The sequence below is a fragment of the Ruditapes philippinarum genome, unplaced genomic scaffold (genome assembly GCF_026571515.1).
Source record: "Ruditapes philippinarum isolate M1 unplaced genomic scaffold, ASM2657151v2 ctg6321_1_1_1_1, whole genome shotgun sequence".
Classification (NCBI taxonomy): Eukaryota; Metazoa; Mollusca; class Bivalvia; order Venerida; family Veneridae; genus Ruditapes; species Ruditapes philippinarum.
In genome coordinates this window covers 1-61,972 of record NW_026858897.1, presented here as the reverse complement: position 1 = coordinate 61,972, position 61,972 = coordinate 1, and the positions used below count along the sequence as shown (strand labels likewise).

At 30.7% G+C, this 61,972-nt stretch overlaps 2 protein-coding genes and 1 long non-coding RNA gene across 6 annotated transcripts; all 3 read left to right on the top strand.

Moving 5' to 3' along the window:
• The first annotated feature begins 4,853 nt into the window (after nucleotides 1-4,853).
• Nucleotides 4,854-47,286, top strand: LOC132754608 (cerebellin-3-like). Of its 4 annotated transcripts, XM_060745266.1 has the most exons (5): nucleotides 5,019-5,159; nucleotides 7,740-7,825; nucleotides 45,453-45,539; nucleotides 46,160-46,246; nucleotides 46,739-47,286. In XM_060745266.1, exons 2-5 carry the CDS (start codon nucleotides 7,789-7,791, stop codon nucleotides 47,152-47,154), a joined length of 627 nt encoding a protein of 208 aa, XP_060601249.1. In that variant the 5' UTR covers nucleotides 5,019-5,159; nucleotides 7,740-7,788; the 3' UTR covers nucleotides 47,155-47,286. The 4 variants fall into 4 exon arrangements, with proteins under 4 accessions (XP_060601246.1, XP_060601248.1, XP_060601249.1 ...); XM_060745263.1 differs by lacking the exon at nucleotides 7,740-7,825 and having other exon boundaries at nucleotides 4,854-5,159; XM_060745262.1 differs by lacking the exons at nucleotides 5,019-5,159; nucleotides 7,740-7,825 and adding an exon at nucleotides 43,974-44,297.
• LOC132754606 (uncharacterized) lies at nucleotides 26,785-28,052 on the top strand. The gene is made up of 2 exons (XR_009629102.1): nucleotides 26,785-26,985; nucleotides 27,833-28,052. It is a non-coding gene; the product is annotated as an uncharacterized LOC132754606 (long non-coding RNA).
• Nucleotides 35,530-38,490, top strand: LOC132754607 (complement C1q tumor necrosis factor-related protein 5-like). Its single transcript, XM_060745261.1, has 3 exons — nucleotides 35,530-35,686; nucleotides 36,532-36,618; nucleotides 36,952-38,490. Exons 1-3 carry the CDS (start codon nucleotides 35,530-35,532, stop codon nucleotides 37,317-37,319), a joined length of 612 nt encoding a protein of 203 aa, XP_060601244.1. The 3' UTR covers nucleotides 37,320-38,490.
• Nucleotides 47,287-61,972: the final 14,686 nt, after the last annotated feature.

The following is a 61,972-nucleotide window of genomic DNA, read 5'->3' as shown; positions in this document are numbered from 1 at the left end:
GATATACAACTGTTTTTCTTTTGGCAAATGTTTTAATTTCTTATGAATTTCTTTATTGTAATTTGCCTTTAGGCGATTTTCCGCCCGATCGTTGGTGGTAAGTATAAAATACAATGGGGGGATTTATAAAGCTTTCTTTAGGAACAGCAATTTTTTTCATACAAATTATTTTTTAAAAAAAAAATTCTTCCAAATGGAATTTTTTTTTTTTAAGGTTCTGCATTTTTTGGCAAATGATGGTATAAATATTATGTAAATAATTTAAACAAATGCAAAATTAAACAGACCGGAGGAAAACGTCAGCGTAAAAATGAACGTCACGGATAACACCAGAGCCTCATTTGCCCCTTTTAACGAAATAACCGAGGAAATGGTTTTTTGTTTCTGTAAACCATTGTGTGGTATAAAATTGTTATCACTTAACAAGACAAAAACAATTTGAAGTATAAAATAGACGCCTTGTTTGAAATTCTGAACCGTAAACCCTAGTATAACGATGCTTTTAAATCTTCCAGAAAAAATAGTTTTTAAATCAATTCGGGATAGATAACTGTATTTAGGATTTTTAAACGTTTCTCATGCGTTTTTGCCTTTCCCAGCCTTTACCTCGACATCCAACCTTTGAATCGTCAATGATTTTGAATTTTGCTGGTCAGTGAAACCGTATCAAATATTATTGTTAAATATCTAACATTAAAATGTTTTACGTCGGAGTTTTATACTTTTAAAGAAAATGCACTCAAGTCAAAATGCTAATCAGTTTCCAAACAAATAAAAAATGCAATTTTTTTCCACGTGCTCCAAAGGAAACTGTCCAATGCGTGTTTGCTTGGACATTTGGGATTACTCACGAATAAAAATAATAACCTTCATAAAAATTCTACGAACCCTTTCGGTTTGCGCCTCTATACCATGAAAACTTATAATAAGAACTTTTTTTGCTTATTTTGAATTAAATGACAGTAAATATTTAATAAGATTTAAATCTATGTTTAAACCACAATATTAAAAAATGGTCGCACTGGTAAAACTTTTATGTTAGGTAATGTTTGCTTAAAAAATTATGCCTAAGAGGAAAAAAATTTAAGTGTAATATTAAAAATAAACAGGAACAAAACTGTTGTGTTAATATCACTTGTTTAACGTTGCTTTGAATGAATGCACTCTTTCCAACAAGAGAGTAACAAAAACAAAGGTTTCGTTATGACTATATTTTATAAAAAATGTCATGGTTAACAGTATACAGTTATTTCATGGATGTTTATGGAACAGTCAAAACTGTTGCCCCGAGGACCAGGAATGACATTTGGAACTGTTACCAGATGATGAAGGCAACAACATACTAATAAACATTTTTACAACTGTTTTAATTGTTTACAACTGAATCCTATAGACGAACCACTACTGTCTATTGACCTGAGCGACAAGTGGCGGGCGGAGTAATCACTGTTTGTTCAAGCTGTCATCATCATATGAGTTGAAATGTTGCCAATTAAATTTAAAAAAAAAATTACTTGCCAAAACTTCGCTTAAGGTGGTTAAGAAAATATACAATCGTTTTATGCAAAAACTGATATATTTATTGTTTTTGATTACAAGTTTGTGATCAAAGTTATGCAGATACAGATGTGTAGAGAATCAAGTTTTAAGCGCATATTCACCACGGATATATGTACTGTTGTGTTATCCTCCTTATTAATAATTCTTTTAAGAACGGCTATACATTGTTTGTGTTTCTTATTATTTATGTTAAAAGGTAATAATGTATTTGCAGAGATTTGAGAAAAAAGGAAAAGAAAACTATATAAACTTTACTAAGCATAAATGATACATTTAAAAAGTGTGGATAAAGTAAATGCAGAGTTGACATGTATGTCAACTCCCTTATGTCCACTCCAGGTTTTGGTTGGGCTCCCTTCTGGATGTCCTACTTTGGTGTGTCGGGGGGCTGCGTCCCCTGTGAACGTTGTCTTTGCCTTGTTGATCTTAATTATTGTTTTTTTGGACATTTTTAATGCACTCCAGCAGGCTTTAAACCCATGAGGACCTAGTTATACAATATAGCAGTGTATGACAAGTATATATATCGTCATCTTAGTTTATAAAAAAACAATAAAACGATATTCATTTTTTTAATTGGGTTTATTATATTAATATATCAACAATAGAATTTTTTTTAATTAAAGTAAGTTTATATCATTATAGGATGACTTAGTATTTTTAATAATATAAGTCAAATTTTTGGATCACGATTAAATTGAGGATATAAGAACCTAAGCTGATACAAAACTGTAATGCAGAACATATGGAATATAACGTCAACAAAATAACCCCTCTTATTGAAACATATCGTAATTGCGGTATCAATCATACCTTAATTGCTTATTTATAGTACCTTATTTCTTATGATAAATGCTTCACTGACGTATATTCCTAAGTTCCCTAAGGTGTATAAGCTACGTTGTCCAATATTTTCGGCAATATACTTTTTCTAACATCAATTATTCGTTAAGACATTCAATTACAAAAATTATATATGAAAAAGTTGTTCTGTGTATGTTTTTCACACCAAGTATTTTTATAGCCTTCTATAATTACTTTTCAATTATATATATATACATAAATTTGTCAGTCAACATTCTTCAAAATAGGAGGCACAGGCTTTTCTTCTGTGTATTTAAGCACATTTATACAAATGTTGATAAGAAGTGAACATAGCTTATTGTGCCTGTAACAGCTAATGTACAAACAAAGCAACCTTCCTGTTATATAATACTACCCGAATATCAGAATAAACTCAAAGTCAATGGAATCATCATTATTATTATTATTATTATTATTATTATTATTATTATTATTATTATTATTATTAAAATATTTTTATTATTATATACTGTCATGTATAATATTTATATAAGCACATTTTCTAAACATCATAATTTAAATTTTGAGAAACGTTTGTATTTATTATTTTTTCTTTCAGTTTTAATGTATGTTTGAATCAGCACTCTTGAAATTATAGAATGTTTAATCTATATTTGCAATGGAAGGGAAAGATCGGGTGTGAAGAAAAATGAAACTTTTTGAAAACTGTAAGCTTTTTTGTTGCATTTAGAGGAATAAAATGGTATATGGTACTACATGTTAACCGAGGTATGAATTATGATATTGTTTAGGATTCAACAGTAACAGAGTGTAAGGCTTTCAATATGATAATCCTGATAAATACCAACGAAAAAATCTGCTAATAAGCAATATCATGGTATTATAACATTCAATTTGCAAAGGGAAGAATTAAGTATAAAATTAAATGGTTACTTACAAAGCACCTTTTTTGAAGAGTTGAAACTTGCGTATTTATTTTCGGGAATAGGATATGTTTGTATAGATTATCAAAAACATCCTGGTAAAAAATAACACCTCTTGAATAATTTATGTTGAATAAATGAAATTCATTGATGCTCTTATCATGTTGCCAACAGCTAGAATTTTTCAGGGTGTTGTAAAGACACGCCTTGTTGTTTTTGTTTTTTTTTTCATCACGATTTTCATTAAATGCTAACAAAAATATTACCTCCGAGACCGATATAAAGATAGTTGTATAAAATATAGACCAAAATTCTTAAAATAAAACACAAAATATTAAGATAAGAATAATAATGTTTTCCTTTCAATAATACAATAATATCTATGTTTACTTTTCTTAATAAAATTAGGTACGGTAGGAGGGATTGTTAATGTTTTTAAATGACAACTTAGTTACTTATGATTTTAACAATTTGCATGATATTCTTGTTCGTTACTATAATTATGATTACCTATATATTGGAAAACAAACAAATCAGTCAGCCTTCAATGTGGAAATAAATCATTAAATATGTACGACCATTAAAAAATTTAAATTCTATAAGCTCAATAAACAGCTACAAGTAGTTGTACGAATGGAATTAAATCTTCAGAATAAAAATTAAATGAGTAAAAGCAAGTCCGGATAAAACAATATTAAAATAGTTAACGAAATGTTCCTTCGTTTCTGCCACTAATTGTTAGTTTTATTATTTACGATTTTGATACATTTATAGCAACGACTTCAATCGAGGTTTAAGATGAACTTTAAAGGACGTTATTTCACCAACGGTTTCTGTAATGTAAAAGTGCTTTTTTTATACAGATTTTTCTACTAACATTATAAATGAGTAATGCCTGGTAACTTTAGAAACGGTTCGTCAGTCATGTGCTTGTACCCGTTTATAATGACAAATATTTCGTTAACTTGATGAGTGACTTTCTATATAAAACAATTCATCTCATAGTTGCAATAATTTTCTTGTGCCTCGAGATAATCGATTTTAATACTTAATTGTATTAAAAGAATCTAATACTGCTTTAGCAGCTGCTAGCGGATTGCACCTATCAGAATCTTTCATGATCTCGATCAAAATAAGTCTGTAATTACGAGTGTGCATCAATAAATTTCGTGACAATGTCAAAAAATAACGATTTGAATTTACGTATAATAATACAATTGGTATTAAAGGTCAGCACATTACTTTCTTTATTAAAATATATCATTCTTAAAGATCTTGGAATCAATTGTATGTATTTTATAGAAACATGCTGATTTGTTTTTTATGTTTCTTGTTGTGCTGTCACTTAATTCTCAGTTGGGAAGTGTGGTCTATGTAAAGAAAATCAATCTGCTTCACTCGACTTGTTTCTAAGGGATATCCATATTTCAGTGCAGTTCTGCTAAACCATTATACAAAAAATATAATACGGGCCTCATACTCAAAATAACAACGTAGATTTCCTTGTATAAATACAATTGTTTCTCTCAGCGAGTCAGATTTATTTTTCAACTCTCTTCATCAAAATGAGGTTCTCACTGTTATTTGCGTTTGTTATTGTCGTTGGAATATATAGTTATAATTTTTCTGAGGCTAGTGAGCCTGTATGTTCTAAATTTGCATATGAAGAACAGCTTTTAGAGAAAATGATTCGGACTGAAATTAAGGTAGAAACAATGGTGAATGAAATTAATAAAACTGAGGAAAATGTCATCAGTACATTAGGCGACATTAAACAAACAGTTGCTGATTTGACGGGTAACATCACTTACGAAATGTTACAGAAAAGTGACGAGATAAAAAGGAGAGAAGGTAAAATATAAACATCAGGTTTACATTATCTGTTTACTGAAATATTTCTGGCGTAATGCGAAAATGACATATATACAGCATATAATTTACAACTGTTTGTTGTTTAAGTCTGAATCAATATAATTTAATAGTTTGTATTGCTTTATGCAAACTGAAATGAGAAAATCTGTTATATGATAAATGCGTGGAACATATGAAACTTAAAGAAACATTAGCTGTTAAGGAGAATGCATTTCATACACCGGTGACTTTAAAGTGACATTATGCTTACATTTTCATGGTCAAGTTGAGCCAAGTTAACTTTATATTTTAAAAGATTGACTGTCAAAATGGTGATTGACCAACAGTTGTTATTGGAAAATGTTTATGGTAAAATTATAAATCTGTCTAAAATTTAAAAAGACTGCCCCACTCTTTTTATAAACTAAGCGTTATAGGTAAATTCTTATGGATATTTACAGAAATTTTGTTTGGATATGTGAGTTATTCATTGTTTATGCGAACTTAATTATTAAATTAAAAGGAATTATGACAAAATGGAAACATATTTTGACTTTCACCCGTTCACTCACTATACACCCTTGGATGGGCATAATGTCACTTTAAATATACGTTTATAAACAGTAGAATATGGCATAAATGTTATTGCCGCAAACTTATAGACCTTTTTACGACGCGATCCGTTGCTATGAAAAAACGACCGGAATTAGAATTTTCTCGCGCATGCGCAATCTGCGTAGGGCAGAAAATGCTTCGCCCTACATAGAAATATTGTAAAAGTTCTTAGACAATTCCGAGTTAGTTCAAGGTAAACGGTAGAAAATTATATAAAATAGATTTCAAGAAATACAGAAAAGATGACTTTATAGCTTTGTGGCGAAGAATGCCATAAAAAGGCATGGAAAAGATACTTGTTTAAGATTTTACGATCACGGATTTGACACTGAGATCATTTTTCTAAAGAAGATGTGGAAATATATCTATTAGCAAATGAAAAGTCAACTTATTTGCTGTTGAAATAGTTCATTTAAAAACAATAGAAATTATATAACATGAAATCGAGATTAATTATCATTCAGAAAAAATATCAGAACAGGTGATAAGGCATTTTTATTGTTCAATATACCGGATTATATCCTTTATCCGATTTGCTTGTGATGCAAACAGAAAAATTTAAGTCACATATAAATAGATTTTAAATATTTTTTTTTCAAAATCTTGAGAAGTTAAGATGGGTTGTTTGGAAAAGATATAACACACATTTTATCCGCTTTTTCGTAATACATGTTATTTTTGACAATTTTTCTCTTCTCAAAATCCATAAACATTGATCGGTATATTTAAAAGTTACATAAATTACCATTTTAATAAGCGTAAATGATTAATTATATCATGATATTAAACGTCCCGGTTGAATGAACAAACGTTCGCGTGCCAATCTGTTCAACACTTGCCGCCTTACCAAAACAGTTATTCAAAGGAAGTATACAATACAAATTGTGTAATAGTATTTAATACAGGGGTCATAAAATTTTATCTTTATTACCCTGCTGTTTCAATTTAAATTACTGATGGAAAAAAACGTCTACTGATACCTTAAACAAAGACATGTGTGTGCCCGTTATGACCATTGAATTATTACTCCCGCACATTTTCGTAGATCTGTTAGAAAATGAATTCACGTTTTCAGTACTTACCGCCTTAAGTCATCCCAAAATTAATATTCTTTGGGTGACATAACATAAATCGCATCTATTAAAGCCTTAAAGTATGATAAACTGTACACATCGTTATTGCTTTTTGCCCTACGCAGAAATGCAACATTCGTTGCTTTGGAAAAGCGTATTTTAAAAAGGTCTATATTCTATTATAAGTTTCCTTAACCCGTCTCATTTCGAAACATATAAAAACAATATTATAAACATAAATCAATAAAAAGTAAAGGCAAGTGAAAACGAAATCATGTATAAAGATAACAACATCAAAAAAGGAATTTTCATATGGACATTATTTTTTATAAAATTGATTGATAATTAACATAATCGTGCTAAACAATTTGCTTGTACGAGCATAAACATGTATAACATTTATAAAAAAATACATCAGTTAATTGTTGCCATTCTGCCCTTTTCTGACGTGTGTTTATCTTTAGTTCTTTCTATTTGTTGCACCAAAGAACACTGTTGTATTTTTAATTATGTTTGCGATATTCATGTTTGTTTGTGTACTTCTGGTCTATACAAAACATGAATAACAATGCACATTTATGTTAAGACGAATATACCAAAACAATCATATTTCCATGAAGGAAAACGCTGACTCATCACATTGATTTTTCTTATTAGGGAACATATATCCTGATTTTTTATTACATTTATTTTATATTGAATAACGTTATGAAATGGCTATTTTGTCAGCCAAAAGAACATTGAAATTTGATTATAGAATGTGACCGAGGAACATCAAAATATTTATTACTTTCTGCAGACAGTTCACATGTACACAAAATAACACATAATTTAAAATACTTATTGAACTTTGATTACCGTTAGTAATTGTACTTTGATATTTTTTTTACAGAATCCTTCAAGACATTATTTGAGGAGACAAGACAAACCTCACGAGTGACATGGAAGCTAAAAGAGAAGAACTTACTCAACTACAAGGTATTTTTTCGCATTTCTCTTCCATGTGATGATTGTTTCCAAAATGTTGTTTTGATTTTATGATTCAGTTGGTTTTATGATTTAGTTGGATCTTTTGAAGTTCAATCACGTACAATATTTTATCAATTATCAGTTTGAATATGTTTTTTTTATATTTGACTAACCTGTTGCTGTAACTATAGACTAGGCCTTCCTATCATCGTACAGCATATTCAATTACATGTATTATTTCTTATTTTGAATACATTTCCTCATCTTTATTTTACATATATAATCCTTTAATATAAATATCTTATTCCTTTTATTTTATATTCTACGTCAGAAAATGGCGAACACGTAAGCCAATTGAAATTCAAGACAAAAAAATGAAATTTGATTATAGAGGGAGTGCAAGGAAAATAAAATAATAAAGTTAGAATGCATGTTGTTTTGCTTCCTTTAGTAACACACGTGTCTATGTAAAAATATATTTCGATTTAAGTTTCGTATTATCAGCAACACTTTCTGCAAACAGTTCACATGTACACCAAATAACACATGTAATACTTATTGAACTTTGATTACCGTTGTAATTGTATTCTGATATTATTTTTACAGGATCCTTCAAGAACTTATTTGATGAGACAAGTAAAAACCTCACGAGTGACATGGAAGCTAAAAGAGAAGAACTTACTCAACTTCAGGGTATTTTTCCCATTTCTCTTACACGTGATAGTAATTTTCCAAAACTGAATTTCATTTTTTTTATTATATTAAGTGCATTTATAATACAATATATATTACATCAATGGTCAATTTGAAATATTAAGAACTTGTTCAACTAGCATGTTTCTGTAACTATCAACTAGTAATGCCAATCATCCTTAAACCGATTCAATAACGTGTATATATTCTAATTTTGATTTCATCATCTTTTTTTTTTTTGCAAACATGTTTCTATTATAGCTCTAAAACATCACATTTTACAACTGTCAGATATTCATAAAATATTTCCTCAACGCTTATATTACAATTTGGCTATTCTTTATATTTAACCATCGACTATTGATTTATAATTGTTATGTTTTGTAACCGATTTACAAACAAAAATTAAATCATAAAGAAACAATTTTATTTTATGCTTTTCAGTGGATTACTGATTTATCCGTGAAAATTATATTTGGTAATTTCACAGTGAAAATTATCAAAATATAATTTCACTCTTTTCAATCATTGTCAATGACGAAACTACTTTTTTAAGATTTTCCCCATGTGGTACCTCAATTTTATTTTTGCTGACAATTCTGACAATGTCAGGCTGTTTAAAGAAAAAGCAAAGCTGAAATTGATAAATAACTTAAATGTCAAAAGTAATAAAAAGAAGAAAATTTACTTCTATTCATTCAAATTCCAATCACCAAATTTCGTCTCTAAATTGTTTTGTTTAATTTTTACAGTCTGAAAAATACATTCCTTCCCCATGCAAAACTGCTCTTGATGACATTTGGGCATATTAAAGTATCCTACGAGCAATAACTGCCGTATGCTTTATGAAAAATTGAAAAGCATTGACACTCGAAGAATAAGTAAAACAACCCAGCGTTCTTGAGCAAGCTTTCAAGTTTTCCATTTTCCTAGCTCCTTTTCTGAATGTTTTCACATCTGTCAACACTTATTTTTTGTCTGTTACAATCCTCAAATAAGTTTTCTTTCTTTTAAAAAGGTGTATGACTAACAAATCCAAATTATATTCCTCTGAATCTTACACAATTATTTTCCTCCCATGAAATACACAACTTTAAAAAATGTCTGCCGCTTACAATTTACAAAGCCAGGTCTAATATAAATTCGCAGTAAGTAACAGAAATATGGATGGATGGTTGGACTTTTTCTCCTACAAGAATTGTTTGTTTTTATTATTAAAACAAGCGATCATTCATATTTTTTTTTAATAAAATGAATAAATATCACCGTCATTTAATGTTGATTGGCGGACTTATTTATCAGCTCAAGTCTTCTTGTTTTTAATGACAAATTCCGACTAAATGGGGCTCTCAATTGGGGAAACAGTTTTATTATTAACGTTAAAATTATGGAAATTTCGTTTTAACTTGTTTTTAAGCATAAAATAAAAAGAAAATTTGTCTGCTTGTTGTGTAAGATGAAATTTTATTTCATCTCGTGAACTTTATAAACAGTATTCTCACTCGTGGCTACGCCACTCGTGAGAATACTGTTTTTAAAGCCCACTCGATGAAATAAAATTTCATCTTACACACAAACAAACAAATATCCTCTATGTAAGAAACACGTACTTACTTTTTTTTCTATACTCAGAAAAACTTGAACGACCCCCGATCGCTTTCCATGCACATTATTTGACAGATTTCGTTCTTGATACTAGAGATGAGATTATTATATTTACGAAAAGTCTGATTAACGAGGGAACAGGTTACGACACTTCTACTGGGATTTTTACAGCACCCGTTGGAGGACTGTACCAGTTTATTGTTCATACATGTACTTATTATGCAAAATATGCACATATTGGCCTAGTGTGGGAAGATAAAGTTATTGCAGCAGGATTAAACTATGATAAGGATTATGACACTTGTAGTACTGTTGGAGCAATAGTAAGAGTAAGATCAGGAGAAAAAATTTGGGTTAAAGTAACATCGTCAGGTTCTAACCGCCAGCTATATCAAGACTCAAATACGATGAACACATTTAGTGGTGTACTTGTCAATAACTGAAGTAGTATAATGATTCAACTTTTGTATATGACATTATATATTTGATTTTGTTTTACAAATATTCTTACGATGATTATCGTCTGACGAATATTTTGATTATCAAGTTTAGAAAAGATATTATTTTTCTGTATTTATCATTACACGTATATAACTATATTATCGCATTTTCAAATAAATATGGTATGTATACACTTGTACTTATTTTTTTTTCTTGGCACACAATATCATTATCATATATAATATTCCAGGTTGCAATTAACTTTTGGAGGAAAAGGGGACATGTATAGGTGTCTGCTTGTTGTTGCAATGACAGATAAAGTCTCAACAAGAGCGATCAGTGATCACGTTTCGCCTCATGATGGCCAATTTCGTGTTGTGACCGGTTTTGTGACAGACAGACAGACAGACGGACAGTGCGCAACAAGACTTGGTACTAATCATTCCTGTAAAGTTTGGATAAAATTGCACCAGAAGTTTATGATAAGTATTCCAGACAAGCTTTTGTGTATCTGGCAACACATAGAAAAAACACCTTTTTATCAAAGGGCCATAAATCGGCCAAAAATCATTCAACCGGAGAACCCGTGCAATATACGCAAGGACTTGAGCTACAGATCAATCCTGTAAAGTTTCATTCAAATTGCATTAGTGGTATAAGAGAAGTAGTCCGGACAAACTTTAAAAATAAAAATTATTAAAGGGCCATAACTCTTACAAAAATCATTGAACCGGAAAATGCTGACAATATGCACAACTAGACTTGGTACTTATCATTCCTGTAAAGTTTGGATGAATGTGCACCAGTAGTTTATGAGGAGTAGTCCGGACAAGTTTTGTGACGGACAGACGGACAAACAGACAGACGGACAGACAGACGACGGAGAAGTGATCCCTATATGTCGCCACTACTCCGTAGAGGCGCCACAATAAAAACAAATTTTACAACAAAGAAAAAACTTATGTAACAAACGTATAATAAAGTACATGCACATTTTGTTTGAAAGTATCATTTGGTCTATTCATATTCTTTTTTTTCATGTAAAAAATATTCATCACATACCCGTTGCGCTTTTGCCACTCATTGAAAATGTTTTTAAGGCTGTTGATATATTTTGACGTGACATCGTTTGCGTCATACAGAACATAACAGAACAGGACAGAAATTTAGCATAACAAGATCATCACCATATTACGTATACAAATACAACATATAAAACATAAATAACACATAATATGAACGTATATATCACTAAAACATTTTGGTTTATGAAATGTGAGAAAACGTTTTAATAGATTTATACAATGATCAAGAATTTATCTATCTTTAATACCTTTAATATCTTTTTACACTATTTAATTTAGCTAAAATACATTTTTTATACTTGAGAAATTCGGTAATGCATATAAATAGAATCCACAAAGAGAAATCAACATAATGATTATGACAAATGAATGAGTAATAATTGACTTCATTTCTGCATGATAATAAAATACGTTAGAATGTTTAGTCTTTACTTTATAGAGACATAGCGTAAAGACACGCTTAATGTAAGTTAGTAAGTAAGTAAGTAAGTAAGTTAGTAAGTTAGTAAGTAAGTAAGTTAGTAAGTAAGTAAGTAAGTAAGTAAGTAAGTAAGTAAGTAAGTAAGTAAGTAAGTAAGTAAGTAAGTAAGTAAGTAAGTAAGTAAGTAAGTAAGTAAGTAAGTAAGTAAGTAAGTAAGTAAGTAAGTAAGTAAGTAAGTAAGTAAGTAAGTAAGTAAGTAAGTAAGTAAGTAAGTAAGTAAGTAAGTAAGTAAGTAAGTAAGTAAGTAAGTAAGTAAGTAAGTAAGTAAGTAAGTAAGTAAGTAAGTAAGTAAGTAAGTAAGTAAGTAAGTAAGTAAGTAAGTAAGTAAGTAAGTAAGTAAGTAAGTAAGTAAGTAAGTAAGTAAGTAAGTAAGTAAGTAAGTAAGTAAGTAAGTAAGTAAGTAAGTAAGTAAGTAAGTAAGTAAGTAAGTAAGTAAGTAAGTAAGTAAGTAAGTAAGTAAGTAAGTAAGTAAGTAAGTAAGTAAGTAAGTAAGAAAGTAAGTAAGTAAGTAAGTAAGTAAGTAAGTAAGTAAGTAAGTAAGTAAGTAAGTAAGTAAGTAAGTAAGTAAGTAAGTAAGTAAGTAAGTAAGTAAGTAAGTAAGTAAGTAAGTAAGTAAGTAAGTAAGTAAGTAAGTAAGTAAGTAAGTAAGTAAGTAAGTAAGTAAGTAAGTAAGTAAGTAAGTAAGTAAGTAAGTAAGTAAGTAAGTAAGTAAGTAAGTAAGGTAAGTAAGTAAGTAAGTAAGTAAGTAAGTAAGTAAGTAAGTAAGTAAGTAAGTAAGTAAGTAAGTAAGTAAGTAAGTAAGTAAGTAAGTAAGTAAGTAAGTAAGTAAGTAAGTAAGTAAGTAAGTAAGTAAGTAAGTAAGTAAGTAAGTAGGTAAGTAGGTAAGTAGGTAAGTAGGTAAGTAGGTAAGTAAGTAAGTAAGTAAGTCAGTAAGTTTTATTTACTTAAGTATGTAGGTAAGTAAGTAAGTAAGTAAGTAAGTAAGTAAGTAAGTAAGTAAGTCAAGAAGTAAGTAAGTAGGTAAGTAAGTAAGAAGTAAGTAAGTTAGTGAGTAAGTAAGTAAGTAAATAAGTAAGTAAGTAAGTAAGTAAGTTAGTAAGTAAGAAGTAAGTAAGTAAGTAAATAAGTAAGTAAGTAAGTAAGTAAATAAGTAAGTAAGTAAGTAAGAAGTAAGTAAGTTAGTAAGTAAGTAAGTAAGTCAGTAAGTAAGTAAGTAAGTAAGTAAGTAAGTAAGTAAGTAAGTAAGTAAGTAAGTAAGTAAGTAAGTAAGTAAGTAAGTAAGTAAGTAAGTAAGTAAGTCAAGAAGTAAGTAAGTAGGTAAGTAAGTAAGAAGTAAGTAAGTTAGTGAGTAAGTAAGTAAGTAAATAAGTAAGTAAGTAAGTTAGTACGTACGTACGTAAGTAAGTACGTAAGTGTAAGTACGTTAGTAAGTAAGTTCACGTACGTACGTAAGTAAGTACGTAAGTAAGTAAGTTAGTAAGTACGTAAGTGCGTAAGTAAGTAAATAAGTAACTAAATATTTTATTATCATGATATGTGCATATCTGTTACAATACATATCTACAAGAAAAAATAACATAGCACCCGGCAAAATGGACCTGTAAGTCACCAGAAATTGACCAGTTCGTTTTCAAATACCAATTGAGTCAATTTGTATATTACTGAAGAAGAGCTATTAGTAAATAATACTTATTCATCTTGATTATAGTTTAAGGAGTTTGTTTCGCTTTCTTTTCTCGTGATTATGTTATCACATTTTAATAAAGTTGTCCACGAATCTTTATTACCTGCCGGCTCTTTTGTTATAAGTTGTCTAGTAAATCACTTACCGACCGCTTAACAGGTCTGCAAATGTATACCGACCTCTTATCGTTCTATTGTGTCCTATACAATAAAAATATTTGAAGTCGAGAAACTCGTGCATTACACGATATTTACTGTAAACGTATATCCCGTCACGCAGAAATTTTGTAAATTTAACACTTAATTGTGCAAATTTATATGGGGCAGGGGGGGGGGAGGTGGTGGTTAATGACCACTACGAATAGGAAAAAAGGTCGATATATATTTTGAAGTACATTTGCCTGACACATTTGCCTAACTATAAAGCTTCATAAGATACTTGTTTGTGGCATTTACATTTACATCTATGTCTGATTTTGCACAATCCTGCATCATTTTAACAATTCTGTATTATGGAATATATACGACGATTATATTATTGGTGCATATCGAATCAAAGTCAACTTCTTCATCTTTCTTTCTCAAAATATTAATTTCAGTGAGAGTGTAGTTCATCTTAAGCAAAGACCGGTTTTCTCATTTCCCCCAGTTCTTTTACATTACAATTTTAATTTTGTATACCAGTACTCGCCTATTCCTCGCAATAATACGACTTGCGCTTCCATTCCAGACTGCGGTCTTATTAAACATATTAGAAAGGGATGATGGTAATTAAGAATACACCGAAAGAAAATTCTTATAAACATGAATGAAATTCTAAGAATATTTAAAATCAGTCATCATAAAAACAACTACAACAACAACAAAATTACATAAGAATTGCAGACTCGATTTGATTGAGTCTGTACATGATGGATAATGAATAAGTGCAACATCCCTCACGCCCCCTAGCACCGGCTTGAGCGGTACTCAATTCTCAACACCAAATAGTGCTGACATCAGAGATCCCGAAGGGCCAGAAAAATATAACAACACTGAAGTGAAGTACGTGGCAACTTTTTACAGCTGCCACACAGCACTTGACACCTGATGTTGTGAAGTATAAAAATCTGGAAACAAAGTGATCCCTCGGACGCATTAATCACAACAAAATTATATGAAAATTGCAGACTCGGTTTGATTGACTCTGTACATGAGGGATAAAGAATAAGTTCAACAACCAGAAAGTATCACTAGTTAAATAATGAAAACAATTAATATATTTCAGTAACATTCAATTTGTTTCAAAATATTACAGATAACCGGTACGAATCTTTAATTTGTAATATATTTTGATGAATCCAAGTACAACGGTAACACATAATTACAAAAATAGGGTCAAAACGATCAGAACAGTGAGTAAATGAATTATATTTTGTAGTAAATCGAATAATAGATAAATTGATATACTAGTATATGGCTGCATAATTACGTTGTTTTTCATATTTGGTATACTTGAGACATATGTCCATTCTGAATTTACAAGACATAAAGTAACATAGTGTAAGGGAGGCAACTCATACTGCAAATATTTCCAATATACATTGCATAATCACCTCCCTTCCCATTACATATTCATATGCATATTACTTTGTTTTGCGCTTTGTTGCGTCACATCGACACAGTATAGGTCATAAAGCCACGTTCCAGCTTTACTTGTGGAGGAAGAACGTTGGTGCCCTTCCGTGCATTAGGCACGAACGGGTACCTGAGTAGAACCACCGACGTTCCGCAAACTGACTGGATAGCTTCCTCACATGAAATAATTCATAGTCCCTGTTGGGATTCGACCTATAGCGGTGAGGAGCAAGTGATTCAACGACCTTAAACTCTCGGGCACGGACGCATTATGCATATTACAATTGGAAGCATTAATCACAACAAAATTACATGAAAAATGCCGACACGGTTTGATTGAGTCTGTAAATGAAAGATAACGAAAAAGTGCAACGTTCCTCACGCCCCCCTAGCACAGGCTTAAACACTTGATTCTCTTGTTTTGAAGGGATTTTTGGTAACATTGCCTTTTAGTGAACAATTAATAACGTTCTAAAAGTTTAAACAATTATCGTACACAATTTGTGAACTTATTATAAACCGATTCCTAACGAGTAAAATCATTTACAGCATATTTATTGTTTACATCACTGAAAAGATAAAGAAGTTAAATGATAAATAAAAGTACATGTATATTGCATTTGCCTCAAGACTGAGAAGCAAATACTAATAATAGAACCATGAGTTTGTATACGCTTTTCAAGAGACTTAGATAGTAAAGTACAAATATCCTAGATTTAAATATCATTACCATTATGAATCATTACGTATACACTGTATAAGCTTTTCCTCAGGTCTGGTCTTGTCAGACATACTTGGAAATATTAAACATTTGGAAAGATTTACCCGCGTACATGCAGGGAAAGAAAATAATGAATGAAATAAAAATTAAAATAAAAGTTATTGAAGATTTTCATAATATTTCTGCCATGTAAAATACGAGAAAAACGAGATGATAGTGATAAAAGAATAATAGAATTATCAATGACTCCAACGTCCCTATATTAAAGCGTGCAACAAAAGTAATGGTCAGTCCATTTACGATAGGACATTTTAGATTCATTTAATTGGTTTATTTTCGAAGAAATAATCTTAGAAGAAGCGGTAATTTCGTCACTTAATAGGTTCAGGATAGGTTAATCGCTCAAGAAAGTTTCCATATTTAACATTTGTACTTTAATTTTTAATTTCATATTAAACAAATATAACAAGAATATGTTCGTGGAAAAAGTTGGGTTTTAGTGATTTAAATGACGTCCATTTTATGAAGTCAATATACTGTCATTTGAAACCACTGTCTTTACTTACAACTTAGCAAAGACATCTGGAAATCTTTTGAAAAATTCCCACTCGAAATCGCTAATTGTCCCTCAGCAGTGAAAATACTGCTGATTTTCTTCGGAAAACTCCAAAGCCTCTTGAATGCTACGTTAAATTTTTAAAGCCATTTTATATTGATAATTAAAAACGTCTCTATAGTGACAGTATTGAGGAAAACTTAATATAGACACATTTTACAATTAGCATTTTTAATTATTGCTTTTTTTGGAATTTTCAGAGCTCCTTAATTAGGTTTAAGGTCGCTCTTACATTGCAAAGGTCATCTGGCGATATAAAGCTTTAATGGTTGCATATCACCAAAGTCATTATCGTCAATAATTGTAAACATGTGTGCTTAAGCCAAAAGTATGATGTCGTGTAAGTTGGATATCGGCCTCGTACATTGATTTGTCTGTTAAATACAAACTTTATGGCAGGTCTAACATAAACCGAAATACCTTGTACTTGTTGATATCCCATACATCAAAGATATGTATTCCTAACAAAACATATGTATTTTAACTGTACTGAGAAATCTTAGCTTGATATCACTTGCTATGAGCAAGACATTTACTAATACCTTGATGATGAGATTTTTCATCTTTGTGGTAATCAAGAAAATTTGTCATAAAAAGTAATCGTTTGTTTAATTGTAAATACGCTTTTAGAGATCACGTGTAACATACTTGCTCTAATATCTAATATTTTCGTCTTAAATCATATTTAATTCATTACCTCAAGTTATCAATGCCATTTCAAACATTCAACTAGGAGTTTCGTCAAATATCGAGTTAATTGTTAACAATTTCTTAATTTCAAATATAATTGTACTGTATTGCAGATAATTCGAACTATTATTATTTAATATTTTTGAAATAAAGAAATGAGGAAACAAACAACGATGAATAAATATTAAATACTTCTTTTTAGAGACCATCTTTTCAATCTTTTCCGTGTCCATGTACGGTAATTTAATTTGTTGATGAATTGTGCATGGAATGGTGATTTTTTCCAGTAAGAAGTGCATTCTCACATTGTTTGTGAATGGAATATTTGGGTGAGTTGAAATAAATATCAACACTGTAAATGTGTTTAAAGTAATAAAAAACTAATATCCAGCACAGTGTCTTCCTCCTATCATACATCCGCACAATAAAGCTGAGAAGGTTTTTATTGCTTAATTTTGATAGTAGTTTTTCTGGCAGCTGATTCAAGCATCTAGTACTCACAGGTGTTGAACAGGCCATGCATATGTTTTCTTAGTGCCTGGAAATATACGTTAAAATGTGTTACTCTTTTTTAAAAAAAGATTTTTCTACTATACAAAACATATATACATGCACATGTAATTGGTATTTACTTGAAAATTACCTTCCTTGGTTGATATACTTCATTACTATTAAGTTGTTTTTTCTACAAAAAAAGGTGCTTACATAGATGCTTTTATTATCTAGATTGTTGGCCAAAATTATTTTCAATTTATGAACAATAAAATGAAATCACATGGATTTTTTCCATGTGCAACATATAATCTTTATCTGCATGGATAACCCTTACCCTACGCCACGTCAAGTTACTTCTAAATTTGTTACCAGTACACTTTATTGCATTACTAGGCGTATTTACAATATCTACTGAAGATACCGTTTTATTTTATGCTTTTCAGTGGATTACTGATTTATCCGTGAAAATTATATTTGGTAATTTCACAGTGAAAATTATCAAAATATAATTTCACTTTTTTCAATGACGAAACTACTTTTTTAAGATTTTCCCCATGTGGTACCTCAATTTTATTTTTGCTGACAATTCTGACAATGTCAGGCTGTTTAAAGAAAAAGGAAAGCTGAAATTGATAAATACCTTAAACGTATAAAGTAATAAAAAGAAGAAAACTTACTTCTATTCATTCAAATTCCAATCACCAAATTTCGTCTCTCTAATTTTTTTGTTTCATTTTTACAGTCTGAAAAATACATTCCTTCCACATGCAAACTGCTCTTGATGACATTTGGGCATATTAAAGTATCCTACGAGTAATAACTGCCGTATGCTTTATGAAAAATTATAGGCAAAGACAGCTACAGCTCGTAGAACAAGTAAACCAACCCAGCGTTCCGAGCAAGTTCCAAGTCTTCCATTTTCATAGCTGCTTTTTTTCATGTTTTCACATCTGTCAACACTTAATTTTTGTCTGTTTCAATCCTCAAATATGTTTTCTTTCTTTTAAAAAGGTGTATGACTAACAATTCCAAATGATATCCCTCTGAATCAAACACAAATTATTTTCCTCCCGTGAAATACACAACTTTAAAAAATGGCTGCCGCTTACATTTAACAAAGCCAGGTCTAATATAAATTCGCAGTAGGTAACAGAAATATGGATGGATGGTTGGAATTTTCTCCTACACGAATTGTTTGTTTTTATTATTAAAACAAGCGATCATTCATATTTTTTAAACAAAATAAATAATATCACTGTCATTTAATGTTGATTGTCGGACTTATTTTTCGGCTCAAGACTTCTTGTTTTTAATGAGAAATTCTCACGAAATGGGGCTCTCAATGGGGAAACAGGTTTTAATATTTATTTATGTTAATATTATGGAAATTTCGTTTAAACTTGTTTTTTAGCATAAAATAAAAAGAAAATTTGTTTGTTTGTTGTGTAAGATGTAATTTTATTTCATCTCGTGAACTTTAAAAACAGTATTCTCACTCGTGGCTACGCCACTCGTGAGAATACTGTTTTTAAAGCCCACTCGATGAAATAAAATTTCATCTTACACACAAACAAACAAATATCCTCTATATAATACAATTTTATGATATTTGATATGTTTCAAGTGATTTTCCTTCCATTAAATTATGTGTTTACATATTTTGTTGTTTTGGCTGGCAAGTCTTTTGACTACTTGAACATCTACTCATTTTTAAGCTTTAATCTGGAAGCTTGCTGCTTAAAGCGCTTAATGAAGGCAATAACTTATGAAATTACAGTATATTAATATCATAATATAAACCGCAATATAGGATAAAATCGGTTAAATATTATAATCACATACTATCTTAATTAAAAGCAAGTGTTCACAGTGTTTACATTACAAATGACGTTAAACCTGCTGAGTTATACGTAAAAGTGTTTCATATATTTTTGGTAACATCGCCTACGGGTATGTAAATTGATTAGATAAAACTATTTGAAGCCAGAATAAAATTGTTCTTATTTTATCATGGTGTCGTAAAGACACACTTTAAATCTTAGTTTCTTATTTCACGATATAACGATATATCTGCGTTTTAAGTATGAAATATAAGCCAGGAATATTTATAAACAAGTAATGCAATGATAATAAAGATATACTAGATAAATATTATTGTTTAATCTATGTGCTTACTTTGTAGGTCCGGAAGGAGGGATTCTCTATGATTCCGAGCTTCATATTGTTAACAACTTCCACGATTAACGCTTAAAGATATATCGAGCGACAGCCCCATATCACAGTGATCAAGCGGTAGGACACTAGCTTCAGAAGTAAGAAGTCCTAAGTTCAAGGCCTGGTAAATGTTCTTTTATATTTATTTATGTGAGAAATGGTTCTTTAAGACCCATTATATGATTTCTTGCTTCTGTTGCTTTTTGGCACTAAGTTAAATTATAATGATTTAGTATTTTGTACAGAAGTAAAACAACACACTTTAATTTACATTTGTCCTATTTTTATGACAAATAAATATCATTCAGCTCTAATTCCTTCTAGATCAGAGTCATTTACATACTCTTAAACCAGTATTCGAACTAAGGAGGTAAAAAATTATATCATTATTTCAAAGTCATAATGTGCCTAAAAGTAAGTAATAAATATAAGCAAAGAAACAAAAACATGCACGTGTTGCAATCATAGAATGTAAATGACTTTTTTATTTATTTGCAGAATGTAAGACTTTGAAACTGAAAATCAAAGATTAAGAAAGTAACCATATAATGCCCACTTTCATATCTTGTTGTGAAATTGATTTACGAACTTCTCTCTGTGAATGGTTAAATTTTCACAGTGGCTCATAATCTTCCTAGATAAAATTAACTTTTGAATTATACAATGATTACGAAATTGAAACTCTAATAACCGTGCTATCTGTTTAATATATAGACGATATTGAATGAGTGTAGTTTATGTAACAGGGTCTTATTTTTAGGATCAGGTCTAAGGGACAATACTCTTGCTTTACTGTTGAATTTTATAATTTAGCAAAGGGAGACAAATCCGCCGGTCTATCTGATACTTTTCAAGGGAGATTACTCTATTGGTTTTAACTGATTTTATCTTATGTTTACATAGGTCAGTATTCTAAGAATTCAAAGGATTGGTTCACGGATCGTTGGTTTTAAGCTATTTTTATGTCATGTGATTTCTTGGTGGGAAAAGTCATTGTGTCTTTGTTATGTTGTAAAAGAGAGGTTAGAAAAATTAGTGTTTGTGGTCAAGTTCTTTATTTCATAAGTTGGTATGTATTTATCCTGACTGCTGCTAAATGCTTTATTGTAAATATGTAGAATTGCATTATTGTGATTCTGTTGTTTTTTGGTTCAGTCCATTGATTGTGAAATTTGTAAATAAGTATGAGTTTCAGAATGACATGTATCTATCATATCACCTTTCATCTTTATTCACTATTAATATTTAACCTTGCAGTTAACAGTCACTGGTGTGATAGTTAGAGAGGTAATAGTTAGATTGATGTACTGCACTCATCCCTCAGATGGTAAGTTACTTGTGTGATGTATTGTGTATAATGTTTAAAAGATAAAATATGTTAATTGTGTGTATAATTCCATAAGCTATGATATTAGATTTAAGGACTGTTGCTGAGTTTAAAGAACTGAATTGGCCACTAGACATGTAATTGATTATGTAAGATATGATAATAATTAATGCATTGTTTCTACTTTATTTTACTTTATATTTACATATTGTTATATACTTATTTCAGAGTGTTGTTGGTTTGTACCTACAGAATCTACTTGTTTGTACCTTATGTGATGTAACAACCTTGTTGGATCAGTATATAAACAGGATAGAACTTTACAGCTGTTTGTTGATTTGATTTTAACAATCCCGAACTCATTTGACTCTTAGGGGCTCGGATAATTATATTTATATTGCGCCGAACCACCCCTATTACATTACATTACAACGAGTTGAATAAAATCAAATAATGCGAGCCACTGGCGAGCATTATATTGTTTCATTCAACGAGTTCAATAAATTTACTATTGGATCTACACGAATATAATATTCTATGTATCACATATATAGAATAAGAACAGTAAACTGTTAAAATGAATAATTTTAAAGTGTAACGCTAACATTAGCGCGCTTTATTAGTGCAAATGACGTCACGTCAAAGTGTTATTATGCTAGTGTAATATCGTTTTTATTAAATGGCTTTATTACACTCCCGCGCCGCAGTTTATGTGATAAATTAAATTATCTACCTGCATTGTTTAACATAACTTCCCATGAATCTATCGCAATTAATCAATACATTATCATCGTTTATAGAGTGTAGATATGACTACTTAAAAATATAACCCTAATTATCTTACCGAACTAACAACATTCCGATAAATATGATAGTTCATATTTAAGAGACAGATGCTAACTAATTGTTTAACATTAAGTCTGGATTTAGGGGTTCGCAATAAAGATAAGGTAATTGCAAAATTGATCGCAATAAAGATAAGGTAATTGCAAAATTGTTTTAAATATTATATGTCTTTGCCTTGCTAGTTACAAAGCCTTTAAGAAGAAAGTATCAGTAATTCTTCAAAATTTTATTGTAAAGTACAATTGTGTCATCAGTTTTATATAAAACTGATTGAGTGTTTGTATTATACTCGTATATATGTGTGTGTTTTAACGTGAATAAATATCTATCTATCAAGTACAGATAGGTTCAATAAATCATACGTGAAAGGAAGATCGAATGTTTCTTTGTAATTGACACACTTTAATTTATTTTTTTCAAAACACATAATTGACGTATGATGTTTGGTAAAACTCACAGAGTAAGATGATCAATAAATAGATATTTAAAATAAATATATTATCCAAACTGTCCGGAAAAAACCGGATATGAACAAGTCATGGTTTTAGCTATATGTTTTTCAAGTGACAAATACGCTGCTTATGTCATGTCACGATTATTTTACAGATAAAATAGTCTTCTGGTGATATATATACAATTTGCTCCTTGATAATTAACTCTCTAACGTAAACATTGTTAAACTCCAATACTAGCTTTGAACGGACAACAGTGATAGTTAATAAAACACTTTAACCACTGAGTCATAAAGACTCAACTAAAAGTTTTCAGTAGTAACTTATGTGTAGCAATGATCGTATGTACCACTAGTCGTTTATACATGTAAAAAAAATAAATGAGTAAACATTGTATATTATGGTCAGAGAATCATTGAATCAGAAGTAATTGTTTTCAAACGAATCACGCATATTAAAAATATGTCTGTTTTTGTAACTGCTGTTAATGCATGAAAGTTTGTGAACTGTAAGACTCGAGATGTGAAATTTTGTTTCTCTCCAGAATTGCTTTTGTGATACAAAAATATCAAATGACTTGTGCTTTCCTTGCAATTGTGCTACAACACAATTATAATAATATACATATTCGGGCCTCATCAGATTATCGATGAATAAATACAACATTTTCTCTAATAAGGTTCAATCCAGAAAGCTTCTCAAATTTTATGTTACAACTTTTCTAATGAAAATGAGGTGGTTCTTACTGTTATTTGTGTTTGTTATTGTCGTTGGAATATATAGTTATAATTTCTCTGAGGCTAGAGAGCCTATATGTTCTAAATTTCCATATGAAGAACAGCTTTTAGAGAAAATGATAAGAACTGAAATTAAGGTAAAAACAATGGTGAATGAAATTAAGAAAACTGAGGATAATGTCATCAGTACATTAAGCGACATTAAACGAGCTGTTGCTGATTTTACGGACATGTTTGCCGGTATGAGAGGGAACATAACGGACGAGATGTTAAAGAGAGGCGATGAGCTAGAAAGTAGAGAAGGTAAAAATATGCACGTTGTTTTACATCAAATCTACAAATCTTAAAAATAAAATATCTATACCACTACAGTTTTTATAAAATACGAAATAAACTTGATATCTTTTACTATTTTTATAATTCATTGTTTTTTCGTTAATTGTTGGACATATTTGTCAAGATCAATATCTTTTAATAGTTTGTATTGATTTGTTGCTTTTAAGTGTTAGAAAAAAATACAACACAATGTTATCTTTCATATTTTCTGTAATCTACGTGATTTTATGTAAACTAAGTAATGGATAAACGATACATGTCTAACATTTTTACATAAAAGGAAAATCGAAATTTTAGCGACAATAGAAAAAGGATACTTGAAAGAAAATTTGTGTTCTAAAATAACTTGAACTTTGATCGATTAATGAATAGCACTTATATAAAATAATACAGAATCATTCAAGAAATTATTTGAAAAAACAAAAAGCAACCTCACTAGTGATATTGACGCTAAAAAAGAGGGACACAGTCAACTTCAAGGTATTGTTATCTACTCTATTTCTTTTCTAAAATCAATTTGATTTATAACTATCTTTGTAGCACATTTAATTGTCGCTGACTAGTCCGAAGCATTCTCTTGGTGTATCACTTGGGCAGTGACATACAGCAACCAAGATTGATCTAATATGCTACTCCATATGTAAATTTGTAACTCTTATTAAACGTTCAAATGATTTCATATACATTTACATATTCTATTTTTGATTTATTTTCGTTTACATTCAGATTTATTTCCAGTTGCATGTAAGCTCATCACATATTGGCTGATATAAATATAATTGTTTGTAATTTGCGTAGGCACTGCGATTTAGATATTGAAATATTTGACGTGCCAAGGATTATATGTAAAAACGCATTAATTCAAATAAATATTTTAATCATGAGAATTGACTATCCTTGATAACCATGAACTTAAATTTTAGATATGACAATGGATTGTAAAAAATAAACCGAAAACGAATTGTTTTACAAAATATAAAATTAATGAAAGTATATAAACTGTCTGATATTTTTTTTATTTTTGTACTCAGAAAAACTTGCCCAACCTCCAGTCGCATTCTACGCACATCACTTGAAAGACGTGCTTCTTGATACTACAGATGAGATTCTCATATTCGAGAAGAAATTCACAAACGAGGGAACAGGTTACGACACATCCACAGGATTGTTCACGGCACCTGTTGGAGGACTGTATCAGTTTTCTGTTCATACATGTGCTTATCATATGATGTTAAAAGTGAATAATTTCAAATCAATTGTTTTAATTCATTTCTGTGAATCACTTCCTCGTCAAACAGAAGATCTAGTGAACTCAACGATTGGTCAATGATATGTTGTAAAGAATAAAAATCATTCATTTCTGTTTTTTTTTGCATATGGTTGATATTATAGGAGTATTACATGATAAACTATAGTAGAATATGAATCAAAGTCTGTCCGAAATGTTTAACAATAATGTAAGGAAAGCTTATGCAACACATTTTCGAGTATATGTTTGTTTAAAAGTATCATTAAACAGTCAAGCAATTTATAATCATGAAAACAATTAATCAACATTTTAGTAACATTAAATCTATTTCAAAATATAATAGATTACCTATACAAATTTGTATATGATGGTTATATATTTTGATGAATTAAAGTACAGTGGCATGCAGAATTTATGTAAAAATAGGGTCAAAACGGGCACAATAGTGAGTAAATGAATCAAAATCATTTGTATAAAATCAAATAATAAATTAACTGGCATATGCGGCAGCAAAAACATTATATTTTAATTTTATTTAGAGGTTTTCAACATCAATTTTCGTTTTTTATCTAAATGTGAACAATTCTATTGTTTTTTATATTTGGTATGCATGAAACATATGTAACACCATTAGTGTCACATGATAATAAAAAGCAGATAAAACGGATGCTTCCTTATAGCACTATATAAAGCTAGTTATTCTGTGAACACAAAATCAAAGCAATTCGATGATAAATAGACACAAATTCGACATTATTTTTTGTACTATTCCTGTGTTATTTTAATATTAAAAGTTTCGTGAGGAAATAATTCATGCAAGAAGTATTGACGCTAGATTTATAACCCTTGTCATATTATAATGATATTGGAGCTTGAAGCAAATGCTATAAGAAATGAAGAAGTTTTAAAAATAATAATATGTAGAAAAAAAAATAAGTTCAAGAGGAAAAAAAAGTCACAGCCATTCTCCTATAATTGAAGCACTTTTTAATAATTCCTGTCTCCACTTTTAAAATCGTAGTAAAATGTACAGACGAGCTTAATCCTTTGTGACAAACATTTAAATAAGTACACTGGGATGTTCTTAGCAGCTTAACTTAAATTTTGTAGCGTGGATGCTCCTCGTTTTTCATTTGTGTTAAACTGAAAAGCTATAGTAACTGCAAAAAAGCGCTGTCGCTTGACCAATTAAAGTTTAAGATTGGTGAAAAAAACAATCCATTTCTATGTTTTCCAACAAGTTTTTGCCTAAAATCAATACAGTATTGATAATAGATTAAGAATTGCATAAGAAGTTCGAGACAGAGACCCTTATTTTCCATGATTTTCTTTAAATGCTGCCGTCGCCGAAATGCAACTATGGTACCGTAACGATTTTAAACTGGAATGTAACGATCTTGAGATGCGTTATATTCTTTTAAATTTGTACTCAAAACAATATCAAAAGACTATATTTGGAATAAAATTGATAAATTAGACTCCTGCGATGATACATTTTAACACAAACCGTTTTATTGTAAATAATTCAAATGTCGCGTTTAAAATGCTATGCCTCCGTAACGGGCGTATACTTTTAAATATACATTATACCAATCAAATAAAAATTTTAAAATATTGTTTTGTATTTCTTTAAATGAAAAACACCAAAATCAGATGTCGTTTGCACAAAAATGTGATAATTCTGACCCGTAGAAGTCGAATTTCACTATGTTTCCATAACGACTATTTTCCGTAACAAAACGATCATCCGAATTTCGGTACAGTATACGGTTCAATTGACGGTGTGACTTTTTTGCCTATCACCGCTCCCAATGATACGTCACTAAGAGGTATGCATGCAACATCTTAATTGACTTTTATGATACAATTAGGCAACTGGAGGTAATTGGCAATCACTGTACTTTATTTTGGCAACCACTGTTTTTGATTTGATAACGATGTTTTCACAATTATGTTACTTACACGAGAAATTTTACTGATAAAAATCGATTGCAAGCTTTATTTTCAGCAAACCACAGAGTCAAAAGTAGCAAGTTGATGCTATTTATATTTTTTTTACCTGTTTGAAACATTTGTTACGGAACATAGTTAATTATTTTGAGATCATAATCTGATGTCATATATGTACTTTATCCATAGTTATTTAACAATTTGAAATGAATGATTGGTTTCAAACATGGAACACATATTTCGATGAAAAAGAAGTGCACAGATTATCAAATAGTCAAAGGCAATTTGTTACGGAAGCATAGTCTTCTATCATCTTTTTTTAGCACCATAATACATATATTCAGTTTGTTTATAAAAACTGTTCCAGTGTGTTTTTTCATTATAAAGATATATGAAAATGGTGTCCAATATTAACTGGAAGTCTAACATGATTTGTATTGTGTTGTAAGGTTGCAGTTTTCCGTTACGGAACATATCAAATTTGTTACGGAACATAGCATTCATAAATGCTATGTTTGAATATGATTTTTATGTTTTTTTTACTATTTATAAAATATCTAAATTGTATCATTATGTCACTTACATTATCTAAAAGTTTTAGAATTACAATTATCATGAAAAAAGTAATATTAATAATGATATTAATGTAATAATGATAAAAATGATGATTATTATGTAATTGTTATATTAATAATAATCATGACAAAAATAATTATTTTAATGATGTTCATGTATCAAGGTTAATAAATTTATAATAAGCAACGATTTTCTATTTTAGAATGGTGCTTTTAAAAACAGAAATACAGGAGACAAAGCAGAGAGGGGAAAACAACAAATCATTTAAAAGAGAAAGAAAGCAGAAAAAATTATGTTCCCATTCAAAAAAGAAAAAGCACTGGTGAAGAAAATGTAGAGGAAACTACATGAAACGTTATAACATTACAACAAATTTGTGTAAATTAGGCAGAAATAAAGCAAATAAAAGTGAAAAAAAAGAATTCTTGTTCATTTTCAGTGAAAAACATAATATTTTATTTTCCATAACATATGTTCCGTAACAGATATCTTTTCCTGCACTACTCACTAAATTAAACTGTTGATGTTATTTTTAATTGATACAGTGTTTTATGATTGATGTTGTTTGTGAAGATACCACATTTAAATTGTTTAAGTAATGTTAAAGAGTGAAAATATTGAGTTATAAATCCTATGTTTTATAATTTTTCACCTATGTTCCGTAACAGATCATAAGGTCTGTTTGATGATCGTTTGTGAGGCGAAGTTTTTTTGGTAACGTTACACCGATTAAAAGTTATGCTTGATTTGTTTTCTGCTTCTTTTTTAGATATAATTCGATAACTTTTATGACAGTATTTGTTTGTGCATTGTATCGAAACAATGTCAATCTTAAGTTACGAAAATATTTGCTTATACAAGCTTTTCAAATACGAAGTATACAAGTTTCAGAATAAGATATGGCATAACATATTTTTGCTAAAGGTAAACATTGATCTTCAACTTTACAATGCATATTCTTTTGGATTGTTTAATTCAAAATCTTAGTAAAACAATACCTCCAAAGTAATTCCTATGGTATATATATGTTCCGTAACAATGTAATTCAGTAACTAACTTCAAAAGCTTTCAGTATACAAACGGAGCAAATGGTGTGTGTCAAACTTCCACACAATCTGTCCAAGGTATTGAATATTAAAAGCAAATCATAGAAATCGTTGTTTATGAAAGTCAGATTTTTCATTTTTTGTGAACCAAAAGTGCTTCAATTATGGGAGAATGGCTGAGTCAAGTTAGAGTATTGAACCTTCTCCCTTCTCCAATGACTGAGTAATAATAAGACACACAAACATGTATATATATATACGTTTCTGTCTGAAGATATGTAAAAACATTTGAAAGCGCTAACAGAAATAAACGTATAAAAAATTAACGAACTTTGTACTCTGCATTTCCCAAAACATACTTATATATATATATAAGTTGTAGAACTGATAAAACATGGTGAGGTTGATGATCAGAAACATATATTTGAGTTTTGAAGTAAATACTTTAAGAAATAAAGATCTTATAGTGAAAAAGTAAATCAGAAATTTTGACGAGGTCACTGACGCTTGGTGAGTAGGTCAGCTCTCAATATACTACCAAAATTATAGATTAAAACTGATGTGTATAATCTCCATACTGCCATACTGGCATTTATCTATATTTAAAGTTTCACAAAAATATTTTCACTCCATTTTAATAATCACAAACATTGTTATATTTGCCATATTTCAAGCATTTTTTGTTACCATAGCAACCAAATCTTTTAACATAGAAAGACAAGAAAAAGCTGTGTACAATCCCCGCACTGCAATCTATTCATATTTCAAGTTTCATAAAAATATTTTCAGTACTTTTTGCCTTATCACATAATCTAGTTTATGTGTTAAATAAGCCATAATTTCAGTCTATTTGTTGCCATAGCAACCAGAATTTTCAACATAGGAAGAAACGATAAGGACGTGAATAATTTCCAGACTGTCATCTATCGATAGATTAAGGTTCGTAAAAAAAATTTCAGTACTTTTTGAGTAATAGTGAGATCCAGTTTTGTGAACGGACGGACTGACGGACGAACGTACAGACATACTGAAGGTAAACCTCAAGTCCCATCCAGTTAAACCGTTAGGGGACTAAATAACAGGCGACACATTCTAAGGGTGATTCAAAATTATTTAAGTAGGGAAATTTGAACCACCGAACTAGAAAATGCCGAAAAGTTCAAACTAAAATGTACCACGAACACAACAATTATGTCGTGCTGAACGACCTTTAAGGATCGGAAATATAACATCTCTGATCGGATGTACGGAACGACTTTTTACAGTCTCTAAACGGCACAAACAACGCTGATGTGGCGATAAAAAAGAGAAAGTAAGAAGTCTCATCCATTCATAACAACATATTTAATAGTTCAATTAAATAATTTTTCAAGATAAAAGTTGTCTGTGTATGGACATTCTATTCTGAATAACAAGATACTGTAAAAGTAACATAGAGGAAGGAAGGCAACTCCCAAGTTCATACTGCAAGCATTCCCAATATGGAGAGTCGCCTCTCTTCCCATTCCATATTTATATACATATATTACAACTAGAATAAGACACCGTTGCTAATCTTGTTCTGAATGAACGTCTGGTAATATTTTTTTATATTAAACACGCCAGCAATGGTCTCTAATTTTAAACAATTATCATTAGGATTCTTGAACTTATTAGCAACAGATTCTCAACCTGTAAAATCAATTACTGCATATTTGAAGGGGTCAGTGCAAGATGGTACCTAACGTTATTTAACATTATCTTGAGAAAAAGGTCATTTTATGAAATTTTAGTTTTAATTGAAATATTTTAAAATTAATTCACTAATAAGTAATGTTATTAATTAAAAAAACATTTGAAACCAAAGTTGTATGTTTTACACAATTTTTAATCATTTTATTTTAAGAAAAGTTATATTTATTAAATGTGCTTATGCAAAAACGGTTCTAAATCCTAACTTTTAAAACAATTGCATAAAGTATTTGAGCTTAAAATTTACATATTTTTCAACCTTTCAATCAACTAAAAGGTTATCATATAACCCCTAATGTATTTGCAGATTAATAGATTAATATTAAGCTTTATAAAAACCTAAGGCGTATCAAACAAATCATCAATTGTATAGTTTGTATTTGTTACACATTCTTCAGTTGATAAATTGATAAATATTTGATTAGTTTTAAATATTCAAGCCAGTTCAAATATAAGGAAACTACCTTACGAATAAAAGTTTTGTTTTCAATAATTCAGAATATATATTTCAAAAACATTGCGTAAAGGAACTGTCACAAACATACTTTCACTAGATGACTGCATTAAAATAACCAAAGTTACAAATATTATAAAATACATCGGCTTAAGCTGTGTAGTTTCAATATCACAGAACATCGTCTGCCAAACATCACTATTTTGCCTCGATTTTTTCCATCAAAATTTATTTCAAAGTGCTGCAACTTCTCAAGGGATTGAGATAGAGTCAAAGGCTTTTCAGCGTTGGTTACACGTTACCTTATGATCGACCTGGGATCATTTTAAGCCTCTCACAAGTCCAAGATTTCCTTGGCGATGAGGGGGACTCCGCCCCCTTCAAACCCCCCAAACAGAATTGGGCACAACCCCCTTCTGGCAACCCCCTGATGTATCTTTTGGATGGGGGCGGCGCCGAAATAGTGCTCACATTTTTAAGCAACATTTCTCAAACAGAAACATGTGTTTGGGGACCAAATAGGACATTTTTCACTATTTCAGGCCTAAAAAAAGGGGGGGGGTCGAAAATGCGTTGTTTCGCGTATATATGAGGTAAAGGGTTAAGTTCCTCCAAAAACCATTTTCACCTTAAAAACAAAGAAGTGTGTAACAAAGGGAGGTTATTCTAATTCCAAATAATGTTCTTTAAATCACAAAGGTTCTAACTTATATTTACCCTAAATTGGAGTTAGTTACCTTTTTACACTGATCCCTTCATTTTCTTACATCACTGAAAACATAAAGAAGAAACAAATGAATGAAAATAAATACTGCATTTATACATATATATTGCATTTGCCTAAGACTGAGGAACAAAGTACTAATCATAAAACCTTGAATATACGCTGTTTAAGAGACTCAGAGAGTATAGTACAAAATATCCTAAATTAAAATATCATAACCATTATTAATCTTTATGAGTACATAGTTCAAAGGTATTTCTTTGTATATGTCTGGTCTTGTCAGACAGACTCGGTCATATACAACATATAAAAAGATTGACGCGCGTACATGCAGGAAAATAAGATAATAAATGTTATAAAAGATACAAATGAAAACAATCATTGTGAATGATTTTCATAATATATCTATCTATCATTAAAACTGGAGACAAATTCTAAGCAGGATAATAATGATAATAGAATGCACTTAGTAATAACTTCGACATCCCTATATCACATCTTACAATAAAAGATTAATGTTAAGACATTTTTGGTTTATTTAATTGGATAATTTTAATAATCCTATAAGTTGTAATTCCTGAATTTGATAAGTTCACAATATGACAGAAATTGATGTTTATTTTGTTTAAGTTACACATTTAAATGGTATATTCCATAATATATATGGAAAAAAAACTCAAGAAAAGTTCTAAATGTAAAATGTTTACCTCAATTTCATACCGAACAAATATAATAAAATTTGTCAATGGAAAAAGTTTTTGTGTGTCAAATGACGTCCTTTTGATTTACTACACGTACCGTCATTTGAGGCTACTGTCACTACTTAGAATATAGCGAAGACATCTGGAAATCCCTAGTAATATTCACACTCGAAGACATAAATGTCAATATCCTTTGGTAAGGCTTTATCCTTTAAACAAACAAAATACAACTGGCATAATTTTAAAACAGTGCAAACGCTGCTGATTTGCATAAAAAACTCCAAACCTTTGGGATTGCTACGTACCAACTTTAAAGTCAATCTATATTGATAATTCTAAAATGCGTCTAAAGTGTCAGAGGCAACAGAAGACAACTTTTAGACAGTGCATTTAACATTTTTTAATTATTGCCTTTAAAGGGGAAGTCAGGGCTGTTTTATAGATATATTGCACGTCGCTCCAACACAACATTGTAAAGGTTGTATGGCGACATCAAACTGTTTTGATGCATATCATCCCAAACGTTATCGTCAGCCATTATCAACGTATGTGCTTAAGCCAAAAGAATAATGGTTTGTAAGTTGGAAATCAGACTCGTATAACGATCTTTCTGTTAAGGAAAGACCTGGTTACATAGTTCATGGAGCTTATGACCTAGTACTAAGTTGGATTTCTTTCGTTAAGAAAACACTTCAAAACATATTGTTTTAAAAACATACGTGATTCATTAACTCCGGTTATATCAAACCTTAAACTAGGAGTTTCTTCAAATATCGAGTTAATTGCTAACAAATAATTAATTTCAAATATTGTTCTACTTTATTGCGGATAATGCGAATTCGTTTTATTTAATAAATTTGAAATAAAAAAATGAGGAAATAAACGATCAGAAAATGTTTAATATTTCATTTAAGAGTCCATTAATGGTTATTTATAAAATAAATTGATGTCAATGTGTGGGAATTCACGCGGTTGATGAAAAGTACATGGGCATTAATTTTCAGTAATGAATTATTTTGTTAAGAATTTGCCTAAGTATAACCTTCCCATAAAACATCAGTTGATTGATATACTTTATTCATATTTATAATGTATAATGATAAATTATTCTTTCATGCAATTATGTCAACAGTTAATAAATTGCCCTTTGCTCTGATGCGCTTGCTGTTTGTTGTGTTTTTTATTTTAGAAAAAGATGCTAACATAGGATGGTGATATTATAGTTAGATAGTTTGTAAAAGTTAATTTACAATAAAAGAATAATAAAAACAAAACACATGGAGTTTCTATATGCATCATAAAATCTTTAACTGAATAGTTAATATATCGTCAGGTAACTTTTTAATCTGTTAGAAGAGTATTTTATTGCATTACAGGAGTTTTCACTATATTTACCGAAGATATTGTGAAAATTCAATTTTATGATATGTGATACATGTCAAGTTATTTACCTACCATTAAATTAAACCTGCTGAGTTTTAATGGTATTTCCTATATATTTGGAGACGCCGCATGGGTAATGTAAATTTATTTGATAAAAATTATTGAAGCCAAAATAAAATTGCCATTTATTTAGAGTGTTCTTGTTTTATCAGGGTGCAATAAAGACACACTTTGATTTTTTAATTTCTTTTATCACGATTTCTGATGTTTCTGCGTGTTAACTATGAAATATACGCCAGAAAATATTTATAAACAAGCGATGCTATGACAATAAAGATATAGATAAATGTTTATTTATTGTGCTAACTTTGTAGGTCCGGTAGGAGGGTTTCGCAATGATTAAGGCTTCAATTTGGTTAACTATGAATTTAACAATTTCCATGATAATGTGCCTAGGATAATTTTGTAAAGACACTATTTAATTCTTTAATTCCCTTTAAAACGATTGTTTGATGTTTCTGCGTTTTTACTTTGAAATGTAAATCAGAAATATTTATAAACAAAAAATGCCATGATTATAAAGATTAATATAAATGCTATCGTTTAGTCCATGAAGTTCCGGAAAGTGATAAACTATTACTTTAACAATTTCCATGATTAACGTTGAAAGCTATGGTTATGCCCTCTATCGAGCGACAGCGCTTCAACCACTAGCACAGGTAGGACACTAGCTCCAGGTTTTTAAGGCCCATTATACCAAAGAAATGTATAAATTGCCTAACTGCTATACGGTTTTGATGTCCTGGTTAAAATCCCCCCCCCCAAAAAAAGCCACGCATTATTATCTCAGCAATCTGTTGGCTCTATTGCTTTGTAAATGTTTGTTCTTGTTTCGCTAGTTACAAAGTCTTTAAGAAGCTAGCGACATTAATTCTTCAAAACTGAATAGTATAATACCTATAGGATCGAAAGATAGATCCAAATGTTTCTTTGTTATCAGGACAAAACATAAAGTATCAAACACAGGATTTACGTTTGATGCTTGGTAAAACCCACAGTGCTGGAGCAATAAATAAATATATTACCCCTTTTCGATTGACCAAAAAAGTTTTGAAAAAAAACATGATATTGATAAACCAAGTTTTTAGTTATCCTTTTTCAAGGCATAAATACGCTGCTTAAGCGATGTCACCGTCGTTACACAGATAAAGGAGATCTCGTGGTGATATTTACACAGTTTGTCAAACAATTTGTTCCTTGATGATTCACTTTGTAAAATATACATTATAAAACCCAATGACTCTATTTTAAACGAACAACGGCGGGATTAAATCATATACTTTAGCAACTGAATCCTAACAGACTATCTTCTAGGGTTGAGTAATGCTTTCATTTTGTATGTTCTATGAATAAAATACGATATATGGTCTGCTACGATAAAAGCATCATATACCCCAATATAAACTCAAAATTATCAAATTTTTATGATATAAAAATACCAATAACATTTAATAAACAAAATTTATCTTAGTATTAATCTCCTTGTACCGGAACATAATGATAATAATACACACATACGGGCCTCATTTTCGAAAACACAGATTTTCTTTGAATAAATACAATAGTTTCTCTAACAGGGTTCTATCCATCTCTAACAGGGTTTCATCCAGAAAGCTTCTCAGATTTTATGTTGCAACTTTATTATTTAAAATGAGGTTCTCACTGTTATTTGCGTTTGTAATTTTCGTTGGAATATATAGTTATAATTTCTCTGAGGCAAGAGAGCCTGTTTGTTCTAAATTTGCATATGAAGAACAACTTTTAGAGAAAATGATAAGGACTGAAATTAAGGTAGAAACAATGGTGAATGAAATTAAGAAAATTGAGGATAATGTCATCAGTACATTAGGCGACATTAAACGAGCTGTTGCTGACTTTACGAACATGTTTGTAGATATGAGAGGAAACATAACGGACGAGATGTTAAAGAGAGGCGATGAGATAGAAAGGAGAGAAGGTATAATAAAACAGTTATTTCACATCAAATTCACATTTCTTACAGCATATTTAAACTTTTAAATGCTAAGTTTAAAATAATTTATATACAAACTATTGTATGTTTGTGGTGTCTCATTCAAGGGAGCTAAATGATGAATTTAAAATATATAACGTTAATTGAGTTACTCCCCATAGCGTGACAGCTCCAAACTTATGAGATTTATTTCTTGGAAAATTCCCGCTATGTTACTATTCTACCCAGCGAATTATATTGCACAGTTCGATTGGTGTTGTTTCTTCTCGTAATGATGTACTAAAATCAATGTACTAAAGAACTATCTTCGAAATGGCACCCTTTCAGGAGATGTATATACAGAAACAGTTTTAATAAAATAAGAAATAAACTTTATACTTTGTACATGTTTCTATTAATGTATAAATTTGTAATTGTGGTTATATAGATGAAAATACATTGTTTATCTTAATAACTATTTCGATTTGTTAATTTGAGTCAAAGCGAGACAAAAAAAGTACAAACAATATATTTCTGCAAGATATAACTTTCTGTAAACTATATAAAATGTATAAAACAATTAATGTTGCAAAAATGACATTTAATGTACGAGTGTCTACAAAAAATGACAGTTACACCTAAAATTTCCATAAATTGTTTTTAAACAATAACCAGAGCATGCCATGAATGAAATTAAAATAATAAATGATACATGCTTTACTTTTTATTTCCAAGGGAGACCGAAATTATATCAATTATAGAGATAGGATCCTTAGTAGAAATTTTACGAACTTAATATCCTTGAACTTTGGTTAGATATTAGTTAATATAATTTTCATACTTTATTTCAGAATCGTTCAAAACATTATTTGAGGAAACAAGAAAAACCCTGACTAGTGACATCGAGGCTGAAAAACAGAAACTTATTCACCTCCAAGGTATTGTTACCTATTGTATATCAATTGTTTTTGATTACTCCTTATCTACAACGGATTATAGCAAATTAAATTGTTGCTAACCTGACTCATGTTTTATCTTGGTATATCACGTGGTCAATAATATATAACAAACAATGTTTCTAACTCTCATAAGACGTCCAGATAATTTTGTTTACATTCACACATTCTAGTTTATAATTATTAAAATTATTATAACTCTACAGATATTGGTCGAATATAAATATAAGGTTTTAAATATAAGGTTTTGTTGCTTGCATATGCCCCTTGAGTTAAATATTTTAGATATGAAATACAAAAAAAAAAATTTCTCAGGAAAACTCGAACAACCTGCTATCGCTTTCTATGTACATCACTTGAAAGACCTGTTTCCTGATACTTCGGATGAGATTCTTATATTTGCGAGGACATTCACCAACGAGGGAACAGGTTACGACACGTCCACGGGATTGTTCACAGCACCTGTTGGAGGACTGTATCAGTTTGATGTTCATACATGTGCTTATAATGGGAAATATTCCTATCTGGGCCTAGTGATGGAAGGTGACGTTATTGCAGCAGATGCTAACTATGGTGATGCTAATCATGGCTGTAATAATTTTGGAGCAATAGTAAGAGTGAGATCAGGAGAACAAGTTTGGGTCAAATCAACTTCGTCAGCTTCTAACCGCCAGCTATATTAAGACTCTCAGAGGATGAACACATTTAGTGGTGTACTTGTCAGTTACTGATTTATAAATAAATATTGATGGGAGTAAAATCTGATTTCAGTGTTATAAGGAGACGTTTAACATAAACGTTTTGATGTAAATTGCTGCTTCAATTACGGTAACTTTGAGACTCTTTATAACAGTAGTGTTCTGTGAAATAAGTCGAAAATTGTCGATTTATATATGCTGTGTCTTTAAACGTTGTGACGAAAATTATTCATACAATGTTTTATTTTGCATATTTCCATTATTAGTTTATATTAGTATCTTATAGCAAAAAAGGCTGATTGAAATTTATAACAGCAAAGAAAGCGAATCTTATGATTATGTATGTTTTGTTGGAATGTAATTTAAAGCAATTGAAGTTTCTATGTTTATTAAAACAAATAATATACACCAGTGAAATTAAATCTATGACAAACATTAATGTAAAGTGTTATTAAAAAAAACCTGACATTCTTAACAAAAGGACTACCATAGGGAATGCACTTTACCATGTTAAGTTAGTGCATCCACTTCAGATCAATAAGAATAATCTTGATTTATATTTCTGCAATAGAATTATTTTACTCAACATGAACATTGTATATCTTATAGTCTAAGATAAACTTCTATTCTGTTCTACTCCTTAAAAGTAAAAACATTACTGAAACACCTTTTAAAGGATTTCAAAGTACGTGCATTTGCACGTGCAATATTGTAAATATTTGATTGAAACTAATGGATTACAAACAACACATTTAATTGTTTCCATGATGTGTATTAAATGACAACCTTAACAAGTCTCGGTGGTAAGAGAATTACCATATCAGTAAATAAAATGGTGGTACTGGTATTGGTTGTCGTCTTGCTTTGTTATAAATCAGAACTAGAACCTTGACGTATCGGACTGTGAGTCATGCATATATGCATACGCTTAAAACAAAGATCTCAAACATTTTACGAATTTCAATTGTCAATCTTTCCTTTGAATATGTCATTATTTTTGTGAATAAATTTCACATTACCGTGCAAACATCATAAAACAAACATGAAATGTTAAAGTTGTAAAAGTTTAAAATCGATAATCAAACCAACGTTTTGAAAATAAAAAATCATCGGAGTACTTAGCACTTTTGTTAACTGTACATGACATATATCTAATTATATAAAACCGAGTCTGCCACTATCAGCTATTTGCTTTGTTTTTATTGCTCTCGGGAAATCTGCCTTTTTCCAGATTAAGATACATATCAGCTACATTATGAAGTAGCGAATCGGCTCACTTCAGTTTTGTTATATTGTTCTGGTCCTTCGGGATCATTGATGCCAGCACTATTAAATGTTGAGAATTGAGTACCGCTCAAGCCGGTGCTAGGGTGCGTGAGGGATGTTGCATTTATTCAATATCCCTCATGTACAGACTCAATCAAACCGAGTCTGCAATTCTCGTGTAATTTTGTCTGTGATTAATGTTTCCGATGGATCACTTTGTTTCCAGATTTTCATATTCTGTATGTGTAGTAATATTCGCGGGCTTCAAATTTTTCGCGATCTTCCCGATGACATTCGATCCGCGAATTCATGTTCAGCGCGAATAATTCTACACCAATAATTTCTTAGTAGCATATTTTCGCGCATATTTACAACAATGTATATTAGTGTGTTCACGGCTGCCATAAGTCTGGTATCCGTCGCTCTTTCAAAGAGTGATTTTACTGTTGTATAATATGTACATGTGTTATTTAGCACTGTATATGCATGTTTGAACAATACAATTGCATCACGCTATTTATTTCAGAATCTGATAATATATTTTGTTTTTCTAAACATACAATTCAAACAGCACAAACATTAACGACTTTAACTGTTGAAAACATGGAAAACAAAACACAATTACTCAGTCAACATTTTGACAAAATCGGTGAAAAGATTATGATCTCATTCACTGCTGTTTAAAACTGTGAAAAACCACGCACGTTAATGAACTTTCTTTTGTTTGCCATAATCTGTCCGCTAGATAAATTGAATGTTTTTGTTCTGTACAATAGCGTATTATTTGACAACAGGTGTTGAACATACCAAAGTCAAGTCAAAGTCAAATTTCCTTTATTACACACATTTCATGTTAACATACAATACAATACAATACAATAATAGTTTATTCAACATTAAACATTTTACAATGTTTTTAGCATACAGAGTATAATATACAAAGAGAACATGGTTTACAGAAGAGTACATGATTATCAATTATGATTAATACTTAATTGATAATATTTTACTTTTGATACAAGAAAAAAGACTGATCATTTAAATATAAACTACAAGAAAAAAGACTGGTCATTTAAATATAAATTGAATCAGCTACACAAGGTTTCTGTTTATGAATATATGTGGTTAGTAATAAATACAATGTTAGTAGAGGCTCTTTAAACAAATGTACAATGTATAATTATATAATTTGAGTGGTAAAATAATGCGTAAAAAGAGTATTTATTCATATCATTTGCTGAACTGCAGTACGTTCAATTAACAATGTATCAAAACCACAAATTGTTAAAGTTCTTAGTAAATATGTTACCACAAAAAACCGTGGAGAGTCACGTAATTTAGACACTCTCTAAGGGTATAATTTCGTTTTATATTACCTTTCTTTTTATTTATCGACAAACGATGAGAATAGTTACAAAAAAGAAAAAGGGAAAAGAAATAATAATATAAACAACTGACAAGTGATGTACAATTATGTACGACATAATATTTTAAACCTTCACAATGACATTGCTAGACTCATACTAATAAGCTAAATGAAAAAAGTGTCATACTATTTAGACAAATATTATAACAAACAAACACTTTACTATGAGTAATAAAAGATTTATCTGTGAAATATTCGTGTAATAGTCTTGGAATGTAAGTAATTCTTGGAATGTAAGTAATCACATATGAGGTGAATACTAATTTTAATTATCTTAAAATTATTGTTTTAACAAATTTACATAATTTCAAATATTCGCTCTTGTTTTCTGTATTAATTAGTTGTTCTAGTTTGAATGTATTTGCACGTCTGTAATAATAGGGTTTCAAAAATTTCTTTCTTTCATCATTAAGCAAAACACATTCAAATAAGTAATGAAATTCGTCGCCTATTTTATTGTTACAAGAAGTACATGTTCTTTGATTAATTGGTATTCGGGCCCAATTTCCGGTTTCTATTGGTAATCTATGGTTACGTGTACGAAATTTTATCATGTAACGAAGAAAAGGTTTAGGAGTTGATAAAAGGTATTTTTCGAATTTAAATGCATTTTTGAATATTCTGTAGAATGTACTTTTGCTGGAGTTTTGAATAACGGAATACCAATTATTTAGAAAAACATCTTTTAGTTTCTGTCTAATTGCTAATTTCAACCACTTCTCGTTTCCAAAACTTTGTGTATCCCATATATTACATAAACCGCAATTTATAAAAATTTGTCTTAAGTTTGCAATCCAAGGAAATTTTTTTCTCAAATTATTTTCACTTAAGTTTTTTGAAAGATTATATGTAATATTGTATAATAGAGACGACAATTTCTTTTGATGATTATTTACATCGTGCTTTTTTAATCTAGCCCAAAACATGATTATTCTTTCGTTTATATCAATAGATAGCGGCAGGCAGCCTGTTTCTCCGTACACCATATAATTTTGGGTGGATTTTTTCATATTTAAAATATACTTTAAAAATTTTAATTGGACTCGTTCAATCACTTCTATATTACCATATCCCCATATTTCCGCCCCATATAGAAGAATAGGTTTTATTGTTTTATTAAAAAGATCTATTTGGATATCAATTGGTAAACTAAGTCGATTTGAGTTTCTTATTAAACTATACTATAAACTATACTATAAACTATACCTATGAAGTCCCACAACGATTACAGTAAAAAGTATGTAAAAAAAGAAGGCTGCTTGCGAAAAGCATTGCCTAATCGTGTAAGAATAACTTCCCATATTTTTTAACCTGATGGGTGTACGCGAATTTATGATTTTCGGCAGTCACCACCGCGAATTCAAAATAACGCGAATATTTGTATATACCCCCAAAATGGACCTTTCCGCGAAAATTTTCTTCCGCGAATTTAAATACACATACAGTATCTTATTCTGGCTGTACTTGTCCATATATCTCTTAAGTATCTTATATAACGAATTAATGATATTAATTTTACTTCCATTCACTTAAAATCCTTGTCCAATCAATAACTTGCAAAGTAATAAGCCCTGCGTTTTATTACTAGATAGAGCCATTGCCGTTAGTCCCTTAGTGGCTAGTCAAAAATCCCTTATAAATATTGATGTCACATAGTTACTCGTGCTCAAGACTTAGTAACTCGTGCGTACCTCTTAACTTGTGTGTACTTCTTAGAATCGTGCGCATGACTAAGTAAGCCGTATGCAGAACTTAGTAACTCGTGCAAACGACTGAGTAATTTGTGTTGTGTGCACGACACCCAATCTCTTGCCCATCTTATTTATTATCTCATGTGCACTCCTATATAACTCATGCGCAAGACAAAGTATCTCGTGTGCACGATTTAATAATATCTCTCCATAATATATATCTTGATAGTAGTATGTCGTCCAAACTTAGGGAGATAGCCATGTGATTATCATCCATTGTAGACACCTGTAATTCCCAGGGAGAGAAATATGTATACGATACGGAGATTCTTACGAGAGGCAGTTTCATCTAGTGGCCTGCGCTCATCAAAGATTGTTTTGATACACAGCGGAATCAACTGAACAGTATTCTGGCAAGATCTTACAGAAATATTTTTATAAGATTTCCGGACATAAGATTCCCCCAAGATTATGCCCGAGACTTGGTTATTAATTAATGCGCAGGACTTAGTAACTCGTGCGCACGACTTCGTAACTCCTGCCAACGACAAAATAATCTCGTGTACACGACTAAGTTACTCGCGCGCACGACATAGTATCTCCTGTGCACGAAATAGATAAAAACACAAACATTTCTCGTCTGAGGCACCGTATATACATTAAGTAATAGCGTCCGCTATAATGTTGTTTTTTTATTGATATATCTAATTGTTACCGGTTTTATCATTGTAGTATAACGGCACCCATTGTATCCTTAATGTCTTTATCAGAGTGTCTCGTTAAATATGAGGAAACTTATCATTTATTTAATGCGAGGACCACTCAGAAACATTTCTTATAATCAAACAATATATAATGATTTAGATAATTAAGATAAAATGTTATAAACAATTATATATTTACGTTTTCTATTTGAAAGAAGGGACGGGAAGAGTGTTGTTTTACTTATAAAAATATCATTACATTACTAAATAGTATTTACAAATTACATGTTATTCATTAATTACATTGTAATATGTTTGAGATTATTGAAATTCAAGTCAATCCCGATGAACTTATTAAAGATTTTAACAAATGATCAGGGGTAGGTAAATCGAATTCAGAGGTGGTAACAAAGTTATGGATACTTTAGAACAACAACATTCAACCATGAAAATGCATGTGTAACAGTTGTTTCTTTTCCAAAGTGTAAAAAATTTCAAATATAAGAAATGGTTTACATTTGTAATACATTTCCAGACATGTAAACGTATTCTCTCTTATTGTACCGTCTATGAATAATCGAATGATGACTTGACAGTAAAATAAAATAAAAATGCAATATGAATATTTTCATATTACAAAAGTATAAAGCGGAAATATCGATTCTAGACGCATTTCACACTTTCCAGTTACCTGAAATTCATCGGTATACAAGCTATTGGTTTTAAAAGGGTTGTCATGAAATATTGAAGAAACTGAATAATATGAAAGAACGTATGTACGAACATAAAATCATTTATTTTGATAAACGACTCGTATAATGTATTTTCTTTATATACGTATATTTATAGCGAAGGCTGCGAACTTCATGAATATGAGTTAATTTGCCATTAATAATATGTTTTATGCAATGAATATTTGTTTCTGACAATAAATAAAGTATATTGAATGTAAGTCAACAGATGATGAACAAGATCAACAAGGAAAGGCGGTTTTGGACGCATCCCGCAACACAGTTCCAATACTGAATTCAATGAACGAATTGAATAAAATTATAATTTTATTTTATTCAATATTGTAATGAAACTACACGAATATTATATTCAATTAACATGATGCCGAAAATAGTAAAAACGTGCAATTTTCATTGACACGCTTATAACTAACATTTAGCGCGTCTTTACTCTATAATTGTATAGCGCAAATGACATCACATTAAAAAATGCACGACCGTGCAATACCGTTTACGCGGAGATAAACAGCACGGGTATTCTTATATAATGACTATTAAGATATTATGCTATCCTATCATTTATATAATAATATTTCTAACAGAACGAATTTTTTTCTATGTTGCCGACACAAACATATTAAGCTATTGATTTGACGTTTGTTAAACGTTCCCTGATCCTAAGTGCTAAAGAACCTTAATAAAATGTTTTCGTACGGGCCTCGTTTCAAATAAGTCGGCAGATTTCCCTTTTATAAAACCCAACAGTTTAAATAACGGTTAGAGATTCAGAGTGTGTTTTTAAACATTTCGTAGTAACTTTTTTAAAATGACTTTCATAACGTTAGTTGCATTTTTAATTATCTTTGGAATGTATAGCTCCCATGTCTTGGAGGCTAGAGAACCTGTATGTTCTAAATTTGCATATGAAGAACAGCTTTTAGAGAAAATGATAAGAACTGAAATTAAGGTAGAAACAATGGTAAATGAAATTAAGAAAACTGAGGAAAATGTCATCAGTACATTAAGTGTCATTAAGCAAACAGTTTCAGAAATTAAACAAACTGTTACGGACATGTTTGCGGACATGAAGGAGAACATAACCGACGAAATGTTAAAGAGAAGTGACGAGATAAAAAGGAGAGAAGGTAAAATATGAACGCCAGATCTACATTATTAGAAAATTGATAAATGTTTACTGAAATATTACTGATGTGATGCAAAAAATGACATATATTTAGCATATAATTTACAACTGATTGTTGTTGAAGTCTGAATCAATATAACTTAAAAGTTTGTATTGTTTAATGAAAACTGAAATGAGAAAATCGGTAATATGATAAATGTGTGGAACATATGACATTTAAAGAATCATTAGCTGTTAAAGGGAATTCATTTCATACATCGGTTACTTTAAATATACCTACAATGTGTATGTTTATAAACGGTAGAATATGGCATAAATGTTATTGCCGCAAACTTATAATCTATTATAAGTTTCCTTAACTCGTCTCGTTTCGAAACGAAACATCTAATAACAATATAATAAACATATATCAATAAAAAATAAAGGAACGTGAAAACGAAATCATATAACAACATTAAAAAAGAAAATTTTCACATGGACATTAATTTTTTATAAAAAAAATTGATAGAAAAATAAACAATTTGCTTGTACGAGCATAAACAAGTATAAAATTTATAAAAAATACATCAGTTAATTGTTGCCATTCTGCCCTTTTCTGACGTGTGTTTATCTTTAGTTCTTTCTATTTGTTGCACCAAAGAACACGCTGTATTTTTTAATTATGTTTGCGAAATTCATGTTTGTTTGTATACTTCTGATCTAAACAAAACATGAATAACAGTGAACATTTATTTTAAGACGAATATACCAAAACAAACATATTTCCATGAAGGAAAACGCTGACTCATCTCATTGATTTTTCTTATTAGGGAACATATTCCCTGACTATTTATTACATTTATTCTATATTGAATAACCTTATGAAATGGCTATTTTGTCAGCCAAAAGAACATTGAAATTTGATTATAGAATGTGAGCGAGGACAATCAAAATATCTGTTAGAATGCTGGATGTTTTTCTTCCCTTAAGTTTTATTTCAGAAGTTACACTATCGGCTATATAAAACTTAGTTCCGAATCAAGTTCCGTGTTATCAGCAACACTTTCTGCAGACAGTTCACATGTACACAAAATAACACATATAATACTTATTGAACTTTGATTACAAGTGATGTGCATGGTATTATAGTAATTGTACTTTGATATTATTTTTACAGAATCCTTCAAGAAATTATTTGAGGAGACAAGAACAAACCTCACGAGTGACATGGGAGCTAAAAGTGAAGAACTTACTCAACTACAAGGTATTATTTCGCATTTCTCTTCCATCTGATCATTTTGTCCAAAATTATGTTTTGATTTTATGACTCAGTTGGTTTTATGATTTAGTTGGATCCTTTGAAGTTCATTCACGTGCAATATTTTATCAATTATCAGTTTGAATATGTTTTTTTTATATTTGACTAACCTTTTGCTGTAACTTTAGACTAGTCCTTCCTATCATCGTTCAACATATTCAATTACTTGTATAACTTCTTATTTTGAATACATTTCCTCATCTTTATTTTACATATATAATCCTTTAATATAAATATCTTATTCCCTTTATATTATATTCTACGTCGGAAAATGGCTAACACGTTAGCCAATAGAAATACAAGACAAAAAAAATGAAATTTGATTATAGAAGGTGAGCAAGGATTATAAAAAAAATTTTGTTAGAATGCAGGTTGTTTTGCTTCGTTAAAGTTTCATTTAAAAAGTAACACAAGTGTCTATGTAAAAATATATTTCGGTTTGAGTTTCGTATTATCAGCAACACTTTCTGCAAACAGTTCATATGTACACAAAAACACACATAAATTATAATACTTATTGAACTTTGATTACCGTTAGTAATTGTACTTTGATATTATTTTTACAGGATCCTTTAAGAACTTATTTGATGAGACAAGAACCAACCTCACGAGTGACATGGAAGCTAAAAGAGATGAACTTACTCAACTTCAGGGTATTTTTCCCATTTCTCTTACACGTGATGATAATTTTCAGAAACTGTGTTTCATAAAATTGTATATGATTATATGATATTCACCTGGTTGTTTTAAAGTGCATTTTTAAAACAATATATAGCACATCAATGGCCAGGTTGAAATATTAAGTACTTGTTCAACTAACATGTTGCTGTAACTATAAATTAGTAATGCCAATCATCCTTAACCGATTCACTTACGTGTATATATTCTAATTTTGAATTCAGATCATCATCTTCTTTTGCAAACATGTTTCTATTATAGCTCTAAAATATCATGTTTTAAACAGATATTCATAAGATATTTTCCCAGCGCTTATATTGCAATCTGGCTATTCTTTATATTTAACCATCGACTATTAATTTATAATTGTTATGTTTTGTAAAAGTACCCGATTTACAAAAAAAACCTAAATCATAAAGAAACAATTGTAAGAAACACGTACTTACTTTCTTTTTTTCTATACTCAGAAAAACTTGAACGACCTCCGATCGCTTTCCATGCACATTATTTGACAGATTTGGTTCTTGATACAACAGACGAGATTATTATATTTACGAAAATTATGATTAACGAGGGAACGGGTTACGACACTTCTACTGGAATTTTTACAGCACCTATTGGAGGACTGTACCAGTTTATTGTTCATACGTGTACTTATGCTACAAAATTTTCATATATTGGCCTTGTGTTGGAAGATAAAGTTATTGCAGCAGATTCAAACTATGATAAGATTTATAACACCTGTAGTACTGTTGGGGCAATAGTAAGAGTAAGATCAGGAGAAAAAGTTTGGGTTAAAGCAACAGCGTCAAATTCTAACTACAAGCTGCTTGAAGACGCATATAGGAAGAACACATTTAGTGGAGTTCTTGTCAATAACTGACGGAATAAATCATTCAACATCTGTATATGACATAATACACCTGATTTGTTTATAAATATTAATACAATGATTATCGTCTGACGAGTATTTTGATAATCAAGTTTAGAAAAGACTTTATTTTTCTGTATTTATTAGTACACGTATATAACTATATTGTTGCATTTTCAAATAAATATGGTATGTATACATTTGTACTTACTGTTTTTTCTTGGCACACAATATCATCATCATATATATATATCCCAGGTTGGAGGAAAAAGGATGTCTGTTTGTTGTTGCAATGACAGATAGAGTCTCAATTAAAACAAATTTTACAGCAAAGTAAACAAACTCATAATATAGTACATGTACATTTTGTTTGAAAGTATCATTTGGCCTATTCATATTCTTTTGTTGTTAAGATCGTTGACTTCAAATCACTTGCCCCTCACCGCTGTGGGTTCGAATCTCGACAGGGTTTTTGGATTCTTTCATGTAAGGAAGCTATCCAGCTAGCTTACGGAACGTCGGTGGTTCTACTCAGGTGCCCGTTTGTGCCTTAAATAATGCACGGAAGGGCACCTGAGGTCTTCCTTCACCAGTAAAGCTGGAACGTCGCGATATGACCTATACAGTGTCGATGTGACGTAAAACCCAATCAAACCACTTTTGCCACTCATTGAAAAATGATTTTTAAGGCTGTTGATATATTTTGACGTGACATCGTTTGCGTTATACAGAACATAACAGAACAGGACAAAAATCATTACTTGGTTTAAGCATAACAAGATCATCACCATATTACATATACAGATACAACATATAATACATATATAACACATGACATGAACATATATATAACTAAAACATTTTGGTTTATGAAATGTGAGAAAACGTTTTAATTGTATATATATATATACAATGCTCAAGAATTTGTCTATGTTTACCTAACATTATATAATTTAGCTACATACTTGAGAAATTCGGTAATGCCTATAATTAGAATCCACAAAGAGAAATCAACATAATGATTATGACAAATGAATGAGGATAACTTTTGTAACTTTACATAACAAATATTTTAGCATTTACTTCCCTTTAATAATTATGATGAATAACAATAAATGACTTCATTTCTCCATGCAAGTCAAGTAAAGTTAAGTCAGATGAATAACAATAATTGACTTCATTTCTGCATGCAAGTCAAGTAAAGTAAAATAAAGTCAAGTCAGTCAGTAATTAAAGATCCTGTAACACAATTTTTTCATGATTTTATTTCATAAATATGATGCTCAAATTAGGATTTGTCAATATTATAAGTTCAAATAAGTATTATTTATAAAGATATTACCCAATTCAACATTTCATGTAAATAAAGGGAGGTAATTAGAAATTTATTTTCTATAAATTCTAAGTCAAATTTTCCAATAAGAAATGAATGCATGTAATTTATTGATTAAATATAAGGTGCACAAAAATTTGCAGTACACATTTTACATATTCTTTGATGTTTGAAAATTGTTTTACTTGCATAATTATATACATATATAAGTTTTTACAAGTGTGGTATACACACAGTGACAATATCAATAACAAAACATACAGGATCTTTAAGATTTTGTTTGTTTTGGGTTTTACGTCACATCGACACAGTATAGGTCATATCGCGACGTTCCAGCTTTACTGGTGGAGGAAGACCTCAGGTGCCCTTCCGTGCATTATTTAAGGCACGAACGGGCACCTGACGTATATCCCGTCACGCAGAAATTTCCAAAAATAACGCTGAATTGTGCAAATTTATATGGGGGTGGGGGTGGGGGTAATGACAACTTCGAATAGGAAAAAGGGTCGATATTTATTTTGAAGTACATTTCATAAAATTAATAGAACTAAATTAGCGCATACGGCTGTAAGGACCCTGATAACATAAAATTATATTCAAGATTATTTGTTAGAAAAAACGAACTGGCTACGTATACTGTTCTTGCGTTGAAGTTTGTATTTCGCGGTATTCATAAGTACAAAAACGCACATTTAGCCTTTCTTTATTGTTTGCTTTTCGGTATACCTAACACATTTGCCGAACTATATAGCTTCATAAGATAATTGTTTTTGGCATTTATTTCTAAAACTATGTCTTATTTTGCACAATCCTGCATTATTTTAACAATTCTGCATTATGGGATATATACAACGATTATATTATTGGTGCATATCGAATCAAAGTCATTTTCTACATCTTTCATTCTCAAAATGTCAGTGAGAGTATAGTTCATCTAAAGTATAAGACCGGTTTTCTCATTTTCTCCCAGTTCTTTTACATTGCAATTTTAATTTTGTATACCAGTACTCGCCTGTTTTTCGCAATAATACGGCTTGCGCGTCCATTCTAGACTGCGGTCTTATTAAACATATTAGTAAGAGATGATAATAGATTTTGAAATGTCTTACAAATATATAAAAGAGAGACAATGTTGTCAAATACAAAAAATACAGTTTAGAATGTTACCATGTCACTAGGGTGTTTTAATGATTTTTGGGACATGAAAGTAACTGTTAAACACGATTCTGTTAATGTTTAACTATGATTTTACAATTTTATTAACAAAAAGTAACAGTTTTTTTTGATGAGCAGCTTGCTGATTTCATCAATGCAATTGAAGCCAGTGTATGACAGGTTTTCATCTACCAATGTATGACAGGGTTTCATCATTACCAATGTATGACTGGGTTTCATAATTACCAATGTATGACAGGGTTTCATCATTACCAATGTATGACTGGGTTTCATCATAACCAATGTATGACAGGGTTTCATCATTACCAATGTATTACTGGGTTTCATCATTCCCAATGTATGACAGGGTTTCATCATTACCAATGTATGACAGGGTTTTATCATTACCTATGTATGACAGGGTTTCATCATTACCAATGTATGACTGGGTTTCATCATTCCCAATGTATCACAGGGTTTCATCATTACCAATGTATGACAGGGTTTTCATCATGACCATTGAATGACAGGATTTCATCATTACCATTGTATGACAGGGTTTTATCATTACCAATGTATGACTGGGTTTCATTATTACCATTGTATGACTTGGTTTCATCATTACCAATGTATGACTGGATTTCATCATTACCATTGTATGACAAGGTTTCATCATTACCAATGTATTACTGGGTTTCATCATTCCCAATGTATGGCAGGGTTTCATCATTACCAATGTATGACAGGGTTTTATCATAACCATTGTATGACTGGATTTCATCATTACCAATGTATGACTGGCTTCATCATTCCCAATGTATGACAGGGTTTCATCATTACCAATGTATGACAGGGTTTCATCATGACCATTGAATGACAGGATTTCATCATTACCATTGTATGTCAGGGTTTTATCATTACCAATATATGACTGGGTTTCATCATTACCTTTGTATGACAGGGTTTTATCATTACCAATGTATGACTAGGTTTCATTATTACCATTGTATGACTTGGTTTCATCATTACCAATGTATTACTGGATTTCATCATTACCATTGTATGACAAGGTTTCATCATTACCAATGTATGACAGGATTTCATCATTACCAATGTATGACTGGATTTCATCATTACCATTGTATGACAAGGTTTCATCATTACCAATGTATGACAAGGTTACATCATTACCAATGTATGACAAGGTTTCATCATTACCATTGTATGACAGGATTTCATCATTACCATTGTATGACAGGGTTTCATCATTACCATTGTATGACAGGGTTTCATCATTACCAATGTATGACTGGGTTTCATCATTACCAATGTATGACAGGATTTCATCATTACCAATGTATGACTGGTTTTCATCATTACCATTGTATGACAAGGTTTCATCATTACCATTGTATGACAGGGTTTCATCATTACCAATGTATGACAGGGTCTTATCATTACCATTGTATGACAGGGTTTCATCATGACCATTGTATGACAGGTTTCATCATTATCTGTGTATGATAGGGTTTTATCATTATCAATATATGACTGGGTTTCATCATTACCATTGAATGACTGGGTTTCATCATTACCAATGTATGACAGGGTTTCATCATTATCAATGTGTGACAGGGTTTCATCATTACCAATGTATGACTTGGTTTCATTGGTGTTTGACTGAGTTTTGTCATAGACACTAGGGTTTTAACAATAACAGTGTGGGAAAGGGTTTTGTCATTGCTGGTGATGATGGAGTGTTTTATAAATGTCAATATGTAAGAGTATTTTTATCCTTAACATTGGATGATGTGAGGATTTTATCATTGCCATAAATTCAGGATTGTTGAATTGCCAGTAAATGAATTTGTTTAATTATTTTCAATGACTGAAATGGTTGTCATAACCATTGAGTATGTTTTTACTGTGTGTTTGTTTTTACAGGGATGATATAATATCATTTCATAATTATTCATTAACAGCTTTTACCAAAAATTTTACACCCCAATAAATCCTCTTGACAGCTGAATTGATATATGAGCCGCGTCATGACAAAACCAACATAATGGGTTTGCAACCAGCATGGATCCAGATCAGCCTGCGCATCCGCGCAGTTTGATCAGGATCCATGCTGTTCGCTATCAGTTTCTCTACTTGTTATAGGGTTTGTAAGCGAACAGCATGGATCCTGATCAGATTGCGAGGATAACTGTGTTCTATGGTATCAATATATTCAAAGTTTATTGTACTAAAATAATGAAAAATAAAAGCTGTGTGTAAAATTTAAGATGTGCTTAGAATGTCAACAAAAATATTTGAAAGCATTTATCCCCTTTTAGGATTCTAGTTAAGTTATTGTACCATCAAAATTTTTCCAATACCCTTTTAAAGTATGGCCTTTAAAACTTTTGAAATACTTGTTTTAGTTAAATTATTATTATTTTTCCTTCCAGGCCAGAGGACATAACTCTGTCAGTAATTTTAAACAAAAGTTTTTGCCCTTTTAAAAAATTTTAGAATTCCTTTTTTTTGAAACCCCTCTTTTTTTTTTTATACCCAATTTTTGGTTACTGTTTTTAAAACCCTTGGAATACAGTTTATAGAAAACCATTATTTTTCCATTTTGTAAACGGGAGGACATAACTTTTGCCCAAATTTTTTACTATCATTTTCTGTTTTTATTTGGAATTTTGGTTATTTTCCTACTTTTGTACTTTAATTTTTAATTTTTTCCCAATTAGTTTTTAAATAATTCCCTTTTTTTCCAAACCCACCCTTTTTAATTTCTGATGTTTTTCAATTTTTTCTGCCCTTTTTTTAAATTTTAAGATGCATTTTTTTTACTTGGGAAAACCCATACGCGGGTTTTTTCATGGAATGGCATTTACTTGTCACTTTTGGAAGGTTCCATAAAGGACCGCCATTTAACACATCTGCCCACATCTGCGGATGTTTCTTAATTCAAAACTTCACCATTACGATGTTAAATGTAGAATTCTGCATGATTTAATGTAGGGGGCGTGGACTGTAATTTGCACTTTCCATTACCGTCCATGAACAGGCTCAATCAAACCTAGTCTGCATTATTTACAATTTTGTCGTGTTGGGCTTTCTTTAGGGATTCTTTATTTCTCTCTATTTCAAGAATAAATTCTAATGACAATTTCTTATTACCCTACCAAGTAGAGCATTTGTTAGGAAAAATATTTACTTATAAGAATTAAGTGCACAGCTGTTGTAGGAAATTGAACTCGTCTTTTGTCAGCTTTAATATGTTTCTTGTCCTGTCTGTTTATTTATTGTTAAACAGGCTTACATATAGTTGAAACATTCTGTCACACTAATATTTATTGTTTTATTTATGATGTTTGCTTGTTTAATTGTTATATTTTATATGTAATACATGTTTAACTTTATAACTTGAAATCCTATACTCAAATTGATATCTTAAAAATCTTTGATTGTTTTTGTTTTTTGATTAATTTAAAAAAGAAAAAAAGAAATAGTGGTTATCATAGTGGTACTAGTTTATAATTTGTCAGTTGTTTTTTGTAGATATTTGTTTTATATCTTAATATATGTCAAGGTTTCAGAAATAATATTTGTCAAAAGTTACTTTCACATCTTATTTCAAATTATTCTTTTCTTGTATATCAGATAATATTTGTAAGTAATACTAATAGTAAACAAAATGCATTTTTAAACAATATTTGAGCCGCGTCATGACAAAACCAACATAGTGCGTTTGCGACCAGCATGGATCCAGACCAGCCTGCGCATCCGCGCAGTGTGATCAAGATCCATGCTGTTCGCTATCAGTTTCTCTACTTGTTTTAGGGTCTGTAAGGGACTGGATCCATGCTGGTCGCAAACCCATTATGTTGGTTTTGACTTGACACGGCTCATTTGTATGCCTATTGTCCATGTTTTGACAATAGTGTTTCAAGTTCTTTTCAAAATTAATTTTATGCATTGGTTGTATGGTTTTTGTTTTTTTTTTTCAGAAAAAACATACCCGGTATTAAATTTTTTGGTTTGAAATAACTTTTAAATATGTGATTTTAAATTTATGTTAGTGCAAATTTTAAGTTTTTTTTTACAGTTTATTGTATGAAAGTATGGAGAAAAAAAACTGTTCTAAACTTTCTGACAATATGAGTCTGTAAAATATAAGGTTTTACTGAATACATCATAAACAGTTGTCATTGATTTATTTATCACTTTGTTTTAATCTTATAAACATTCCAAAAATAGATAGGATTATTGGCAATAAAAATATTTTTCAATTCCTCATTTTTAGCAAGTACCTTTTTCAAACACTCTGCACATGTCATTTAAATAGCCCTGACCTGCTTCTCTTCCTTGTGGTATAAGATTGCAGGTGAAATAATCGTATTGTTATCTTTACAGGTGTACCTGTGCTGCTAGGTCTTTTAGTGTCCAAGTTTTTATTTTTACGACAAAGAACAGTTGGGTTATAACCAGGCTTAGTATTGTTGGGGGGAGTTTTTACAGCAGCTTGTAATATATCCCATAGGGCAGTAATTTTTACCCTGACTGCTGGTACCCAGTCAGTGTGCCTGTTATTCTCAGTGTAGGATGGGGGCGCCCCCAGGGTTACACACGCCTGGTACTTAAAAGATGTCATCCTGGCTTTGTGTTATTGGGCCCCCAGGGTTACACATGTCTAGAGCTTAAAAGATGCCTTAAATAAGCAAACTTATCGAGATTGAATTATGACAATTAAAAAAAAATAAACAAAATTAATGTTGAAAAAATGAAGCAGTAAGATCCAGTGAGAAAATATTTAGGCATTTTTATTAAGGATATTTGATGGAAAAAAATCTAAAACATAGATATCATTTTAATTTGGGACATAAAATAATGGGACTAGCAACTACCTATCAGATAAACAGTTTTCTGTTGGCATCTGAAAATTAACTGTTTATCTATGTATTAGCACAGTATATAAATCATATATATATTTATATAGTAGTTATAGAAATTTTACATTGATAAGTTTTTGTGTCAACATGTTAGGACCATTTAATTACTACAGGACTGTTAAAAATCACATCAGTTGACTAATATTTAACTTATTTACAATGTTTACAACAGATGAAATATATCCTTTCACCACAATCTTCAAGACAAAATAGTGCAGTGTGCGTGATTTGATGTAAAGATTACATTGTGTTAATCCCGGCTACATGTCCTCTTATATTATGTTTACATTTATTTTTTCAGTTTATTATCCCCCGCCGAAAAGGCGGCAGGGGATATAGAAATAGTCTCCTTCCGTCCGTCCTTCCGTCCGACATTTTTTGTCCGGAGCATATCTCTAAAAGTATTTGAGTTATCAACTTGAAACTTCATAGGTGGATAGACCTCATTGAGGAGGAGTGCAGTGCACAAGAATGATAACTCTACCTTGCATAATTTTTGAGTTATTGCCCTTTGTTATTTTTCAAAATTGATTTTTGTCCAGAGCATAACTCCAAAAGCCTATGAGATATCAACATGAAACTTCATAGGTGCATAGATCTCACTCAGGAGGTGTGCAGTGCACAAGAATGATAACTCTACCTTTCATAATTTTTGAGTTATTGCCCTTTGTTATTTTTCATACTTAATTTTTCACCTGAGTGGAGCATAACTCAAAAGTGTTTGAGATATCAACATAGAATGTCATAGGTGGATAGATGTTATTGAGGAGGAATGTTGTGCGCAAGAATGATAACTCTTCCCTATACAATTTTTAAGTTATTGCCCTTTGTTCTTTTTCATGCTATTTTGTCCAGAGCTTATCTCAAAAAGTATTTGAGGTATCAACTTGAAACTTCAAAGGCGGATGGATCTCATTGATGAGGAGTGCAGTGCTAAAGAATGATAACTCTACCCTGCATTATTTTTGAGTTATTGCCCTTTGTTATTTTTCAAAATTAATTTTTGTCCAGAGCATAACTCAAAAAGCATTTGAGATATCAAAATGAAACTTCATAGGTGCATAGATCTCACTCAGGAGGTGTGCACTGCACAAGAATGATAACTCTACCTTTTATAATTTTTGAGTTATTGCCCTTTGTTATTTTTCATACATAATTTTTCACCCGAGTGGAGCATAACTCAAAAGTGTTTGAGATGACAACATGAAATGTCATAGGTGGATAGATTTTATTGCGGAGGAATGCTGTGCAAAAGAATGATAACTCTTCCCTGTACAATTTTTTAGTGATTGCCCTTTGTTCTTTTTCAAACTATTTTGTCCGGAGCTTATCTCAAAAAGTATTTGAGGTATCAACTTTAAACTTCATAGGTGGATGGATCTCATTGAGGAAGAGTGCAGTGCACAAGAACGATAACTCTACCCTGCATAATTGTTTAGTTATTGCCGTTTTTTTATTTTTCAAAATTAATTTTTGTCCAGAGCATAACTCAAAAAGCCTTTGAGATATCATTATGAAACTTCATAGGTGCATAGATCTAACTCAGGAGGTGTGCAGTGCACAAGAATGATAATCTACCTTTTATAATTTTTGAGTTATTGCCCTTTGTTATTTTTCATACTTAATTCTCAATTCAATTTTTTTCTCAAAAAGTATTTGAGGTATCAACTTGAAACTTCATAGGTGGATAGATTTTACTGAGGAGGGATGCAGCACACAAGAATGATAACCTACCCTGCATTATTTTTCAGTTATTGCCCATGGTTATTTTCAGCCATCAGTATTCACATAGGTTTCAAATCTGTAATCACTATAGCCATCAGTTTTCATTACCAAAAGACCTCTTAAAATGGAATTATTCTGCTCTACTACATATACATTCTTCCAATGAGCAAACACATTCGGCGGGGGATGGCCATGTTGACATGGCTCTTGTTTTTTTTTGCTTTTAACATTCAAAAACACATTTTGATCAATATTTTGTATGTGTTTGCTGGAGTATAAACATATTTGATGTTTGATTTTGCTTGAGAATTAAAAAAAAAATTAATTTATATTTTTGATGTTTTATTTTTTGTTGTAATGGTCCAATGTCATTACGTTTTGTAGTATTGTTTTATATGTTTTCAAGATATGACATGTTGTTTAACATAACTAGCATTTTAGATCATCAACATCAATTTATTATTGTTTCTTTTAAATAGTATTGACCAATGTAACAGTAGCATCTAAAATTATATTTGAAGTTTGAATTTATTCAACTTTTTTTTTCAATAACTTTTTTTTTAGATATTATCCCAGAGTAAACAATCTTATAAAGATAAAACAATCAAATATAGAAATCAAAACTTAGGCATAAGTTATAGAATGAAGCATATTTTTTGTAATATAGCAAAGTTTACCATATCTGCTCAGTGTTAATTTGTTTGTGTAGCATATAGTTTATTTGTTCTTCCATCTGTTCTTCTTTCAATCCCCCAGTCAAGCACGCCAGACTGTACAGTTGTACAGACTGACCTGGCTCTGTTATTATAGTGGTAAATGTTAATCAGTGTTGTTTCCAGTAGATTTAAGGGTAAAACTTTTTACTATTTTACTACTGCATTTTTAGAAATAAATATAGTGATGTAAATAAATAAAAAAAAACAATTATTATCTATTCAGTTATATGATGTATCTATTATAAACCTATAAATGATGATGTCAGTAAACATGTTAAATGATATTTCCAGTAGTAACTATTATATTATACTATTAATATTACACATACATGTAGTTACAAGCATTGGTTGTAGTGTATTTTAAACTAATGTAACATTCAAACTACTTTATGTGATATTTATATATCTGTAACTAATCTTCTACTTAAATAGATTTGGTGCCATTTTATATGGATGTTTTGTAAATGATACAAAAGTATTTTATTTGTGTATGTTTTCAACCTGGTGATCTAGTTATCACCTTGCAAACAGATGTTGTCTGCAAGCATTGCTATAATGTTTTACCCAAACCCTGCTGATTTTATGTAATGTATATACATGTTCTTAGTTATAAACTTGGAACAGTCTATACAACGTTTCAGGTATTGCAATATCAAAATACAAAAAAGCAAACAAATTGTAGAGTACTATGTTAGACTGTGCACAGCTATGTTAGATTGTACACAGCTATGTTAGACTGTACACATCTGTGTTAAACTGTATGCAATTATGCTAGACTGTACACAGCTATGTTAAACTAATCAAAGCTATGTTAGACTGTACAAAGCTATGTTAGACTGTACAAAGCAGTGCTAGACTGTACACAGCTATATTAGACTGTACACAGCTGTAGATAGCTATGTTACACTGTACATAGCTATGTTACACTGTACACAGCTATGATAGACTGTACAGCGTTAAGTAAGACTGTACAGAGTTAAGTTAGACTGTACACAGTTATGTTAGACTGCACAGTGTTAAGTTAGACTGTACAGAGTTAAGTTCGACTGAACAAAGCTGTGTTAAACTATACAGAGCTGTGTTAGACTGTATAGAGCCGTGTTACACTGTACACAGCTATATTAGACTGTACACAGCTATGTTAAACTGTACACACCTATGTTAGACTGTACACAGCTATGTTAGACTGTACAAAGCTATGTTACACTGTACACAGCTGTGTTAGACTGTACAGCCAGATTCTTCACTGGTGGTAAAAGGCTTATTACTTTATATTTCACCAGGTTACAGCCTATCTATATGATTTGAAATAGTCATGTATGTATATGACCTTGATAATGTTGACTTTTATGTTAGAGATGAACCAATCTATGAATAGATAATCCATCCATACAAAATATACTTTAACCTTTTTTTGCAGTCAATATGTAAAATGGATAAACTATTCTTCAGGGAAGTGACAGCTACAGTATTTTTACTTTCTAAATTTGTTCCAAATTTCTTTCTTTTTTATATGAAAAATTGTTTATTTGGTTTTCATTTTATTTAATTATCAAACCAAAAATAACCAACTTACAAGTGTTTAAATTATTTTTAGCTTTCATTAGATACATTTATAGTTTAATATCATTTTAACCTGAAATTATTGATTTGTATATTTTTTTTATAAAGAAACAGTTGACAGCAGTTTACTGTCTATACAAGTTGATATACAACATTACAGCTCAATGTAACTTTATGTCTTCAATTGGCCTGAATTTACTAGTATTAACTCTGAAAATAAAAAGATGAACAAATTTGAGTGATTTCTTTTCAGCTGATTCACACAAATTCATTTTGTCATTACTCAAAAGCATCATTATTGTTTTATGTTTTTATTGTGTTAAATATTATATATTGTAAACTGACAGTACTTCTGATTTACAATGTTTGTATTTGTATAAATGCAATAAATTATTTTGCGCTACTTGTTGTTTTTAATGAAGGGGATTTAATTTGTCTTTTAAGATTCTCAATTGATAAAATTTATTATAAAATGTATTTTCGGTACTTTGATTATTTGTCTGTTTTAGGGTACACAATGGCATTTTGCAATTTAAATTACAAGCCTTGATTAGTCTTCCATTGCGAGGACACTATTTAACTATCTTATGGAATGGCAATGGTTCTATTCACGTGCCAATTTGTGCCCGACATAATGCAGCAAGAGGCACATGAGGTCTTCCTCCACCAGCTGGAATGTTGCCATATCACCTCTTCTGTGGGGCTATCACATAAAATCAACCCAAACTAAAATGCGATATTTGTAGTGTTGTGGAATGAATACCGCATAATTTTATTCTGAGGGCTTATGGGAAGTTTCAAGTACATGTATTTTACAAATGTTATTATATAGTGTGTCCTTTGGAAAAAGAAACTTACAGACAAAACTAAGCACAAGTATTTTTATTGTGCATAAAACATTTCTATGTTATTTATACTTTAATAAACAGACAAGCGAGACAGTATCATTTGATTACTATGGGACAAGTTTTGCATGTAAAATATGTGTTTCAGTATTTTATTACTTACATCTGAGACTAAAAGAATGTATGATGCACATTTTAATTATATAAGGTTTTCCACTGCAGTTTGAAATACAATATTGTATGTGCAGATGCATGAATATTCATACCCCCTCTTAACAATATAATCTAAGAAAAGTCATGAACTTTACAGAATTTAATTCTTTAAGGACAAATACTTACCAGTTGTCACCAAGTCTGTACCAAAGAAATTTCCATCTTACAGTTAATGCTTCAAAATTATTGCGTTTCCTATTACTTGATTTAATTTTACCATTTACGAGATAGTTCAGCCAGGTTCGCCTATTTTAATGTATACTTTATTTTTATACGCCCGTTTGAAAAACGGGACGTATTATGGGAACGCCCCTGGCGGGCGGGCGGGCAGGCTGGCGGGCGGGCGGCGTCCAATTTTGTCCGGAGCATATCTCCTACATGTATGGAGGGATTTTAATGAAACTTCATAGAAATGTTCACCACTATGAGGAGCAGTGTCGCGCACATGAACCAGGTCTCTAGGTCAAAGGTCAAGGTCACACTTAGAGCTCATTGAAAAATGCTTGTCCGGAGCAAAACTTCCACATGTATAGAGGGATTTCAATATTACTTGGCACAAATGTTCACCATTGTGAGGTGGAGTGTCGCACGCAAGATTCAGGTCCTTGCAGCCAAGGTCAAGGTCACACATAGAGGTCAAAGTTCAGATAAAAATATGAAGATGTGTATATGGACCATTTAGTCATCATTTATTGAGGGATTGTAACACAAATGGTCATTATCAAGACTATGGCTGTGATACATATAATTTAGGTCAATATATACAAGGTCAAGGTCACTAAAGATGATGAAATATCCAGATTTTGTCTGGAGCATATCTCCTACATGTATGGAAGAATTTTTATAATACTTTATGGAAATGTTCACCACCATGATATGTATTGCTCTATGCATGATCCAAGTCTCCAGGTCAAAGGTCAAGGTCACACTTAGAGCTCATTGAGAAACGCTTGTCCGGAGCAAAACTTCTACATTCATAGGGGGATTTCAATATAACTTGGCACAAATGTTCACCATTGTGAGGCTGAGTGTCGCACGCAAAATTCAGATCCCTGCGACCAAAGTCAAGGTTACACATAGAGGTCAAAGTTCAGATAAAAATTTAAAGATGTGTATAGGGACCATTTAGTCATCATTTATTGATGGATTGTAGCACAAATGGTAACTATCATGACTACAGGTGTGACACATTTAATTTAGGTTAATATTTGCATGGTAAAGGTCACTGGAGATGATTAAATATCCAGAAGTTGTCTGGAGCATATTTTCTACATGCATGGAGGAATTTTAATGTTACTTTATAGAATTGTTCACCACCATGAGAAGTAGTGCCCTGCACATGAACCAAGTCTCTAGGTCAAAGGTGAAGGTCACAGTTAGAGCTCATAGAAAAACGCTTGTCTGGAGCAAAACTTCTACATGCATAGAGGGATTTCAATATAATTTGGCACAAATGTTCATCATTGTGAGGCTGAGTGCCGTGCATAAAGTTCAGGTCCCTGCGACCAAGGTCAAGGTCACACATCCTGTGCATATCTTCCCTACTGATTTGTTTCAAGGTTCATTTAACAACATAGTGCCAAGAATAAAAACTTGCTTGCTAGATAACACTTATCCATAATGCCCCCATCTCCATCTAAAGCTTTCGTAAACTGGCGTATTTTGTGACTATGGCACCCTTGTTGTGATTGCAATACACGTTTTAATGTGTTCTTTCATGAAAGTAGATGTCCACTGAACCCTTTAATAGTCAAAACGTTTAAAGATCCATTACTATACCAAAATTATGATTTTTAGAAGCTGTCTGCAATACAATATCAAAATTATGATTTTTAGAAGCTGTCTTCAACACAATATCAAAATTATGATTTTTAGAAGCTGTCTGCAACACAATATCAAAATTATGATTTTTAGAAGCTGTCTGCAATACAATATCAAAATTATGATTTTTAGAAGCTTTCTGCAATACAATATCAAAATTATGATTGTAAATTGACTTGTAAAGATTACGCTTTTAAAAAGCAAATTAACATGTAATCCTAATAAAATGGTTGCACAAATACTCTTAATCTTCATGTTATATGCTAACCACATTGCTGTAGGCTTAATATGACTATTGAATAAAGCACTGATACGTTACCATGTATAATTAATATTGTATGGTAATGGCACCGACTTTGAAGACAAGCAATTCAAATTTGATTTTGAGAAAATTAATTTTCGTAATATCAAAAACAGCTTGACATCGCAAAATCTGCAATAGAATGACGAAAATAAGCTGTGTTTACTGTTAACCACGATTTCTTGTAAGAAGATACATGCAATGAAACAATT

Coding starts and splice junctions, on each gene's coding strand:
- LOC132754608 (XM_060745262.1), top strand. CDS start 43,979: ATGACTTTCATAACGTTAGTTGCATTTTTAATTATCTTTGGAATGTAT. Junction 44,298..45,452: donor CGAGATAAAAAGGAGAGAAG/GTAAAATATGAA, acceptor TTATTTTTACAG/AATCCTTCAAGAAATTATTT. Junction 46,247..46,738: donor TGAACTTACTCAACTTCAGG/GTATTTTTCCCA, acceptor TTCTATACTCAG/AAAAACTTGAACGACCTCCG.
- LOC132754607 (XM_060745261.1), top strand. CDS start 35,530: ATGGTGAATGAAATTAAGAAAATTGAGGATAATGTCATCAGTACATTA. Junction 35,687..36,531: donor TGAGATAGAAAGGAGAGAAG/GTATAATAAAAC, acceptor ACTTTATTTCAG/AATCGTTCAAAACATTATTT. Junction 36,619..36,951: donor GAAACTTATTCACCTCCAAG/GTATTGTTACCT, acceptor AAAATTTCTCAG/GAAAACTCGAACAACCTGCT.